This window comes from Nicotiana tomentosiformis, chromosome 1 (genome assembly GCF_000390325.3).
Source record: "Nicotiana tomentosiformis chromosome 1, ASM39032v3, whole genome shotgun sequence".
Taxonomy (NCBI): domain Eukaryota; kingdom Viridiplantae; phylum Streptophyta; class Magnoliopsida; order Solanales; family Solanaceae; genus Nicotiana; species Nicotiana tomentosiformis.
The window spans coordinates 107,932,050-108,004,138 of record NC_090812.1 but is presented as its reverse complement, the minus strand read 5'-3'; the positions used below and the strand labels follow the sequence as shown (position 1 = coordinate 108,004,138).

Sequence of the window (72,089 nt, the reverse complement as noted above, 5' to 3'; positions counted from 1 at the left end):
ATCGGCATCCGACTTGTCGAAGATGATACTTTCTTTGAGTTCGTCATACCATTCGCAGGTGATAGATCTCTTGAGTTTATGGGTAGTGGTGAACTTCATGTTATTGATAGGGGCATCATCGCTGCCGCCGATAATCATGTTGATGGTGCAAGCTACTGAGGGCGGCTTTGGCGGTCCTTGGTGTTCGCGTCCTCTGGAAAATTAGTTCTTCCCCTGTCGCTTTGCAGCTCTTTGAGATGCCCTTGTCCCCAATATTTAATGACTTCTTGCATGTGGGCAATGCAATCTTCGGTTTTGTGCCCTCGTTCCTAATGGAAATCACAGAGGGCGTCGGATTTTCTGGTGTTCGAGTCCGATCTCATATTCGGTGGCCATTTCACTTTTGATTCGAGCTTCTCCAAGGCGTAGACTATCTCTGTAGGTGACACACAAAAATTGTGAGTAGTTAATAAGGGAGGCATACCTCTATCATTCCGGTGAGTTCCCGTCCTTGGTCTGGATGGGCCTTCTTCGTGGCAGGGGGAAGGCGCAATGGACGTCCTAATATATACGGTTGGTGTCCTTACCTATTAGGTCACGGAATTGGATGAGCTCTTCTGGCGTTGTCTCTTCGATCATTTCTAGATTCAGCTTGTACTGAAGTTAATCGGAGAGTTGGCCCATTGAGGTCGTCCTCATCTGCATGGACCTTGGCACAATAAGCACTGTGGATTTCGTCCCAAGTGCTTGGGGTATACTTCATCATCCAACTCAATAGTTTTCTAGTTGCTCTCGAACGTTATCCCTTCAGATACGTTTGGTAATGTCATCCTTACTCCATTGAGCCGGGCGAGGAAGTCCCTTAGACCCTCTCCCAAGGACTTCCTGACGGCATATATGTCGTTTAATCTCGCCTCGGCCTTCTTGTCTTCGGTATGGGCAGTTACAAAGTTATTGGCCATTTCTTCGAAGGTTTCTATGGAGCGAGCTGGTAGCTGTGAATACCACGCCAATTCTCCTCTCGTGAGGGTTTCGCCAAACGTTTTCAGCAAAATGGAGGACACTTGTTCTTTGGCGAGGTTGTTGCCTTTCACGGTAGTGACATAATGAGTCACGTGATCTTCAAGATCGGTCGTACCGTCGTATATCCTGAGGTAGGGCAGAATTTTGAAGGTCTTTGGTATGGCATGCGGGGTTGCATCATCACTGTACGGCTGCTCGACGAACCAGTCAGCCTCCCTCTTTGGCAGCAGCTTGGGAGCGCCCTATATCTTACCAACCCGTTCTTGGTGTTATTTCATCTGGTCTTGGAGCGCCTTGTTTTCATTTTCTATTTCTTCCATCCTTTATAGAATGGCGGCTAGGGTGTTGTCACTTGCACTATCAATAACATTATGAGTTATACATGTCGTTGGAGAGAGGGGTTGGTTGCACTGCTCGTCTGTTTGCTATATCATGCAAGTTAGGGTTGTGCATGGATCGGATCGGATCGGATTTAGCATATTTCGGATCGAATTTTCGGATTTCAGATTTTAGAAAATGCAATCCGAATCCGATCCGAATTAATATTAGATTGGATCGGATTTTAAAGTTTGGATCGGATCGGATTTTCGGATTTCGGATCGGATTATTATGCCTCAAAGTTGCAAACTCATATGTATATTTTTTTTGTAAAAGAGGAAGTACAGTAAGAAAAATTCATGTTTATACAATTATGAGAGTACTATGGTGCCAATAGAGCTAAATTCATCAATTGTAAAGGTAATAACTTGGAGAAAAATATAAAAGAAGTACTAATTATCCGAATTAAAGTTTAGAATTTAACATGCCCTAATAATTTCGAATTTCGGATCGGATCGTATTAAAATTATACCAATCTGAATCCGATCTGAAATCCGAAATTTTAATAAACACAATCCGAAATCCGATCCAATCCAAAATCCGAAATTGAATGGATCGGTTCGGATTTCGGATATCCGATCCAAATGAACAGCCCTAGTGCAAGTCCTTGCGATTTCTGTAGTCGTGCCTGGAGCTAGTTTGTTGAGGACGCTTGTTAGCGTGTCAGTTAGCCATGCCCCGAGGAGTTTCTTCATAGCTGGGGGTGTCCCCTCCTCTACAGACGTAGAGGCTCCTTTACCACGGGGTTTTGTTATGTTACAATGTGGGGGCAATGACCCATCTCTTCTAGGGGACGCGCTGGGCGTCGTGTCCTCACCTGCCGTTTCGCAACTTTTGTTTATGACATTCTTGAGGTTGGTTGGGAGGTCACTTATTATCCTCGTCCTTTCTTCTCGGTTACCTGCCATGTAGGGTTTTGTATACAAAAAGAAAGGAGGTCTTGGGTTTTTTTTTTAGACGTTAGTGACCTGTGCTAGTTGTAGATCTAGAGGAAACTAAAAGTTTAACTAAGAAATCCCCACAGACGGCGCCAAATTGTTTGACCAAAAAATATAGATCTTGGTTTAAATAATTAAATTTATGTAAACAAGGGTTAATCTTAGCTAACGATAATATCCTTAGATAAGGTTGTTAAAAAAAGTAAATACCATGTGGGTCTAATCGGACGGTGGCGATCATATTTAATAAATGTTCAAGAAATCAGCAGCAATAATGTAGCATTCAATAATAATGAACAACAATAAATGACTTTTAAGTAAATATGAGGAATGATTCACCTAATAAAGAATGGAATATGTGGATGTTCCTCCTAACAATGATGAATGATAGACAAATCCTTGAATATTCGAGTTATTCTCGGATCTGATGGAAAAGTATGGACAAGAATCTTAGTGAAAAGGTGGTATTTGTATCTTAGCAAGAGAGAGAGAGAGAGGGGAATCTTTTAGTCAAAGTGTGTTCTTTATAAATGAATATCACATGCCCCTATCATTGTCTCTTTTTCTATTTATATGGGACATATTCCTAAGAAACTCTAATAGTACGAGTGTAAAGAATATCCACTAGAATATTCTCTTTAATATCATATCTTGAAAATTAGCCGTTACGGCTCTGTCAAACGTACTCGACCTCGACTCCGTCCCTTGTTGACACCTCTACTACAACCCTTGTTGACTACGGCTCTTGTTGACTCTTCGACCATAGACTTTGGTGTTTCTTGGGTCATCTCGACAAATGAGACTTGGGAACTCTTCCCTTAGTATTTTTTTGATTTAAATATTCTAAGAACAGATTTTGACTCATACAACTGTGACCCCAAAATTACTGGATTCATATGATCGTGTAACTTGACTACACTCGCCTTTGATTTCAATATAATATAAGTGCATGTGTCATAAACATAGTCCATTCCCTTCCAAAATAGTTTTTAAAAGAAAAAGAACATGATAGGATTGCAAGGATTAGGCAGACTATATATACCTGTACATTAATTAAAAGTCTGTCGAATAATAGAGGTAGTAGGGGGACATAAAGCTTGACCCTCTTCATTTCTAGGCGAAGAAGAGGCATAATTGTACGTAGTACTAATTATTATTATCTCTGTCCGGGGTAGATTTCATCCATGCGATCAATCTAAGGACGTTTGTCCATAAAAATAAATTTCATTTTTTTGAAAAAATTTTTCAAAAATGTATTTGTTCATGAATTTTTGTAAATTTTTGAAAATATTTCGAAAATAAATTTTTCAAAAACCAAAAAGTGATTTTGATCATTTTTCCAAAATTTTCAAAAACAAATTCTCCACTCACGAAACTGCAATATCTTTTCAAGTATAATGCATGTCCAAATATAATTTCAAATTTCAAATACCATTTTTCAACTTAACTCCAAATATTACTTTTTTCAAAAATTACAATTTTTATGTCCAAATGCCTACTAATATCAATTGTTATCTTTGGTGTTCTTTTGCTCACTCTATTGTAGAGTTTGTCTAATCTACTTTGAAATTAAGGGCGTGAATTCAAGGGAATTAAGCACGGTATTAATTAGAACAATTTTACGGCCGGTACCTAGAGAGTGGGGGAAATGGAGTAAGAAAATGTCATTATTTTAGGATAAGTGAAACTAACCAACCTCAAACGTTAAACTAACATGTCCAAAAGATGAGAACTGCTATGTACTCCATAACAGGGAAATCTGATATGGTTTTATATATGTTTAGCAAATAGTCAAAGCTGCAAGGTAAGGTTTTTTTTTAATTACCCAGGACAAACTAGGACTACAATTCTGAAATTCTCTCCTGCCAATGAAATTATCCAACTTATCATCAAAAGTACCTTAGAGGGTACATTCTTCAGCGTGCATCATTTTTGACAAGTCAAAATCTCAGTGTAATATTTCTATCAAACGACATGCCTGACCTTGCAGTAGCACAAGATTGGTGCATACTGATATTTTATTGCCGTGCCTCTTGGCAGTAGCGGAGCAATGATTTTCATTAAAGGGATTCAACACAAAAAAGTAAACATATGAAAAGCTTTTAAGTTGTGTCAAGAGGATTCAACCTCTATTATATATATGAAAAAAAATTTAACCTTGTGTATAAAATGTAATTTTTAAACGAATGGACACTTGCGCCCGGTTATGTTGTTACCGTGTATTGGGAGGACCCAAATCTTCTTAAAGGCGTACCTTATTAAGGTACCATCAATGTCCACAAAAGTTGTCTTATCTGTTCTGACATACACTGCGTTGATCTTATTATTGCAGAATCCAAACACTTAAAAAGTATAGATTTGAGGTGAGTTCTTGAATCCGCCGTTTTCAACTTGTAAAAGACTACAATAACTCCAAATTCTCACTCAAATATGGTTAATTTGGACTCAAAAGACACAAATATATTTTTTTAAAAATAGGCATCATTTTATATATAGCGCGGTTATTCACCACGCTATATTTTAACGGCAATTTTATCCGTTAAGGTATAGCGCGGTGAATAACCGCACTATATTTGAACTTAAAATGGGCGGGAGATATAGCGCGCAATACCTATATAAAAAACCGTAACGCCTCTTTCCCCACCAGACGCGAACCAGCAGCCCCCATTTTTAATTCCCAGCGGAACACTTAAAAGGTATAGATTTGAGGTGAGTTCTTGAATCCGATGTTTTCAACTTGTAAAAGACTACAATAACTCCAAATCCTCACTCAAATATGGTTAATTTGGACTCAAAAGACACAAATAAATTTTTAAAAAATGGGCACCATTTTATATATAGCGCGGTTATTCAGCACGTTATACCTTAACGACAATTTTATCCGTTAAGGTATAGCGCCGTGAATAACCGCACTATATTTGAACTTAGAATGGGTGGGAGGTATAGCGCGCATATATAAGGCGCTATAGCATAGCACCTTATATATGCGTTATCGCGCCCCTTTTTCTCGCGAAATCGGATTTCGACATATGAAACTCTTTTAAGAAGGTATTAAAAGTCGCCACCTAACGATTTTTAAGGTGCGTTAGGTCACCTATTTGCAAATGACGCCGATTTAACTGGTCAACGCCACCAAAGATCGGGTAAGGGCTCAAGTTACCTCAAAAAGAAGGTGTTAGGCACTCCTCGAGGTCCACAAATGTGGGTCCCGACCGAACTTAAATTATATGGATTAGTCAATATGATCAAGTAAGCAAAGAGAGTACAAAATCTAAGAATTTTATTACAAAGAGATCTTGAATAGGGAGGTACAACTATTTTTTCATTCTAATAGAAAAGAAAGGAAAAGGGGGGGAGGTCCTAAGTTTTTTTGCCTAAAGGATCACCCTGTGCAACATAAATAATATTTCGTAACTCCCTTGAGATAGGGTTTTACTCATATTATCCAGCGGGCACAGACTATCATCTCCTGCTACCCGATTACTATGTTAAAGTTGTTTACTTAAGAGCGCTCTAATTCAATTCTAAGTCGTTCCCTACGCGTGCACTACCCGTCCCATACCTATGGTCCAGGAGGATTTGGACTTCTATTTAGATGGTTCTAAACCTTATCTAGGCTGCTCAAAAATGCAAAACTAGGCGACAAAAAAAACATATAAAGATTTCACATAAAAGCAATTAAGGACTCACATTGACCTCCACACTTAAGCAGCGAATGCACGCAAACACAGATGTCAATTAGGAAGCTGTAGAATCCAGAATCTTATACCTATAGACATGCTTTCTAGACGATTTTTGAGTCAAAGTATGCGGGCAATTTCATATGCAGGATATTGCTTATAGACAGAATTATTCAGGTATTACAAGCTGATTATTGAAGGTTTTAAGTTACCAATCCTGTATGTGTTATGCCTAGGTGATCTACGCAGTTGAGTATAACAAAATCTGTTGGAAAAAGTCCTAGAATTATCCAGGTTTTTCTAATAGTGACACTCGGGAAACAGTGTTTGAGTAGTCTAGCATTAACCAATTAACGAGCAATTATTTTCTATACGCAAGATCTCTAACGCACAGCACTTTAAAGCTTATTGTATCGTCATATCTTAATCCTATAGGCATAATTTCAAGGTGAGCAGCGCCAAGTAGAATAATTGCAATCCTATAGACATGATTTCTAGTAGGTGATGAGGATTGATATAAACATCGATGAGAAACTAATTCCTATAGGCAGGTTCTTTAATAACACATAACAATAAATATAATTGCAGCATTTGGGATTTGCGAGCAAACTGTGTGTGTGTGTGTGCGCGCTTCTTCTAATGTTGTGATTTCTACAGTGTACACGTAATCGAACAACACATATAGCAAATAAATTACCAAGTCTTATAGGCATGTTATCTACCCATTTTGCATGTAAATATTAAATTCTACCCATTATTCTTTTTTACTAACACCCAAATACTTTATACAAAAGTTATTACAGGCTCAATAATGAGTAAAAATACAAATATTATACAACAATGATAATAGGCCCATAGTAGGCTCAACATGAAATACCCAGCATTGTTTGGGCCTTCAACAATTCTCACACAGCGTACCTAGACCTCTAATATGGTCCATATCCAACACACAACCCCAGAATTCATAAAGGAGCCCAAAGTCAATTTATTCAACCATAGCACCAAGTGTTGCACCATTTAAATCAGCCAATTTAGGTACACAACAAGTAACATGATGGAATAGGATGAATAGGAGTAGTTTGAGATTTAGAGAATGACTAAGGACCAAGCCCTAGTATGTCAGAGTTCACAAGGGTCTCAATTGGACCCCGAGCAGTGCTCACACTAGGGTGATTAATAATAGAACCTAGGTAGCCTTGGCTTTCAGCCGGCTAAGAATGAGAATTCAAGAGAGAGCATAGATGACAAGTGAAGGATAGAAAACCAAGGTTGAGAGACAAAGCTGATGAGATACAAACATAGCCAAGTTGAGCATATAGAGCAAATTATCAAACAGGCCTTAGGGTGCTTTAGAACATACTTAGCAAAGATTCAGAAGAACAAGTTCAACACCTAGTACATAAGTGGTCATACATTAGCAGAACAGGTTTGCAGGATTGGTGAGAGTAGCATACACAAATTCATAATAAAGGAAGAGGTCCAAATTATGCTAAGTATAGCTCCTGATGTTATGAAACAATCATGCTAATTTGGCAATATGACAACATTTAGACATGAGAAAAGCAGATTACTACTACTGGTGAATCAGGGGAGTTAAACATGCTAAAGGGCATACTAACAGGATCAAACATGTTATATAGGCATGATTTCATCACAACAATTCAGAATAGGATAGGAAATATATTTGTTACATATAGTGATTGTACATAATCAGGTTGTGAACACAATCGACTAGCTAACGAAAGAGAGCACAAATTATGTAGGCAAAGCTTATTCGAATAATAAGATTGATGGCCTAAGGCAAAATTAAACACCAAGAGATGCTAACAAGTGTAAAGGTCCCAAACAGTAGTAATTCTTAACACATGGACTTGTCAGATTTGGAAAATATCTACTTAATAGAACCAGGTTTAGGCATGTTTGAAGCTAAAAGTTAAAGAGACCTAAAAAATTGAAGAAAGCAAAACAAAACAGCCCAGAACAATATATTAAACTCACGAATTTCAGGAGTGAAAACATATGCAAATCATAGATACATAGGAATGAAATTACAAAGTCTAGTAACTCACCAGTTAAGCGAAGAACAGTAAAGAATGAATTTCCACAGAAAATTCAGAATCCCAATGCGTCAAAGTTCCCAAGAGCTTCGATGAACTCAGGGCAATGCTCGCACCAAGAACATGTTAAGTAACAAGGTGTTAATGGCCTTGGCTTTCAGCCGGCCAATACAGAATACAGAGCAAGAGAGTACCAAAATCCCATTTTTTAGTGAAGAAAATCGATTTCAAAGTCTGTCTTAAAAGGGACTTGGGAGGGGTTTATATAGTGACAGAAATTGGAAGAACAAATATGGAAAATAATCAATTAAACACAAATAAAGAAAATCAGTCAAATTTAAGTAGGAACAAGGAAGTCACATGCATAGCCTATTCCGAGTAGAAATAGGTAAAAAAAAAATCGGACAAACCCTAGTTGGCAAAAGGTCAAAAACTTAGTCAAGAATCTCGGTGAATCGAACCCACATGATCCTGTTGAGAGTGTATATAGGCGGATTTTCGTCTGAATCTTTCTAGGTTGACGATGATTACACTTGATTCCGAGAGGTTGTATTTGCCAAAATCGAGCAAGTACTAAGTAACACCACGAACGGGTGAATGGTAACGCAATAATACAAATAAGGTAAGCAGATCGTGGAAGGAATCCATGTTTGAGATGGATTCGGAGAGTTTTAAGAAGGCGGCGATTAGGGTTCTTAAGAGAAGGGCGAGGGTTTCAGGGCAGCGGGTTAGAGGGAAATGGGATTAGGGTTTGGGGTTGGGTAATTTAAAAGGGTAGGTTGATTGTGGGTCGTTGATCTTAGAGATCGACAGCCAGGATTTTAAAGAGGGATTGGGGCGGGTTAATTAAATGGGTATGGGTGGTGGGTTTCTTGTGTTGGGCTAGGGGTTATTGGGTTCGGGTATTGGGCCTTTTGGTCCGAAAATTAGTTTAAAAAATTGGGTCAGCTCTTTTAAATAGAAATTAAAAGGGAAATAATTTAATAAAATAGATAATAAATATATAAAGATGCTACTTATGCAAATTAATACTTTAAATAATAATAGAAGACTATAAAAAATATAAAATATTATTTTGACCCTAAATCAAATGTCAATTGCAATAAGAATGCAAATTATAGGCTATTATTGCAAATTTATGCGAATAGCCTAAAAATACAATTGTAATTATATAAAAATGAAGTGAAAATATTTCAAAAAATTATTAGGGATGCAAATAATAATTTGAAGTGACTAAGTCATCACAAATAATTTAAAAGGGTAATTACTGAATTGTTTATGTAAATTAATGCGAGAAAATTAATTTAAAAGCTCTAAAATTATGAAAAATTATAAGAAGTGCTTGTGTAAATCTTGTAAATTAAATAATAATACAAAATAATATTTTGAAAGTATATATATATATTGTTTGAAAAATATATGAGAGCAAAATTGGGTATCAACAGCTGCCTCTCTTTACTCGGGAATGATGAAAGAGTTGTCAGGTAAAGAAAATGATGATCGATTTTGATCGACTGAGGTGATTTGAAAAAAATGGAGGCCGAACCCTAGTTCTTGAGTTGCCTACATATCCCTGGTGTTACGGGAATCAGGCCATGTGTAGTTCTAGATCCAACGGTGAACTAAACCGATGGAGTTGTTATTGGAATGGTCGTATGCTTCGAAAAAGGTTCTTTTGGGATAGGACAGTATCAGATGAATTTATGTGGTGTCATCAATGTGAATCTGAAACGTTACGGATGGATCACTGAGTAAATATCTGAACGGTCATAGAGTAAAATACAGGCAATTGATGGTAGTTGGTTGCGTTTGAAATAATTGCAGGATGTGAACATTGAACGGAAATCGGAGCAAATATTGCTCCCATTAGGAGAACGGTTACTTCCTGTATTACCTGCAAAACTTAAAATACGATGCATGCAAGTATATATGGATTATTACGAGAATTTAAACATGATGCAGATTTTCTTCGGACCATGAGGGTTGTCTTTGGACGGTGAGGGTTGTGTCCTTAGACCATGACGTCCTGGGCCATGAATCATGTGATAAGGGATTCGCAGGCCATGAAATGATGTCCTTGGGCCATGAGAATGGTGCCTCCGAACCATGATGCCTTTGAATAATGATGTGCACTTTTGAGAGATCCTCGGGCCATGGAATAGTGTCTTCTGGATATGAGGACGATGCCTTCAGACCATGATGCATTTGGACAAACTGGAGATATTTCAGCCCATGAAATGCAAAATATGATGTTTGGCCGTATGCGAAGATGGGATAAGACAAGGCTTAGTCTTGGGTAAGATGAGGGCAATGCTTAGCCCTAGGTAAGTAGAGGATAATGCTAGGTCTTAGATGGCGTAATAGAGATAGCATTTAATCATAAGGAAAAGGCAGTTCTTAGCCTTGAGGAATTAGGGACGCAATTCTTAGCCTCATGCAGGAAGAGGAGACAATGCTTTGTCTCATGCAAGTAAGGGAAGCGATGCTTAACTTCATGCAGGAAAAGCAGTGCTTAGCCTTATGCAATTAAAGAGGCAGGGCTTAGCCTCATGCAAATAGGTAGGTAGGGCTTAGCCTCATGCAAATAGGAGACAATGCTTAGTCTTATGCAAAGAAAGGCAGTGCTTAGCCTTATGCAGTTAAGGAGGCAGTGCTTAGCCTCATGCAAATAGGAGACGATGCTTAGTCTCATGCGGAAAAGGCAATGCTTAGCCTTTAGGGAGGCAATGCTTAGCCTCATGCAAATAGGAGACACTACTTAGTCTCATGGGGAAAAGGAAATGCTTAGCCTTATGCAGTTAAGGAGGCAATGCTTAGCCTCATGCAAGAAAACGATGAGTGATAGTGAGAAAGTAGAGTATTTCTTAGCTAGAGATACTTGTGATAGATAATTTGTTGTCTTGATGGTAGTGACCTGATGTGTCTGCAGATATTGTTGTCTTACTGTGCCTGCATCCAAGGAAAGATTGTGAGTTTTGTGCGGGAAGGTTGGTCTGTGCTTTCACCTTCTTGCTTTGCTTTTGCTCCTGTCTTGAGATCTTGTTTGAGTTACCCTGGGCAGCATCTGGTTGTTATAGAAATAAAGTTTTTTCGAAAAATATGCATGCATTTGATGAGTGTAGTTATTTGAAATATGGCAGTATGCAATATTAAGTAACCTAGATGAGCCAATGACTATGACATTTTTTTAGAGACATTGCGACCTCCTTGCTTTAGCATTTTGAGGGTCCTCCTCAAAATTCTGCCCCAGTTTAAAAACAATCCTTTGACTGTTCTGCGTATGACGAAGTTGGCTAGACTAGCTTTAGAATTTTGAGGGTCCTCCTCAAAATTCTACCCCAGTTTCTAGCCATGGCAAAAATGAAGATTTTATTAAGATGTGACCGAACCCACAGGGCAGCCTATATATCCCCTCTTAAATGGGAATCAGGTCAAGCATAGTTCAGTTACATCAAATGAAGAAATGTAAACAGTCTAAACATAGTATCTCTTGACTGCATCTGAGTTGATAGGTTTTGGCCAAATTTCTCCATCCATTTCTGCAAGTATGAGTGTTCCTCCTGTTAGTACTTTGTGAACCATGTAGGGCCCTTGCCAATTGGGTAAAATTTTTCTTTGGCTTCATCTTGATGCGGGAAGATCCGCTTTAGCATCAACTGCCCCGGTGTGAATTGTCTAGGCCTGACCCTTTTGTTGAAAGCTATGGACATTCTGTTATGGTAGAGTTGACTGTGACATACCGCATTCATTCTTTTCCCATCAATGAGAGCCAATTGTTCATAGCGACTTCGTATCCATTCTGCATCACTGAGTTCAGCCTCTTGTATGATTCTCAAATAAGGAATTTCAACTTCGGCGGGAATAACGGCTTCAGTACCATAGACCAGCAAATAAAGAGTTGCCCCGGTTGATGTGCGAACCGTGGTACGATATCCAAGTAGGGAAAATGGTAGCTTCTCGTGCCATTATTTGTGACTATCTACCATCTTCCTTAATATCTGCTTGATGTTCTTATTGGCGGCTTCCACAGCTCCATTCATTTGCGGCATGTATGCTGTGGAATTCTTATGCTTGATCTTGAATGTTTCACACATGGATCTCATCAAATCACTGTTAAGGTTGGCGGTGTTGTCGGTGATGATTGATTCCGGCACCCCGAACCGACAAACAATACGATCCCTAGCGAAATCTGTGATGACCTTCTTAGTAACAGCCTTGTAAGATGCGGCTTCAACCCATTTTGTGAAATAGCCTATGGCCTAGAATGAACCTATGCCCATTTGAAGCAGCGGGTTCGATTGGACCGATGACATCCATGCCCCAAGCGGAGAAAGGCCAGGGTGCACTTGTTGCATTGAGTTCATTGGGTGGCACTCATATCATATCAGCATGTATCTGGCACTGGTGAAACTTCTGGACATACTTGATGCAGTCTGTTTCCCTAGTCATCCATAAATATCCTGCTCTTAGTATTTTCTTAGCTAAGACAAAGCCATTCATGTGCGGTCCGCAGGTTCCGGAATGTATTTCCTCGAGCAATCTGGATGTTTCCTTGGCGTCGACACACCGTAATAATCCCAGGCCTGGAGTCCTTCTGTACAGAATTCCTCCGTTTTGAAAGAAATGGTTGGCTAACCTTCGGAGTGTGCGCTTCTGAGTATGAGTTGCATGTTCCAAATACTCTCCCTTTGCCGAGTATTCTTTGATGTCGTGGAACTAATGATTCCCTTCATTTTCTTCTTCAATATGAGCACAATAAGCCGGTTGTTTATGAATTCCTATTGGGATATGATCGACGAAGTTCTTGTCTGGATGTTGTATCATGGAAGACAAAGTGGCCAATGCATCTGCGAACTCATTTTGAAACCTCAGAACATGTTTAAACTCTATCTTCGTGAACCTCTTGATCAGCTCTTGTACACAGTATAGATATGGTAATATTTTGGAGTTCTTGGTAGCCCATTCTCCTACAACCCAATGCACCAAAAGATCAGAATCTCCAATCACCAGCAACTCCTGAACATTCATGTCAATGGCTAACCTGAGTCCCAAGATGCAAGCCTCATATTCTGCCATATTGTTGGTACATGGAAACCTGAGTTTTGCAGATACCGGATAGTGTTGGCCAGTTTCTGATACTAAAACAGCTCTGATACCCACTCCTTTGAAGTTTGCAGCTCCTGTCGAAGAACATTCTCCAACCATCATATGCTTCGGTGATATCTTCTCCTACGAATGATACCTCTTCGTCGGGAAAATACGTTTTCAATGGTTTGTATTCTCCGTCCACAGGATTTTCTGCCAAATGATCTGCCAATGCTTTCCCTTTTACTACCTTTTGAGTTACATAGATGATGTCGAATTCACTCGGCAATATCTGCCATTTTGCTAACTTTCCCGTAGGCATGGATTTCTGGAAGATGTATTTCAACGGATCCATCCTTGATATGAGATATGTGGTGTATGCACAGAAATAATGCCTCAACTTTTGAGCTATCCGTGTTAAAGCGCAATAGGTGCGCTCCAGCAAAGAGTATCGGGCTTTATAAGGTGTGAATTTCTTGCTCAAATAATATATTGCATGCTACTTTCTTCCAGTTTCATCATGTTGTCTCAAAACGCAACCGAAAGCTCCATCCAGTACAGACAAATAAAGCAGCAGTGATCTTCCTGGCTCTGGTAGGACCAGAACGAGCGGTTTGGATAAATACTCCTTGATTTTGTCGAAGGCTTTCTAACATTCTTCAGTCCAGCATGTTGCAGCATCTTTCTTCAGCATTTTGAAGATCGGCTCACAGATCACAGTTGGTTGTGCTATGAAACGGCTGATGTAGTTGCGACACCCTAAGAAGCTCATCACATCTTTCTTATTCTTCGATGGTGGCAAGTCCTGGATAGCTTTAATCTTTGATGGGTCCAATTCAATCCCTTGTCGACTGACGATGAATCCTAGCAATTTTTTGGCAGGGACTCTGAAGGCACACTTTGCAGGATTCAGTTTCAGATTGTACCTTCGAAGTCGATCAAAGAATTTCCTCAAGTATGCTATATGATTTGTGCTTCTTCTGGATTTGATGATGTCGTCATCCATGTACACCTCTATTTCCTTGTGTATCATGTCGTGGGAAATAGTTGTCATGGCTCTCATGTAAGTGGTTCCAGCATTCTTCAAACCAAACGGCATCATTTTATAGTAGTATATTCCCTATAGTGTGAAAATGGTTGTCTTTTCGGCATCCTCTTCATCCATCCAGATCTTATGATACCCCACAAAGCAATCCACCAAGGACTGGAGTTCATGCTTGGTACAGTTGTCAATCAATATGTGTATATTGGGCAATGGGAAATCATCTTTGGGACTCGCCCTGTTTAAATCTCGGTAATTAACACACACTCTGACTTTTCCATTTTTCTTCGGAACCGGCACAATGTTGGCCAACCAAGTCGGATATTCAACCACTCTAAGAACCTTGGCTTTGAGATCCTTAGTGACTTCCTCTTTTATTTTCAAACTCATATCCGGCTTGAACTTTCTGAGCTTTTGTTTTACCGGTGGACACATAGGATTAGTGGGTAGCTTATGAGCCACTATGGATGTCCTAAAACCAGTCATATCGTCGTAAGACCATGCAAAGGTATCCTCATACTCTTTCAAAAATTGGATGTATTCTTCCTTCCTTGACAGCGATAGATGAATGCTTACATGTGTTTCCTTGACTATTTCGGAGTTTCCCAAATTAACTATTTCAGTCTCATCCAAATTGGACTTAGGCTTATTTTTAAAATTTTCCACTTCTCTGACAATTTTCTCGGGTATTATATCCTCTTCCAGATCCTCTGAATCAATATCCTTATGTTGCGTTATCTCATTACATGTCACAGTCGTAGGTTCATCAGGATAAGTAATAATAACATTGTAGAGAGAGAAAATGTAAAGGATAATAATAAATACTAAAAACAGCAATCCATTGATAAAGATTTAAAACGTCAAACAAGTGCAGTTCGATGATTCGAGCAATTATTTCAAAAAAAAATATTTAAACAAAATACTGAAAATGTCTTAGATGCTCATAAAATTGCTTTCAAAAATAAATGATGTTAATTGCCAGGCTACCCAAGAACTCGACGGGCCCTTGATGGTGCATCAGTCCAATTCTTGAGAACATCTCCCTTCTCCACGGTTTGAATAATAAGGCCTTCCTCATCCTCCTCCTCCTCCTCAACTATCACACTGCAATCCATGTCTTCATCATCCAGAAACAAATTCCTTATACCAGCTAAAACTTCATCTTCTTCGGACCCCCACATCATGTCAGCTTGATGAAATGACTGGTGTAAATGTGGTACTGGTTGTTCTAGAGGGTAATAAGGACCACGCCATGGTGGCGAGCAATTCTGATACTCTTGCCAGGTGTATTCATACCCAAGCCCAAAAGTTATGCCAAGTCACTTTAGCTGTATAGGTTTGGTGATCCCCTGGAGATTCTTGCCGAGACCCTTGCCGGGTTTATACCCTGTCCATGTTAGTATGCTTTCTATCTTACTGCTCCACCATTTGTCTTTCTCTATTGCGTTGACGCACTCGATGCGATGGTATGTTTCTCCACCCAACTTCCTTCTATTCTCGATGACCGGAATAGTCTAATTGGTATAAATAGGATTTCTACCATCTCCATGGATAATCACTTCCTGATGGTTCCACTCAAACTTCACGGCCTGATGTAGAGTAGAAGCTATGGCCCCAGCGGCATGTATCCAAGGTCGTCCCAACAATAGGTTGTAGGTAGCAGATATGTCCAATACTTGAAACTCAACATCAAACCAGGTTGGGCCCATCTGTAGGTTAAGGTTGGTCTCCCCAATTGTGGCCCTTTGAGACCCATCAAATGCTTTCACATTCATACTTCCTGCTTGTATCTCGTGCAGGCCTTTACCTAATCTTTTCAAAGTAGTTAGTGGACATACGTTGAGACTCGAACCCCCATCGATCAGGACTCTGGCAATGAATTTGTCCTCAAACTGCACTGTGATATGCTACATGTTGTGACTTAGTCCTTCCAGTGGCAGCTCGTCTTCATGAAAAGTGATCTTGTGGCTTTCCAACACTTGCCCTACCATGTTGGCCATTTCTCCACTGGTGATGTTATTGGGTACGTAGGCTTCATTCAACACCTTCATCAGGGCGTTCCTATGTGCCTCGGAGTTTTGCAGCAGTGATAAAATGGATATTTGAGCAGGGGTTTTGTTCAGATGATCAACCATAGAATATTCTCTTATTTCACCTTTCTCCAAAGGTCATCTGGGCCAGTCTCAATGACAGGCGGCTTAGATGCAGCTTCTTTTCTCGTTCCTCCCAAATGCTCGGGTGTATAAACCCTACCGATTCTGGTCATGCCTTGCGCTGCACCTGTTTCTTCTATTTTTGCTTTTCCTTTCCTTCTTGCTTCCGCAACGTAATCCCATGGTATATCATTAGACTTATAAGATGGTGTAGGTGCTATCATCACGGTGAAGGGTGTTGTTACTTCAACCTCAAGCGGAGTTGGTGCGGCTACCTCAACTTCAATCGGTACCTGAGTTTGTACCACGATAGGTGTGAGAGTGACTGGAGATGTTTTAGGATTATCCCCTTCTCGAATGAGTCCAATTGACCCTTTCGAGTCCCATTCTTCATCGGTCTCTATCACGTTTACCCCTTGACCCCTATGATCCGGGAGAGGATTGTTACGGACATTGGGTGCAGCCTCCTTTGCCTGTATGACTTTGGTGTCAATTAATGTTTGAATCTTATCCTTCAAAGTATGACACTCATCAATAGTATGACCCTCCATGCCTGAGTGATAGGCACATGTCTTATTTGGGTTAATCTACTGGGAAGAGTTTTCCATAGCAACAGTAGGAATGGGAGTGACATAACCGGCAGCCTTTAGCCTCTCGTATAGTTGGTCTATGGGTTCAGCAATTTGAGTGTATTGTCTGGGTGGTCTGCGATCGAAATTTGGTCTTGGTTTTTGGTAATTTTGGCGTAATGGTGGTGAGTGGTAGTATGCTGGTTGGGTGTTATAGGTATGGTAAGTGGCGGCAGGTTGTTGGTATTTGGGAGGTGAAGGCTGATATGTGGGTGGAGGTGTTTGGTATATGAGAGGAGACTTTGGACCTTGGGCTACTATTACTACACCCACTTCTTTCTTCTTGGAGATACCTCCTGACTGCAAAGCTTTATTTGTGGCTTGGAGTGCTTCAAAGTTTTTCACCATTCTGCTTTTGATCCCTTTTTTTATTCTTTCTCCTAACTTAATGATGTCAGAAAATTTATGATTTTCAATAACCATCAATCTTTCATAGTATTGCGGGTCCTAAGCTCTGACGAAGAACTTATTCATATGTTCTTCTTCAAGTGTCGGCCTTACTTTTGCGGCTTCAGACCTCCACCAAGTAGCATACTCGCGAAAAGTTTATGTTGGTTTGTTCTTGAGATTCTGAATGTAGAAAACGTCTGGTGCGTCAACTGTGTTAAACCTGAACCGATCCATGAAATCTGACGCCATGCTCACCCAATTAACCCACTTCTTTGGGTTCTGACTGATTTACCAAGATAAGGCGTCTCCGGTGAGGCTCCTTATGAACATATTCATACGGATTCATTCATCCTTGCCAACCCCTACAAGTTTGTCACAATACGTTCTCAAATGCACATTCGGATCACCAGCTCCATCGAACATTTCGAACTTAGGAGGTTTGTAACCCTCTGGCAGTTCGACATCTGGTTGAATACATAAATCCTCATAATAAAAACCCTCAATGCCTTTGCCACCTTCGACACTTTGAACTCTGCTAGTAAGCTTCTTGAGTTCTTCCACCATGTTCTTGATGAGCAGGTCTTTCTCGGTAGATTCGGGTATATATAGGGTTTGTTGTGGGGTATGGGGTAAAGTTTCCACATATATAGGATTGCTTTGAAGGACTCTGAGAATCTGGGCATAATAGTGGTCATTGATTGAGTTTTGGGGATCAGGGGTAGGATGTGGTGCGTTCTGCAGAGTGTGATAAGTTGTGGTTTATGGATATTGAGTGGATGGTTATGGTGTTATGGAGGGGTAGGTACTGGTGGAGGATTATGGTTTTGAGAAGGTGTGGCGTATTGATGAGGCGCGGGGGGATTTTGCGGATTTTAGTTTTGTGTGTTTTGGGGAGGTACCGGGTTTTGGGCGTTTGAGTTTTGTTGGTTGATGTCGGGGAAGTTTAGGGTGAGGGAAAGGTTTGCCAAGTTCCGAACCTTCTCAAGCTCCCCATGTATCTCCAATATTTTTTGTTCCAGACGTTGGACCAAATCATTCTGTGCTGGCGTACTCCAGCCGTCTGAAGTTTCAATGTTCTTTGCGTGGGTAGCATTGTCTTTTCTAATACCACTCATATCATCCATTTTCGTTGTTCCTTTGTTCTTGGGATCAATTGGTGAAGGAGGAGATGGAGGACCTCTGGATCTAGTGTGATATGCTGACGATGCCAGTATGCACGAACCAACCTTGGGGAATGGGAATAAACAAAAGAAAAGAAAAAACAAAAAGGTAACCAAGTCAGTAAGGAGTATTAAAAGAATGGTTGCAATATTGAACATGTGTTGCAGAATTAATAAATTCGCATCCTAATTTGAGGGACCTCATTGTGCCCGAGGTAGGCCTAAGTGACACATAGACTTGGAGACAATTAATTCCAACAATTGCGTCATTTCATTAATGCAAAAATGAGTCAAATATTTACTAAAACGACAATAATGAGAAAGTCACTAATGGCATTTGCCTTATTACAATAAAAAAAAATTGAACGAATCTAGAAAGCAATAAAGACATTGTTTCCTAATCTATTTGTCCCCAGAAAGACCTTCTCCATGCTTGGCCTTCTTGTATCCGTCGATCAAGTTCCCTAGGTCGCGCATATCCAATAGTAACTAAGCCCTTGCTAGATGCCCTCCTCCATTGCCTTCCATGTTCTGACAATCCGAGAGTCTCTTTCTCATCTTTCCCTCAAGTTCCATTAGCCCTTGCTCCAAATATTCCAATCTCTCTGTTGATTCAGTAGCAATTTCTCTCCATTCGTTGATCGCTTTCATATCCACTTTGTGTTGTTCCAAATGCCTAGCTTCAGAATCGAAGACCCTCTTGCACAACATCCTATACCTGACTTGTGCTTCAGAAGTGTCATCTATAACCCTATTTTCCATATTAATTCCTAGCTTGACATCCCCCGCTATATCATCTACCAACCATGATGGGTAAAAGTAGACATGACCGGTATGATACCTGTCTGGCTCGATAGTATCTTTCTCCACAATGACCTTTTGATGCCACATATGTTGTGCCTCGAACTTGAATGAAATGATGTTCCCTTTAAAATCTTCTTTGTATTGGACTATGTTGGAAACCCGAGGTATAACCTGTTTTCTTCCCGCTTGCCTCATTACCCTTATAGGAGCAAAAGGATAGATCCTTCTTAACCCGATCAGCACTAGATGAGTAGTTTCTCTTGATCTGATGATGAACTCACTACTAAGGGAACATTCAAACATCCAATGTACTTTTTTGTCAGTCAGATTGCTGAAGAAACGCACCTAGCTCACAGCACTTCCAGGTTGCGCAAACCCATCTGGGATAAATGTCATTCTCTTTGGATGATGGTAAGCTATGTAGTCATTCAATGGTCGCCGCAGAAGCTCTTGGCGATATTCACCTCTCTGGAAATGTTCTAATAACCAAACATGCAGCAACAGATTACAGACCTCGAAGTGTCCATACCCCTGCCTGCATCGATCTAAAGCGCGATACATTTCGGCCAAGATCATGGGGATGATAGTATAAGTTTGTACCTCGATTCCTTCCATTAGCGTCCTAGCGACCATGGCTAAGCGAGTGTGGATCCTTCCCCCTTTCATCAGAAATATCAGCAATCCCAAGAAACAGACAATGAACACAAAAACTCGGCGGTGCATCCAACCCAAGGAAGTGATGGCAAGTTCATCATGATGAAGGCGATATCACTTGCTATGCCCATAACATTCGTAAAGGAGGTTAAATGGGATGTATGACTTCTTCGGACAGAGTAACTCATCATTTTTCTTAAAACCCAACATTTTCAAAAAACTACGGGGAGTGCGATTTTCTGGTACTAATAAACCCGGACTATCCCATGGCAGCTTAGCGAAGCCTCCTATTTCCTCTAATAAAGGAGTCATTTCTATGTCACCAAAGCGGAAGACAAATCTTTTCTCATCCTAAAATATAGTGGCGGCCTCAATCAATGCCCTATTTGGCCGAATGTCCAATAAGGAAGGTAAATTACCAAGGACCCTTTTTCACATGATTCTTGTCACTAGGTGAGAGGTTCTTCCACCAATCAAGCAGCAAAGGTGGGATGTTTTGAACCATGCCAAACCTGGGGACTTCGTACTTCATTTTCTGCAAACAAATAGAGTTATCCCTTTCCCCCTCCGGATCTGACTATTTACACATTAATGATCAACATACCGAAATGTTTTCTCCAAGTAATGCACATAACGTGATGGTGTCCATTAGGATTATGGAAATCCCGTCGGACTTTGGACAAGGCTTATCTTAGTGGATTATCACATGGACAACGTTCTAACCCATACTAGGTTTGACATGATGCATGCACAGTTGATATTGGAGTGAAGTTTCTAGAAGGGTCTAGACCAGTACTCTCAAGTGGACAACTTGAGAGGGAAAGGCACGGGACCGTCGACTGCACCGCTGATCGACTAGTTTACAGCAAGTAAGCCTTACCAATTTAAAAGGGTAATTTTGGAAGAGCGCGGACACTCATCAAGTGCCGCTATGTTATTAATCGAGCACGAGTGGAATATGATGTGGAGCATGCTTTATGCAAAGATAATAATATGTTGCCAAGTATTTGCATGATAAATATGTAAAAGTAATAAATACAGTATTAAGGTAAAACATAAAAGAAGTAAAAAGAAAGACAAAGGAAGAAGTAAGTTCATGGAATATAGGGAATGTAATAAAGTAAGCAAGGGAGTAGGGGTGGGAGAGACATGATATAGCAATCTTTAAACAAATGAAGAGCAGTTTAGAGCAAATAAAGGTGAATAGGAAAGGGATATACATGTTATAACCAATTTAAGCAAAGGAAGGTGGAGCAGGGAAGTGATGTGCATATTACAACGAATTTAAACAAGTAAAAGGAAAATAGGAGAGGAATGTGCATGTAGTAGCAAATAAAAATGGAAAAGGGAAGCGTGTTTATATCAAAGAAGACTAATCCATATAAGCCAAATTCGCTATGGTAAGAGCCTAAGTGTAAATCCCCAGCAGAGTCGCCATGTTGTCGCGCCCTTTTTTCTTGCAAAATCGAGTTTCGACATGTGACAACTCTTTTAAGGAGGTATTAAAAGAGGAGAGTCACCACCTAATGATTTTTAAGGTGCGTTAGGGCACCTATTTGCAAATGACTCCGGTTTAACTGGTCAATGCCACCAAAGATCGGGTAAAGGATCAAGTTACCTCAAAGAGAAGGTGTTAGGCACTCCTCGAGGTCCACAACTGTGGGTCCCGGACGAACTTAAATTATATGGATTAGTCTATGTGATCAAGTAAGCAAAGAGAGTACAAAATCTAAGAATTTTATTACAAAGAGATCTTGAATATGGAGGTACAACTATTTTTTCATTCTAATAGAAAAGAAAGGAAAGGGGGGGTCCTAAGTTTGGGGAAGGTCCTAAGTGTTTTAACCTAAAGGATCACTCCGTGCAACATAAATAATATTTCGTAACACCCTTGAGATAGCGTGTTACTCATATTATCCAGCGGACACATACTATCATTTCCTGCTACCCGATTACTATGTTAAAGTTGTTTAACTAAGAGCGCTCTAATTCAATTCTAAGTCATGCCCTATGCATGTACTACCCGTCCCATACCTATAGTCCAGGAGGTTTTGGACCTCTATTTGGATGGTTTTAGACCTTATCTAGGCTGCTCAAAAATGCAAAACTAGGCAATAAACAAAACATATAAAGACTTCACATAAAAGCAATTGAGGGCTCACATTGACCTCCACACTTAAGCAGCGAATGCACGCAAACAATATGCCAATTAGGAAGCTATAGAATCCAGAATCTTAAACCTATAAACATGCTTTCTAGATGATTTTTGAGTCAAAGTATGCGGGCAATTTCAGATGCAGGATATTGCTTATAGACAGAATTATTCAGGTATTAAAAGCTGACTATTGAAGGTTTTAAGTTTCCAATCCTATATGTATTATGCCTAGGTGATCTACGCAGTTGAGTATAACAAAATTTGATGGGAAAAGTCCTAGAATTATCCAGGTTTTCCTAACAGTGACGCTCAGGAAACAGTGTTTGAATAGTCTAGTATTAACCAATTAACGAGCAATTATTTCCTATAGGTAGGATCTCTAACGCACAGCACTTTAAAGCTTATTTTATCGTCATATCTTAATCCTATAGGCATAATTTCTAGGTGAGCAGCGCCAAGTAGAATAATTGTAATCCTATAGGCATGATTTCTAGTAGGTGATGAGGATTGACAGAAACATCTATGAGAAACTAATTCCTATAGGCAGGTTCTCTAATAACACATAACAATAAATATAATTGCAATATTTGGGGTTTGCGAGCAGACATTTTTTGTGTATGATTCTTCTAATGTTGTGATTTCTGCAGTGTACATGTAATCGAACAACACATATAGCAAATAAAATACCAAGTCCTATAGGCATGTTATCTACCCATTTTGCATGTAAATATTAAATTCTACCCATTTCCCCTTTTTACTAACACCCAAATTGTTTATACAAAAGTTATTACAGGCCCAATAATGAGTAAAAATATAAATGTTACACAACATTGACAATAGGCCCATAGTAGACTCAACATGAAATACCCAGCATTGTCTGGGCCTTCAACAACTCTCATACAGCGTACCCAGACCTCTAATATGGGCCATATCCAACACACAACCCCAGAATCCATAAAGGAGCCCAAACTCTATTTATTCAACCATAGCACCAAGTGTTGCACCATTTAAATCAGCCAATTCAGGTACATAGCAAATAACATGATGGAATAGGATGAATGGGAGTAGTTTGAGATTTAGAGAATGACTAAGGACCAAGCCCTAGTGTGTCAGAGTTCACAAGGGTCTCAATTGGACCCCGAGCAGTGCTCACACTAGGGTGATCAATAGTAGAACCTAGGTAGCCTTGGCATTCAGCCGGCTAAGAATGAGAATTCAAGAGAGAGCATAGATGACAAGTGAAGGATAGTAAACCAAGGTTGAGAGACAAAGCTGAGGGGATACAAACATAGTCAAGTTGAGCACATAGAGCAAATTATCAAACAGGCCTTAGGGGGCTTTAGAACAGACTTAGCAAAGATTCAGAAGAACAAGTTCAACACCTAGTGCATAAGTGGTCATACATTAGCATAACAGGTTTGCAGGATTGGTAATAGTAGCATACACAAATTCATAATAAAGGAAGAGGTCCATATTCTGCTAAGTATAGGTCCTGATGTTATGAAACAGTCATGCTAATTTGGCAATAGGACAACATTTAGACATGAGAAAAGTAGATTACAACTACTGGTGAATCAGGGGAGGGTTAAACATGCTAAAGGGCATACTAACGGGATCAAACATGCTATATAGGCAGGATATCATCACAACAATTCAGAAAAGGATAGGAAACAGATTTGTGCCATATAGTGAGTGTACATACTCAGGTTTTGAACACAATCGACTAGCTAACGAAAGAGAGCACAAATTATGTAGGCAAAGCATATTCGAATAACAAGATTGATAGCGTAAGGCAAAATTAAACACCAAGAGATGCAAATAAGTGTAAAGGTCCCAAACATTAGTAATTCTTAACACATGGACTAGTCAGATTTGGAAAATATCTACTTAATAGAACCAGTTTTAGTCATGTTTGAAGCTAAAAGTTAAAGAGACCTAAAAAATTAAAGAAAGAAAACTTAATTGCACAAAAAACAGCCCAGAAAAACATATTAAACTAACGAACTTCAGGAGTGAAAACATATGCAAATCATAGATACAAAGGAATGAAATTACAAAGTCTAGTAACTCACTAGTTAAGCGAAGAACAGTAAAGAATGAATTTTCACAGAAAACCCAAAATCCCAATGCGTCAAAGTTCCCAAGAGCTTTGATGAACTCAGGGCAATGCTCGCACCAAGAACAGGTTAAGTAACAAGGTGTTAATGGCCTTGGCTTTCAGCCGGCCAATAAAGAAAACAGAGCAAGGGAGTAGCAAAACCCCAATATTTAGTGAAAAAAATCAATTTCAAAGTCTGTAATAAAGGGGACTTGGGAGGGGTTTATATAGTGACAGAAATTGGAAGAACAAATATGGAAAATAATCAATTAAACACAAATAGGGAAAGAAAATCAGTCAAATTTAAGCAGGAATAAGGAAAGTCACATGCATAGCCTATTCCGAGTAAAAATAGGTAAAAAAAAAATACCGGACAAACCCTTGTTGGCAAATGGTTAAAAAATTAGCCAAGAATCTCGGTGAATCGAAACCACATGATCCTGTTGAGAGTGTATACAGACGGATTTGCGTCTGAATCTTGTAGGTTGAGGATGATTACACTTGATTCGGAGAGGTAGTACTTGCCAAAATCGGGCAAGTACTAAGTAACACCACGAACGGGTGAATGGTAACGAGATAATACAAATAAAGTAAGCAGATCATGGAAGGAATTCATGTTTGAGATGGATTCAGAGTGTTTTAGGAAGGCGGTGATTAAAGTTATTCATAGAAGGGGGAGGGTTTCAGGGCGGCGGGTTAGAGGGAAATAGGATTAGGGATTGGGGTTGGGTAATTTAAAATGGTAGGTTGATTGTGGGCCGTTGATCTTAGAGACCAATGGCTAGGATTTTAAAGAGGGATTGGGGCGGGTTAATTAAATGGGTATGGGTGGTGGGTTTCTGGTGTTGGGCTAGGGGTTATTGGGTTAGGGTATTGGGCCTTTTGGTCCGAAAATTAGTTTTAAAAAATTGGGCCACCTCTTTTAAATAGAAATTAAAAGGGAAATAATTTAATAAAATAGCTAAATAAATATATAAAGATGCTACTTATGCAAATTAATACTTTAAACAATAATAGAAGGCTATAAAAAATGCAAAATATTATTTTTACACTAAATAAAATGTAAATTGCAATAAGAATGCAAAATATAGGCTATTATTGTAAATTTATGCGATTAGCCTAAAAGTACAATTGTAATTATATAAAAATGAAGTGAAAATATTTCAAAAATGTATTAAGGATGCAAATAATAATTTGAAGTGATTAAGTCATCACAAATAATTTAAAAGGGTAATTACTGAATTGTTTATGTAAATTAATGCGAGAAAATTAATTTAAAAGCTCTAAAATTATGGAAAATAATAAGTACTTGTGTAAATCTTGTAAATTAAATAATAATACAAAATGATATTTTAAAAGTATATATATTGTTTGAAAAATATATGAGGGAAAAATTAGATATCAACATGGGCGTTATACCTATATAAGAAACTGTGACATCTCCTTTCCCCACCAGACGCGAACCAGCAGCCCCCATTTTTAATTCCCAGCGGAACACTTAAAAGGTATAGATTTGAGCCCCCATTTTTAACGCAAAAAAACTCTATTGGAACCCATCAGTCCCACAAAAATTATAGATTCTCGGTATTGTAGCAAGCTAGCATCGGATCTAAGGCGTTATCGCATAGTGGATTGCTCGTTTCGGCCCCCAAATAATCAAATTTTCACCTTTCAAAAAATTTAAAATCGAGGTATTCCGACTTATTTTTTGTTAAAACTCATATATAAAAAATACGTATAAGTTATTTTTTACTGTGATATATGTTCTTTCATGATTATTTTGCGATATAATTAATTTGTTATTTTTTATCCGGATTAGATTATTATTGTGCTAAACAAAATTGTAAAATAGAGAAATTATTATTTTATGAATAATTTATGTTATTAGTTATTATAAAAAATATTTATTAGTTATTTTTTTACTGTGGTATATGTATTTTCATGATTGTTTTGTAATTAAAATAATTTATTTTTTGTTATCTGGATTAGATTATTTATGTGCTAAAAGATTAGTAAAATAGATAAATTATTATTTTATGAATAATTAATGTTATTTAGTTCCCTTTAGTGTTATGTTGTGCCCGTAATTTTAATGTTGTGCCCGTAATTATAATATAGTGCCCTTTAGCGTAGTACAATGTAGTGGCTTTTAGCGTAGTATCTTTGTAGTTATTGAAATTAATCATTTAATTATCTGTTAACCCCAAAAACTATCTGAAAAAAGATGATAGTTCAAACACAAACTCTCGAATTCTAGTCAATAAATGTAAGAAAATAACATTAAAAACAATAATATTTGTCAAACTAATTATTTGTATATGAATACTTATTAATTAAATCATGTATTCATATAAAAATTAATTATTTAATTCTATTATACCCAAAAATTGGTGAATAAGAAAGAAACATATAAAATTATAAAATAACATATAAAATAATAAACTAACATATAAAATAAGAATCAAACATATAAAATAATAAACTAATATTTAAAATAAACTAACATATAAAATAATAAACTAACCTATAAAATAATAAATTAACATATAAAATTATAATATAGAAAATGTATCAACCTAAGTAACAATATAGTAAAAATATCGATTAAATATTAATATAAAAGATATTACAATATACTTAAAGATGTTAAGCAATTAAAAAGAAAAATACTTTAATTAATTTTTTTAATTTACAGACATTGTCATGGAGGTTACCCTTGTGCTTCCCGGACCTACATATCTAGAGCTATTGTTGCTACAGGCCAACCATAGGTCTTCATACATATGGGAGGGGCAGTGTTTGTCCCAGACATTCCGCCCCAGACGTATAGACGATATGTAGGAGTTCATTAGGGACCACCCATTGCATCCCCGTATAGTTAGACGCCTTCAGGATACGGGTTTCTACAGGATCATAGAGATCGGCTGGTTGCAGTTCGACTGGGCGTTGATCATGGATATGATAGAGCGGTGACGACCGGAGATGCACACGTTTCATCTACCCATCGGTAAGGCTACCATCACGCTTGAGGACATGGAGGTTCTCTTCGGGCTGTTGGTTGATGGATTACCTGTAGCTTACCTGCATGCTCTTAGAGACTATAGGGGATTGCATTACCTGCATATGTTGCAGCGGCTCACCGGTTTCCAGCCAGTGGAGGAGACTGCATTGAGTGGAAACATAGTCAATTCTTTTCATGATTATAACATACATAGTAACAAAATACCTTAAATTTTACGTCCACTATCTATATTAGGTTTGGGCCTGGGAGCGGTTCCTGCATATCCATCCACCTCTACCACCCATCGCTCGGTATGCACCACCTCCATCGTTTCTCCATTTATCTTGGAGGTGGGTTGATAGGCGAGGCTACGGACGCGAGTTCGGGGCTCGACATCATCTCCTCTATTACAGGGATTTGTTGGATTTTCTTTAAGGCGCACAGGTACATGTATACTTACGTTTACTTGGCCTGGTTTTATATGTGTTGCGTTTACTCACGATTCCTGCATTTAATTAATGGTTCTTATAGAGGCCATACAGCGACACGCTCATAGCTGGTTTGCCTGATTATTGCTCCTGCGGCCGAGCTATGTGGAGCTCTTCCGTCCCACTGATATCTCTCGATATTGTCGAGCATCATGCCACGGAGCGAGTCCTTTGCCAGTTTGGTCGACCGCAGCTTGTACTTATTCCGCCCACTTGGATTAGGACACATTACTAGCGGGATGATCGTCCCAGGGTTGATCAGGCATACTTGGCCTGGCTAGAGGCCTAGATTGAGGTTTGAGACCAGAGGTATGACCTGATTCCTTCACCCCTTGCACCTGAGTGTACGGATGGCGAGCATGAGTATATGGGTTAGTATCACAGCGTTACCCAACTTCTCGTCAAGAATCTCGTTCATTGCGCTGGTGGTCGGTACATTCCATACGTCGGGAGGCATGATGCACTGGTATGTTATTTGTTATACTTACTTATAACGTTAAATTATCCTTTTGTAATAAATATTTTACATGTTATGTAGGCTATTGGCTTACATCAGTTCTACCTGTTGGGATTGCAGATGTTGCAGTATACCGGCAAGGAAGCGGCAGCTTTGCACGAGTATGGCTGGCACGTTACAGATCTGGCTACCCAGACATTGAGGCATGCCCGAGATGATGAGCGCTTAGGATACGAGGCTGCCTATGTGCCGCCATAGGAGTACCATCATGGTCCACCAGTGGAGCTTGAACGTGGTAGATGTGGCAGGCATGGGCAGAGAGGAAGGGGTGCCCCCACGAGGTCATTGTGGTCGGCGAGGACGGGGTCCCCAACAAGGGGGCGTTGAGGCACCCATGGACTATATTAGAGATGATCATCCGGGTGACCACCCTGAGCAACACGATGCTCATTATGACAGTCGGGATACCACCTTGAGCAACACGAGACCATGGTATGACCATTAAAAAAAATCCTAACACGTACGTTATTAATTATTATTTTATATACTAAAATATCTTATTATTCTGTAGGTTACTACCGGCCTGACGGCCGCTTCTACCGAATCTGTCAGCTTTACCGACAATCATGTTGCAGCGCATCCTCCGATAAAGAGGCGACGTGATAAGGATGATCCTGATAGAGTAGCCGTGCGGGATGGGATGCGCCTCAGGCCAGCCAATGCTTTAAAGCATACATGTTGTGGGACATATTGACATTTATTATTATTTGTATATATGGCATTAAATATATAATAGCCACATTATTTATGTTTTACATAATTTGCACACAAATTTTTATTTCTAGAGATATTTATTAGTTTAACACTTCAACACAAAAAAAATGACAGCTTAATATAAGATGTAAATTCGTTACAAATTAAAGATAATACATGACACGTACAACATAAAAATAAAATACTTCACTCAGCGCATCAATGTGTTTGTTTAGTCACTATCACCCATTATTCTGTGCTTCAACCACTTAAATTTCTCCTCCAACCTATTTTTTCCCTCTTCTGCCTCTTTTAGTTTCTTCTGCAATGCTGCAAGTTGTTCTTGTAGTTTCACGATCTGGAGTTCATATTCACCAGTCAGATTCCAAATGTTTAGCAAACATGATTTGTAGTATTCCTGATTAATGGGTTCATCATACCATTAATCAAAACCACATTTCTTTTCGTCCTACCAATGAGAGAATAACACAAGACTATTAATTAACATGTTATATAAAAAGTATTAACAAACATTTCTTCCAAGAATAATAACTTACAACTTGTTTACACATCCAACGTATGTGCCTCAGATTGCAATTAGACCAACACGGCTTCGAAATCGCACATTTGCCACAGTAACACCTTGGAACGTAATTGCGTCCAAACATGTCGTAATGCTCGAAAATTTAAAATTAATGGAAAGTTTTTCTATTTGTTTCGTTACGACGCAAATAATAACTGAAATGCGCGAGGTTTTTATAGGCAGCTAAGAATAATTTTAGGTTAAATTGCACATAATGGTGAGGTGCTATGTTTCGCGTGATAATGATTCTTTCGGGTACAAATTGGTCCAGCATTTCAAGTCATCAGCTTTTTCAGTCCGACAGCTTTTTCAGGTCGACATGACAATACACATAGCGCATATTAGTGAGGCACTATGTTTCACATGATAATGATTCATTCGGGTACAAGTGGGTCCAGCATTTCATGTCAATAACTTTTTCAGGCCGACAACTTTTGCAGGTCGACATGACAATACACATAGCGCATATTGTTGAGGCGCTATATTTCGCGTGATAATGATTCATTCGATTACAAGTGGGTCTAGCATTTCATGTCAATAACTTTTTCAGGCCGATAGCTTTTTCAGTTCGACATGACAATACACATAGCGCATATTGGTGAGGCGCTATGTTTTGCGTTCATACAGGTCAACATGAAGCTTAGTTCTTCTTAACTTGAACCAAGAGATCAATATTCAAATACCATTTGAAGAACTAAAACAACATCCAATTCAGAAATGCCACTAACATTTAATAAGTGGTTTACGAAGAGGCAAAAAGGTGAAGGTAGTTCAAAAGATCCAAATGGAACACGTCATAACACAATCGATCCCTACCTTGAAAATTATATGCTAGGTTGCTATACCGATTTGGTTGATGACAAGTGGTATAGTGTTCTGTGTTCCTTGGAAAATAAGCCTATCAATATACACACTGATCTAAAAGTTGCAGGGCACATTATTGAGGGCAAAGAGCATTCTACAAAGCATGAAGGTATGCGAATTTGGGGTGAAAAACTATAATGGGTTCCCCTTTACTCAAAACGGTGTGATTATGAAGTACTATGTCACTGGCATGGGCTTGTTGTACCACAAGCACTGTCTGCAACCTTCTAAACAAACACACACAAAAATGAACATGAAGTGATTCGGCATTTGATGAAGGAGATTCTAGAGATGGAAAAGGCACTTGATGTTCATCCTGATATCGATGATCTTAACTAACTGGAAGGAACAGAAGATCAATACTGGGATTTATTAGAAAAAGAAAAATTGCATAAAGACAATGAGTATCCTGTTTTCCCAACAGTTGTCGAGTGGGAGGAACTACCTAAGTTTTTACCACATACGTTGGACGTAGGAGTCCCATATTGTTGTAAAAGTTAAGAAAGTGATCTTATTGATGATAGTGATAAAATACAAAAAATGTGTGTCAATTGGGGCCTAGATTACGATTCCTTTTGTCCCAAAGGGTGCATACAAGATATTGACAAAGAAGATGAAGACGGTGAAAATGAAATAGTGCCAGACATCGACGATAATGGCGAATGAATTTTTTTTTTTAATTCCATGGGTTGTATGTTAAACTGTTGTATTGAATCTTTAATTCTAAATAACAATTAGATTTAACCCCATTGGAAACATAATTTTATTTCATACATTTTTCAACCTGAACATTTATATAATTTTAGTACAACAAAATTACTCCAATAAAACACTAAGTTTATAATTGATAATTATCACGATCTAAACCGATGGGCCGCGACGGGCACCCGGTGACTTACTCAACCGAGTACCGACGTTACATATCCTTTTTATCGTACTGTCATTGGCAAATAGGCCGTCATGGGCTAACCAGAATAAACATAAGGGAATACTCAATATAAGATGACCCAATCTGATATAAAAATTTATGCATTTGACATACGGGCCTATAAGACCAAAACGATCGCTCGTACACTGAACATAGGCCGATGAGGCCATACAATCTTTCATATATATGACATCTATCTACAAGCCTCTAAGAATACATAATTGTCATAAAGGTCGGGACAGAGCCCTGCCATACCAATCAATACATATCTTAATCATACTGACCAAATAGAAACTCCGGAGCAATTGGAGCGCACCAATACCTTCCGTTGAGCTGATAGCCTACTTGGAGGACTCTCGACCTGGCTATCGGGACCTGCGGGCATGAAACGCAGCGTCCCCAGGCAAAAGGGACGTCAGTACAAATAATGTACCGAGTATGTAAGGAATAAAAATCAGTAAATAATAGACATGAGAGAAACATGGAGTAAAAGACTCAACATGTAAGTCTGAATAACTCTATGAATTATTAATATTTACAATGCCATGCATATGCGTATAAATGTCATACCATGCATAGGTATATGCATACATAACATCATCAAGCCTTTGAGGGCATCCCATCATATCTTCTCGGCCACTATGGGCAAATCATCAACGTATACCAGTTGATCAGGTGGTAGTGCGTATATAACGTCGTAACCTTTTTCCATGTCCCATATACATATATATACGCGTATATAATGCCATCTGGTCATGGGTCAATGTACATGTATAAATAAATGCAATGCATAAGATATACGTTAATAAGATTTCTCGGAACGTTATACGATCAATATACATTTCGGATAAACTTTATCAAATACGTATTTTTCTGAGACCCATGAAAAGAAGATATAATAATAATTCACATGGGGAATCAAGAATATAGACACCCCAAGTACTTCTATAAATAGAGTCATTTATGAAAATTGTGCGTTTACTCATTTCATTTGTATCATATGGATCGTGCCAAAAAGAAAGAAGGGATAGACTTCACATACCTGAGTCGATTCTCTTGACAATCCCTCCAACACATCTTTTGCGAAAACACATAATGGCGGATCGAGGTAAGGAAAAATCCATATGATATTCTTGAGAAAGATTGCACCGTACTTCCTTAGAATCACAAATACCACGTTGCTATAGTATTAAATAGTATTTGTATGACATGCTTGAGGCAATCACATTGCTATTGCAACAATACCTTTGTTGAAGCTTTCTTCTTTAAGATGAGCAACTCAATTATGAATTAGAAAGGTTGTCTTTAACCTTTAGGCGGGTCCCACATTAGGGGGTGACTAAGCCACCAATTTCTCATAAAGTGCCATATTACTTTATGACTTGAGAATAATATTTAACTAATGCTCTTAGCTGCCACGTTGGGGACCTTTAGGTTTTATCCATAATTCCTTAATTACATGGTTAATCTCCCATTAAATCAATAATTAACTAATTACCCACATAATTAAGAATTATCTCTAATTACTTAAAATACTACTCACTTTTAACACACTTTATACATCTTACTATCATGGTCATGTGGTACCTTATAGGGCACTAGTCCATAAATACGGGGTATTATAGCTTGGACCGTATTTTATCTAAAAATGACAACCTTCAACGAAACTCTTTTTCTTTGATTCGTTTACCTTCTAACTTTCACGAATTTACTTGTCACTTGTTTGAAATAGCATAATACTTATAATCTCAAAATAATATCATTCCTGAACTTACAACGATTAACTTACGATGAAACTCTAACGTACGTTTTGAAAATGCGGGATGTAACATCTCATTTTCGAGCTTATATCAATTTACTTATAGCGTACTTTCACGCACGAAAACAGGGGGTGTAACATCATTCCCCTCTTTGGAACATTCGTCCTCGAATGTTGACTGATGCACTTATCATTCTCATAACCCATAGCTCTTGCAAATACTTTAATACTCTCTTTGCCATTTAGGCAACTGTTCTCTGAATAAATCCAAAGGTCAGTGCATTCCCTCGTTTAGGCCTCTTTCTTACACCACGACTTGTGGTCGGAATCTTTCCAATCTTGTAACTATTGCTACCTTCTATCATGCAGCCTGTACCACTTTTTCCTTGTATGGACGCCTATGCGACTCTTCCCTCCAGCTTTTTCCTCCAGTTTTTAACCAATCTCTAGGCCTCACTTTGTAAACATATGCAGAGCTTGACAAGATGTCCCTCTAGGCATCTATAGGTATACTGAAATTCTTCACTCGGTACTTTGTTGAACTTACGAATATTGTTATATCTTATTTCATAGACCCGGTTATCCATCCATTGTTGATTCACCTCAATATAGATCTACAATCTACCACTGATAACTTGAAACCTCTTACGTAATCACTAGGACTCATGTTGTATTGTGGAACATTTGAAGTGATTTTTCCTGATTCACCTGGGGGCGATATAATACTATACTTCCATAATCGTATTTTATAGCATCCCAATGTGATTTACCTTACGTGGGTATTTTAATCCTGTACAATTCATGAAATCATTACTCAATCGAAGGCCCAAACATCATCCTTAATCTATCACAATTACACCCTCATTCTACTACCAGGGCACCATTCCATCTCTTCTAAATGCTATTAGTCTTAGACTCCTTTGAGTTCATTCAGGCTATACTGAGCTTTCTATAACTTAAAGAACCCATCAGCTCTCTTGTTTTCATGGGCTTAATCCCGAGAACTTATCTATTCTTGTCACCTTCTCACTCACCTTTTCTTATCCTTATTCTTGTTTTCCTAAAACCTTGTCTCTCTACCATACTTTAGTTTGCAACCTACACATATCTATTTATACTACTTGAAATCTTCCTTCAACTTGCTTGCACCATAGACTTCCTTATGTTATTCTGGGGCATCAAGCGAGACATCACATCGTCTCTTCTTTACTCTCTTGACTAGGCCTCTCTATACCTAGAAACCATAGGCTGGAAGATATGCCACTGACGACATCGCTACCATTCCCGGATACTGAATCCTAACGCTTCTAACCTTCTATCTGCAGTATGAATTATTCGCAACCTTCTGCATTTGAGTATCTCGTACGTTGTTCATCTTTACCTTACTTACCTTAAAATCGCGCATCACATCTTCTATCTCTTTCATGACATCCCTTCCATATAGGTATAATCCACATCCACAACTTGAAGCTCTTTTATAATACTTGCACCTCTGGTGCATACACAATCCGGTGGGAGCTTCATACTAACTTCTTATGAGGATGGTACTTTACTAACTGGCTCTATCATAAGGTCGTTATAGAAAATGGTTGTTGTACTATCTCTCTTGTACCTCTGATATTAAGGGTGATTCTACAATATTCTAGATCACGAAGTCTATAATTTTCTGGGTCCAATAATCAGACTCCTGATTTACTTAGTTAATGTAACTCTTTAATTTCCTCTTTCCTCTGATCAACCTTTATGTAGGATTAAGCTATCTTCCGATCTGCGGCTCATGGTATTAGTTATTACTTTAGCATTTCATGGGCGTTGTGGAATATCCATGATATAATCTTCTAATAATTCAATCATTTGTCTATGCCCTGGGCTCAATTCTTTCTTTTAACTTATACATGAGTCTTCTACGGCTGTATGAATGTCAATATATATGATGCATGGATAATACTCTGAAATCTTAAGTGCATTCATAACATAACTAACTCTGGATCATTGATCGAATAATTCCTTTCGTTCTTTCTTAGTTTTCTTTAAACGTAAGTTATTACCTTTCCTGGTCTTTCTGCCCCTTGTTGCGTGCATACTTAGCTTATCTTAGTTCCCACGCATGCCAGAGTTTTTGTGCAACTCATATGATCTCGAATATTACTTTTGATTTTTACTTCCCATTCATTAGCCACGGTAGGTGCCACTTTCTTATAGAGTGCATACAATGTTGTAGTGAGACTGTTGTTACAAGATCATTTCCTCTTTAGGTCACTGTGCTTAGGTTGAAACCTTCTTCCTTATTTCCTCAGCTAGTCTTTCATTGTAGTACTTAGGGAGGACCCTCTGACTCTTGTAAAGCTGCGAGCTTATTACATCAAATACTCGACGGAATTTTTGATGTTCTTCCCCGCCTCTAATTATCTGTAGTTACTTACCTCCACACTCATGTGCTTGTACGGTTGCTTCTGAACTAGTATTTTGAATGTCTTCCTAGTGGCACTCTTTTTTTTTGTAACACTCATACGGTACCTTTAACTACCCCAACTCCTATCTGAATATTTCTCAAGTATTGCAATGTCATATCTGCGAGGCTGAATTCACTATATTGGGTTTTACTATGTTTATCTTGCACGATCTATTGATTTGTCTATGTCCTCTTGTCTAGCCATTAACTAGGCTCTTCCTGAATCAACTACTAACTACTCATTGGCCCATTCTCATTTCAATATTCCGCGTAATCTTTCTTTGGTTATTTCCTTTGTCTTAACTTACCTCTCGCAATGGCTCCTTATTTATCAATAACATCCCGGGCAGGAACCCTTACTCATTTCCTTGACGTCGTGCTTGCATAATGTTCTGGAGAGGCAGCATATCTGTAGGATTCGGATAAGTGCAATCTCATCCCTTTCTCATTTTTATCGCATTCTTCCTTTACTATTCCATCGTTACTAGAACCACTTAATTTTGACTTAATGCCACATCACTACATAATCCCCCCTTTATGGGAGTACTAAGATTTAGTGTTACGACGAGCTACCTATAAATGTTTTACCTCTTCATCTTTGGCGTCTTTTCACATCATCGATGACCCTTAATCGCCTTGCGGTAATCCTTCTGGACCAAGGATAACAAATTTCTTTACTCGCGAGGGTGACATTTAGTGTAACTGGCACACACAGTCCCCTATGCTTAACTTTGCTCACATTGTTTACTTTAGGGAAGCGTCTTCCTGAATGACCTTTAAGGGTTATTCTTCTGTCGTCCATTCTATTATTGCCGGAACGCAATCTCTGAATCTCCCATGATGCCGACTATTATCAAATCACTTAGTCCCTAATTCATGTTTAGTTTATCTTGTTCATCAGTCCATGCTGATTTCTTATTACTTTGGGGTCTAATTTTTCCTTTTGGTAATCACGTTGGAGTCACGAACTTATTTCTCGAAATGAGGATATGACTTTATGTCCTATACTCTTTTGTTGTCACAAGGCCTGTCACCTCTCGTCTTTTCCTTCACTTGACTATAGACTTTGTAATACTGTCATCTTTTTGATCTACCGTTGTCATCCATGTATCATATCTTACTCATAATGTTTCATTAACGCTCTTCTTATTTCCCGCTAACATTTATGTCTATTACTTTATTCAGAAAACTTCAACAAGACATCCTTTTGCTTTTAGCTCCCCTTGCTCCATCCACTGGCTCTTCGGGTTGCCTAACATTCTCTCTCTATTAGGGACGGGAGCCATACTAAGGTAATATTTATCCCTTCAAGACTTCCAGTGTCTATCTTTGTAGTACTCATATCTAGCTGTACTATTTTAGAGTGCACCATCTGGGTGTCTCATAAGGAGATTTATTAGTACATTTGCAATATCCTTCGGACATGTCAACCAACACAAACAAGCCATCCACCATGTTGGTCACTCTAACCCCAGCCGGATCCTAATATCCGTCAATCTCTTATACTACTTTTGTTAGCTTCCATAGGGCATAAATGAGATGGGCGTGGCCAATTGTACATACCTCTGTTATTGTTGAAGGTAACTCAAAAGTCTTATATTCCTCTGCCTGAATTGTAAATACTGATAATCTTCATTAACTGGGCGCCTCGTACCCTTCTTCATCTTGCTTCTTTTACTTGTTCAAACTTGTATCTATCTTCTGAATCTCTCATTGCCTTTCACCATAGGGGTGGATAGATATTCTTGCCTTAAGGCTCCTTATCAAGAGGCTTACACGTCTTAGTACACACATGATCTACTGAAGACCTTACATATACTCATCATAAGCATGACGAAATCGAGTTCCTCTGACTCAATTCTTCCACAGCTACATTCAATTTCTTACTAACTGTCTTTTTGGATGTAGGCATCGTCGTATTATGAATAAGATAGAGTTTAGAAATTTGAGTTCTTACAACTGAGCTCTACCACACGATCTAGAGTAAGAAGAAAGAGTGACAATCCTAAATTCCCTGTAGCCTCCTGCTTATAAGTGTGGTGCACAACACACTCATAAACAAGACTCTACTAGACACGGCTTGAAGACTCCCTAGGATAGAACTGCTCTGATACCACTTTTGTCATGACCCAAACCAATGGGCCGCGAAGGGCACCCGGTGTCTTACTCAACCGAGTACCAACGTTACATATCCTTCTTATCGTACTCTCATTGGCAAATGAGCCAAACGGGCTGTCATGGGCTAACCATAATAAACATAAGGGAATACTCAATAAGACGACCCAATCTGATATAAAAACTTATACATTTGACATACGGGCCTATAAAACCAAAATGATCGCTCGTACATTGAACATAGGCCGACAAGGCCATACAATCTTTCATATACATGACATTTGTCTACAAGCCTCTAAGAATACATAATTGTCATAAAGGTCGGGACAGAGCTCCGTCATACCAATCAATACATATCTTAATCATACTGACCAAATAGCAACTCCAGAGCAATTGGAGCGCACCAACATCTTCCGCTGAGCTAATAGCCTACTTGGAGGACTCTCGACCTGGCTATCAGGACCTACGGGCATGAAACGCAGCGTCCCTGGGTAAAAGGGACGTCAGTACAAATAATGTACCGAGTATGAAAGAAATAAAAATCAGTAAATAATTGACATGAGAGAAACATGGAGTAAAAGACTCAACATGTAAGTCTGAATAACTCTATGAATCATTAATATTTACAATGCCATGCATATGCGTATAAATGTCATACCATGCATAGGTATATGCATACATAAAAAGCATCCCATCATATCTTCTCAGCCACTGTGGGCAAATCATCAATGTATACCAGCTGATCAAGTGGTGGTGCGTATATAACGTCGTAATTTTTTCCCATGTCCCATATATATATATATATATATATACGCGTATATAACGCCATCTGGTCATGGGTCAATGTACATGTATAAATAAATACAATGCATAAAAAATACGTTAATAAGATTTCTCGAAACGTTATAAGATCAATATACCTTTCGGATAAACTTTATCAAATACGTATTTTTCTGAGACCCATGAACATAAGATATAATAATAATTCACATGGGGAATCAAGAATATAGACACCCCTAGTACTTCTATGAATAGTCATTTATGAAAATTCTGCATTTACTCGTTTCGTTTGTATTGTATGGATCATGCCAAAAAGAAAGAAGGGATAGCCTTCACATACTTGAGTCGATTCTCTTGACAATCCCTCTAACACGTCTTTAGCGAAAACACACAATGGCGGAACGAGGTAGGAAAAAATCCGTATAATATTCTTGAGAAAGATTGCACCGTACTTCCTTAGAATCTCAAATCCCATGTTTCTATAGTATTAAATAGTCTTCGTATGACATGCTTGAGGCAATCACGTTTCTATTGCAACAATACCTTTGCTGAAGCTTTCTTCTTTAAGATGAGCAACTCAATTATGAATTAGAAAGGTTGTCTTTAACCTTTAGGCGGGTCCCACGTTAGGGGGTGACTAAGCCACCAATTTCTCATAAAGTGCCACATTACTTTATGACTTGAGAATCATAATTAACTAATGCTCTTAGCTGCCACGTTGGGGCCCTTTAGGTTTTATCCACAATTCCTTAATTATATGGTTAATCTCCCATTAAATCAATAATTAACCAATTACCCATATAATTAATAATTATCTCTAATTACCTAAAATACTACTCACTTTTAACACACTTTATACATCTTACTATCATAGTCATGTAGCACCTTGTAGAGTACTAGTCCATAAATACGGGGTATTATAGCTTGGACCGTATTTTATCTCAAAATGACAACCTTTAACGAAACTCTTTTTCTTTGATTCGTTTACCCTCTAACTTTCACAAATTTACTTGTCACTTGTTTGAAATAGCATAATACTTATAATCTCAAAATAATCTCATTCCCGAACTTACGTCGATTAACTTACGACGAAACTTTAACTTACGTTTTGAAAATGCAGGATGTAACATCTCATTTCCGAGCTTATATCAATTTACTTATGGCGTACTTTTACGTACGAAAATATGGGGTGTAACAATAATTGGGCACATTCGATGAACTACCACCTGGTGCTAAATTACCACCGCTTCCCAAACCAGCTGAAGGACATTTATGGCGGTCGTGTCCTGTTTGGGAACATATGCCACATTTACGCGCATAAACGGTATCACCAATATCCATTTGGTTCCGTATACGCGTTCTTTTTTCACTTGTTGTTGACGCACATAATTCTTGTTACACACTATTTTAAATGGTTCCGGTGGCCAATAATGCTCAGCACCCACTGGCTGCAACTGTCCACTATAGGTGTTTAAGTATGCAACAACACTATATTCTTCATCAATGTACCTCGTTGTCGCGAAACCTGTATATTGAAAGCACTTCATGGCATGTGAGCATGGCAAGTGATATATTGACCATTTTCCACAGGAGCATAATCTTCTGGCTTCATTGACGGTGTGTGTATTATTCCCACGGTTGTGATGCAGACCAGTGCGAACTTCAAAAATATTTCACTCACTGCAATACTCCAAAAATGAATGCCAGTGTGCTCGCTTCCTATATTTCTCAAATCATTTCATTGGTTGTGGCATAAATGCAACACCTCTTTCCATCAATGACAATGCACCTCTAGATCTGTCAACAAACCTCTCTGCCATCTGCTTGAATGACATCCGCACCATGGCAGTGACTGGCAATCCACGTGCAGACTTTAATAACCTACTGAAAGACTCTGACACATTTGTAGTCACAATTCCCCATCTTTTACCACCATCCGCATGCAAAGTCCACTTGTCAAGCTCATGTCGCATCAACCAACGATAGGCTTCTAGGACTTTCTACCTAATCAATTCCATTCGCCTCCTGAATTTACATTCTTGGTGATCTGTTGCAGCCATCCACATTAAATCATGAAAGTCCTTGTTTGGATAATACCTCTGGAAGTTGGCCTTCAAGTGCCTAACACAATAATAGTGGTAGGCATACGGTTCCTACCATGCACGCAAATTCTGTACAGAACTTAAAATACCGCCATGCCAATCAGATATTAGACAAATACCTGAACGTTGTTTGACAACATACTCCTTCAAGTGATTCAAAAATAATGTCCACGTCTCTTGGCTTTCATTGGCACAAATAGCAAATGCTAGGGGAAATATACTTCCATTAGCATCTACAGCAACAGCGATCAACAACTTAATATCATACTTTCCATAGACATGAGTATCGTTTTTGGATATTACCGGCCGACAATGCACAAAACTAGGAATGGCTGGTTTAAATGCCCAGAACACATATCTGAATATGTATTCTGGTATTCCCGGACTCCGCTCAAGCTTTCATTCAATAACAGTCCCGGGGTTAAAGTGTTGCAATGCAGCCATGTACCTGGGTAGAGCAGCAAATGACTTATCCCAGTTACCATAAACAATTTCAAACACACGTTTACGCCTGAGAAATACCTTTCTTTTGGTAATGGTACATCCATATACCTGGTGGACAGATGTTATACACTCTTTGATCTTGTATCTTATGGACGCTTCAATGTGTGGAATCAAGACAAGAGAAATCAAGTCAACATTCAAGTTAAAATGATTACCACTAAATGTGTCCATTTGACAATTGTGGGTACCTATGTATTTCCCCACAATTCGCATATTTTTTTCAACCTTCTCACACGCAGCATCCAATTACAACCTTGAAACAATCTACGACAAATAACTTTGTATACTTTCGGAGATGACTCATGAACCACGATCTCACGACACTCTTTTATGTTGTACATTAGCACCGCCCTGCTTAGGCGTGCTTTATTAGCAAAAAGCATGCCTTTTGGCAGCACTGTTGCTCTAGATTCATCCCACATTGCTGTCCAAATTTCGTCAAGATCCCTTGTGAGGGCATGGACATCCGGCATACTTCACAACTAATCAAGACAGGGAATCACTCTTGAATGAAACGGCACCTGGGACTCGTACATTCTTGGTCTAACAGGAGGTGGAGCATGCTCCCTTGTCAAACTAGGTTCATCATTCTCGTCCTCATCATCATTACCCTCATCAAGGAAGGGTGTGTCATCTCCAGACTTATCAGCATTATTGACATAATCACTATCATCTTTCTGACTTTGTGCTTCTGCCAGATCCCGATTAAATATGCCGTCTTCGAGAAATTGAGTAAGGACGGGACCTTCAAGTTGCCCGTTTTCACTGCACAACCAATTAAATAATGAGTTTTCCAAATTCATCCAAACTTTACATAAAAACTTTATCACTTAACTTACAAATCAAAATGTGTTGATATCCCAAGATGCACATTATCCTGTTGTTGATGACTCCCGAATGGACCACCATGATCCAACACACCAAAACTAGGCATGTTCCAACTGATCGTTGGTTCATAGCTTGTAAAATTAATATTTGGCCGGTACCCCCTGTGGAATATATGAGTTTTAATACAAATTCAATACATAAAAATAAACTTCGTAACACAGGGGAAAATTGAAGTTTACCACTCGGCTTGTGGATTATGTAAACTTAGGGATAAATTATGTCCTCGCTCCTCATTCGCCCGTGGAGATAAGTTAGATCAGGCCAAACTCTTTCACCCGGAACCTGTTCGGCTAAAACTGTTCCAAAAAAAATCATCCGATGATTGAGGGATATATATCACTGCTTTGCGGAACCTCATTATTGTGAACGTTTTCAGCCTTGATATACATTTCCAATATTTTTATCACAAGAAGTTCCCGGTGTTCATCTGGAGTTCTCAAAAAATCTGTCAGAGTTTCATTATCTTCGATGTTAAACTCAGCATAACAAGCAATCCTTTGTGGAGTAGCAGAATACGAATATCTCCCGATTACTTTAATATTCACCGAACATTTGCTCACACTCATTTTTTTACATAACAACGATATCAATCTATCGTATTCCATTGTAAGTGGCAACTTAACATGACACTGTGGAGAATAACTATACCGTACTGAGTTATTCTCTGTCACAACCTCACCTCCCCCTCCCAATATAATGAAACCCTAATTTTTCGCTTTTCAAACATTATGACAAAATGTAAAATAAGGCCGGCAAACTGGAGACGGACGACCACGGTCCCGGCCTTACCAGCACCGGAGGTGTACTAATCTAACGAACAAATATTTCGAAAGACTTGAAGGATGCTAAATAGATTTTTATCAAATTTTGAAACTCCTTAAATAAGGAAAAACCCAGCCCGGGGGTATAATTATTTGATGTATAGCGCATCTATAATACGCGTTATACCCATATGAATTATTGATGCGTCAGTTAAGTGCATATGACTTATAGGTGGGGCCACATTTTATATATAGCGCGGTTATTCATTGCGCTATACCTTAACGGACAAAATTATCGTTAAGGTATAGCGCGGTGAATAACTGCGCTATATATAAAATGGTGCCTAATTTGTTTTTGACCTATTTGTGTCTCTTGAGTCCAAATGAACATACTTTGGTTCCGGACTCTTTTATTTCCGTGCCTCTTGGCAGTAGCAGAGCAATGATTTTCATTAAAGGGATTCAAGACACAAAAGTAAACACATGAAAAGCTTTTAAGTTGTGTCAAGAGGATTCAACGTGTATATATATATATATTAACCTTATGTATAAAGCGTAATTTTTCAACAAAAATGATTCGGATGGACCCATGCACCCCTTGTTCTGTCGTCACCGTGTATTGGGAGGACCCAAATCTTCTTGAAGGCGTACCTTATTAAGGTACCATCAATGTCAACAAAGTTGTCTTATCTGTTCTGACAAACACTGCGTTGACCTTACTGTAGCAGAATCCAAACACATTAAAGGTATAGATTTGAGGTGAGTTCTTGAATCCGCTGTTTTCAACTTGTAAAAGACTACAATAACTCCAAATCCTCAGTCAAATCTGTCTAACAAATTTGTAGGTTGATAGACTTGGCTTATTGAATAAATAGGCTTGGTCTATTGATTACATTAATTAGATTCAAGATCTTCGAGAAACGAAAATGGAAAGTACTTTTATCCTTCTCGATGCAAAGGCCAGTAAAAGTCATAAATGTGGATATCATAATCAGTATAACTCAAATTTCGAGACTTCTTTCACAATGTCAAAAGGGTGCCTTCTTATTTATTATACGGTCATTAATTAAATTAAATGTTACTCTCTTGTCCCATTTTGATTGTCAATTTAGTTCAAAAGACTTTGTCTCAAAATAATTGTCACTAATTAAATATTTTTAACTATACTTTTAATATTAAAAAAAGTAGTGGTTCTTGCAGCTCGCTAAAGGCCCCTGGTATAAACCATGTAAATGGGGAGTGAGCTAAAACTTGGAGGTAGATATATGCTCAAATAACATTAATATATGTATTCTACATATAATAAGATCGTAACATTTGGAACATACTCACTCTAAATCCTAAATTTGCTTAATAGAAACACAAAGATAAGAAAAGATCACTTTGCAGTCAATCTTCGTGGGAAGTAGCCTCCTTTGTACTTGGAAGATAAAAGTGTTTTTTTCTTCTCATTTTTCCCCTCTTTCTCTCTCTCTCATAGTCTATGTACACATGATTAAAGTAAGAAAAGGCTACTTATTATTAGTTCTTCATCATCCTAAGAGCCAAAGCTTGAAGTTCACCCAACTCAGTTTGAGAAGATCTCTTCCTACTAGTAGTATAGGCTGCTTGATAAAAGACTTGGTCTCTGCTCTGTATCTCTTGTACATTCACTCCATCACTATAATGATCAATGGATTCCAGTGAACTCTGTGGTGATGAGTTGGAGTTCATTGTAAATGTTGGATTATTATTATTATTATTATTGGCTGGGAAAGATGATGCCATCAGCCCTACAGATGCTGCCATATTGTTAGGCCATTGAGGATATGAATTTTCTGAATTTCTTGAATTATTGATTAAGCTTTGTGCCATTTGAGCCTTCATTTGCATCAGTTGAGCTTGCAGGTATGCAACCTAACAAATATAACCAAATTCAAATCAATTACCAGGAGAAAAAAATAACTTGAGAATTTACAATAGAAAACCACTATCTATTTTATTGAGTACTTTGGTTGAAACTTTGAAAGCATTAAGGCATGTTCTCATACTAGAATTGTGTTTTGACCTTGTCCAAGTAGTATTATGTAAAATATTTTCCTGAAAACATTTATACTGAAGAAATTTTTTGGGAAAAACATAAGTGAAAGAAGTCCTTTTTTCCCTTTTAATGAAAAATATTTTATTTTTTAAAAAAAACATCTTTTGATGGTTGGTGGCTAGAAAGGGACTCAATTTCTTCCTTCATACCAAACACGCCCTCAATCTAAAACAAATTAAGCAATAAGTCTTATAGAGATTTTATAAGCAGCTTTCTCAAAGAGTTGCTTCACATAGTAAATCATACTTCCCATTAGCAACAAGCTTCCATTTCATACTTCAAAGGGTTTAAGGACATATAGTAGGAAATATAGAAGAAGAATGGCAAACATAAGGATAAGGATTTAACTTATATACGCAAAGAAATTTTATACTGTTAGTATATTTAAACATGTTATAGCAGTTATAACCTACCTTATCCAAGTTACTAATCCAATTTGTTAAAGACAGTTAGCAAGTGTATCTGTTTAAGTAATTAACCTGTAAATTTACTTGGAAGATTGAAGTTACCTGCTGTTGTAAAGCGAAGATATGAGCAACACAACCATAGACAGGATCTTTGATCCTAGCTTGAGCTTCATAAGCAATGGTGACAACAGCTTCACATCGATCAGCCACTGGAACATGCAGCAACAATTTAGAAACATTACTTGCTCCAAACACCTTATGAATTGCTGCAAATCTAGCTGGCCCTTGTTCTGAGCAAAAATAAGGAGCAAATATACAGTCAGCAGCACACTTGCGGCGCAAAAATTTGCATGCACCACAAGGTGACCCTGTCCCAGAAGCCATAGCAATTAGAACACACGGTTGGTTCAAAAAGAAAAGAAAAGAAAAGAAAGAGAAGAAAAAAAGAGACACACGAACACACTAGGAAATGGTGCAGATATGAAACTGAGAGGAAGATAATTAGGTGGGGTTAATAGTGGACTTATGGGGAGTTTTTATAAGGAATGTGAATGGATGGGGACATAGAAGGTCTCTGTGCAGGGTTCTAAGGGGACATTTATTAATAGCTTCTGCAATTTACACGCTCAAGCTACATATATATATATATATATATATATATATATATATATATATATATATATATATATATATTCCATAAAAGATATACATTGACGACGGTGTAAATAATTATTTATGTTATTAATATAATTTGGTCTATTGTAGTCGATTTTTGTTTTATTTTTCAGATAACTAGTTGCATTTATTGTAAGTAGTTAATTTTAGTTATCTTTTTTTATATTGTAAGTAGGAGCGGAGCCTGGGGAGCAAGGGGTTCGTCTGAATTTTCTTCCTCGAAAAATTACATTGTGTATATAAAGTTAAATTTTATATATATATAACATATATTAGATCCGCTTTGGCACAAGTGAAGAGCTGTTTATATGTTTATTTTTTTATATTTTGAATTCTTTTAATAATTGTCATGCATCTGCCACTGAAATGTATAGAAATTACACTCTTTATAGCTTGAGGTGTGTATATATTATTTGATTTGTTAAGTTTCTTAGAGCAGATTAGCTTAATATGCATTAGTATATTAGTTCCAATTGAGGAAGAAAAGCCCAATTTTTTATTTATTGTTTTTTGTAGTGTTTGTTTACCAGCTTTGCTAGTCGTAATAGTAGTGGTGACAAGGGAGAGGGGCCACTATTATTTGTCCTGTTGTTATATTGAACGTTACGTTTAATTTTTTAAAAGCAGAAAATAGCTTTCCACGTCCTATTTGTTAAATAGTTTCCCGCCGAACGCCGCACCTGGGAACTGCTGCTTCTTATTTGTTGCTTTCTGGAAAAACAATTGTTGCTTTCTGAGGAGAAAAATAAAGTTTTTTTTTAATCCTAGCTAATGACACGTGGTGATGATGCTTTTATACTGACTTCCAAGTTGGGCCTTATTTTCTTTGTTTCAAATATATTTTCCCGGTGAATTATTCCTACAATTAAAAATTCTATGTTTAAGTCATGCAGTTCATATTAGAGTGTATTACATTGGTTTGAGGGAGAAATTATGAAGTCTCCTTGTATAATTTTGGATAATTTTTAGGGTTTGTTACACAAATAGCCGGTCAAATTTATTATTATTTTTTCTAATCGTAATACATAGTTATACACACCTACTATACGTGAATTTTATATATATATATATATATATATATATATATATATATATATATATATTATACATCCGCCGATATTTTTAATTTAAGAGATTAGCTTAGCGATTATTTGGGTTAATTCTTCTAAATTTTATCTCTCGAGTAGAATTTTAGTAGGCCTCGAGTCTTCATCCATATCTGTTTCGCTCCTCATGATTGGCCCCCATTATGTTATTTATGCTACAAAAGTCCAGTTTTGAGCGCACAAATTGTGGCAATGTGTCTCGTATAGATTAAGAGAATGAAGTCTAGTTTTCTCATATTATTTTGGACGAAACTTACACCTTATGAGATAAATGTCCAGTTTTGAGCGCACAAAATTAAGCATTCACAAGGAAGTTGGAGGGTAGCGCTTTCAGTAATTTTATGGTCTCCTTAGTGGAATATCAATATTTTAATATTTTCAATAACACAAAGTTAAAGAGGAGAATTTTTCTTTTGGAAAAGCCTTTAGTCATCTCCTCCCAATTCAATAATGTGAGCCCACAAATGAAAATAAGTGGCATTAGCGAGTATGATATATAGAAAAAGAAAGAATTGTAGCTAAAGAGGAGGTCAGTAATGACTCTTTTAGACTTTGAAATATGGGTGAAGGAAACAGAGCTACTAGTTTCCTTGGTTATATACGTTCATTAAACACCTTTGAAATTTGAAATTTGAAGTTTTGAACTTTCGAGTCCTCAAATTTTCGCTAAATAAGTGCTGCTACACAATGCATATACATGACCTCAGATTATAGCAACCGAGTTAAAGTGTTGCACTTACTTCGAACATGGTAGAGGTTAATGAACATTAATGAATAGGATTCTTGCACTCTTAATCACAGGTTTCGGATCGAGCCTTGAATATGTAAAATTCTGAACAAAAGCATTTTTCCCCTTTAATAGGCCTTATGCGGGGCAAATTCGAAATTAGTCGGACCCTAGTTGCAAGCTATGCATCTGGTTCGAGTAGTAATAATTTTGGTCAGTCTTATTGCTTCTCTTCTATAAGAGCAGAGATTTGAAGGGCGCCTAGTAGCAAAACACGGAAAAAGAAACACTATATTCCTTGCCCAGATTATACGATAAAATCTTCTGCACTTATAATCATTGGTTGTTTAATTAAAATTTATTGCAAGATCAATTCTCTAAGCAAAACATTCTCTAGAGCCAACCACGCAGCATTTCTGGAATATTCAATCATATACATTTCAAAAGACTGATAAAGTATCTACCTTAAAGACTGAATCAAAAGTTTCTTAAAAACTAATTTTCCAAGTTGTACTTATATTTACGTGTAACAACTAAACCTTAAAAAGAAGAGGGGACATGCAAAGTGATTCCTGCAAAACCTTGAAGTGGTTGCTGCAATTTGCAATCCAAAACTTCAGCATTGGATAACACATGGTAAGGGGTACAACTGGCTACACATTCTCCAAATTACGTCTACAGTCAAATGGAAGTTGCAGAAATGCCAAGAGGTTCGTCATCCTAACAAAAGAAAATGGCAGTTTGCAGAAAAAGGGTAAAACCCCATGTTATGTTCCTGCATCAGCTGCACAACTCTAGCTTTGTCCTTATTCCCACCTCTACATTTATCATTTATGCATGCAGCAAACAATCCTCCCTTTTAACACTCGTACCGTCGTATGTTATTATGGGGAGAAGTCTTATACTTGAAACTCAGAGAGGTCACATTATTCTGCATTTTAAATAGATAAAAGTGACAGCTTAGCTTAAATGCATTTGGGGATCAACCAACCCAACCCATTATATTTGATAAATAAAATATATTTTTTTTCAGAAAGATTACCATCTTCCAGAATCATTCATATTTTGTTACCAAACTTTAATTTTAAACAGTTTACTATATAGCCAAAGCAAAGCCAGGAGACACTGTGCAGCTTCTAACTAGTTTCATGTCAAGTTTTCTTAGCAAAATCCGGAAAAGTAGCAGCAGAAAGGACACAAGCCAATTACAACGAAATTTACAGAGCAACAATAGCTTCAACCACAACCAGCAGTGACAGCTCTCAGGTTAATACTGCTAATATCAACCATTGCCATAAAGCTAAGCATCATAGTTGAAAACACAATTCATCTGTTACAAAAAAGGCATTTACATGTGCAGGACGCGATCTCCCCCTAAAACCCCAAAATGAGATCCAACTAAATCTAGCCCTCCCACACACAACAAAAGATAACCTCAGTATCAAGCCTGCACATGATGAGTAAGAAGATGCAGTTTCCACTAATATGGAGTGGAACCATCAATACATAACAGATATATTTACAAGTCTGAATCATAACTTCACCGCTTATAATTAAACCTCACTTTGACCAAGAATTGCAGCTTTACCTGCAGAACATACAAATTAAAAGCAGCGAGTCCATCAGTATGTTCATCTATGTACTTCACATCCCTATCCCCACGACCGAAGAATGTCATGCAATAAGTTTGAACATGATATTAGAATATGTATAATTGTTAAAAAGATAAAGCTTCTAAATGATTTCTTCACACAATTAATAGGCGATCCTGACTTAAAAACGCAAAATAATTTATCTATTACTCTTTGAATCAACTAATAAACTACTTTAACGGGTTAACTAATAATAATTTGCTTCATGTCAGTGCCAAACAATTCTGGTGTTTATGAAAAACATAAACCTACTGATTTATCTGAAAGAAGCAAAAAATAAATACATAACCCTTATAGTTCGTCAAATTCACTGATAGAGTTAGCTCTGCATCAAACAAGAATAGGTGTTTGAATACTCTCAAACGTTTATCACCAAATAAAAAGAAAACTTACTTGGGCAGTGTCGTAGACTATGTATTCATTATACAAAAGCTCAGAGTTCTTAACGTTTGATGGTACTGGTTTTCCATGCGGCACCACAACTTCATCCCTCCACTTCACAAACTCTGAGCTCTCAGGTACTGTCTTGCCAAGACCCTTAGTAGAGTGCTTCCCTTTAGGAGGTTTGTCAATATACTACATGGAAGCCAAAGAAAGCAGCAATAAATATCAGAAGTAACAAACTCAAACAGGAAGCCGAAGAGAAATAGGACAATGCACTGAATGAACGAAATAATAACAGCAGTATAGCACGGCAATCCTACAGTAGCTACTCACCTTAGCTTTCTTTAGCTCATAAACTTCACCTAAAGCAACTTCACTGAGAAGCATAAATCCAACAGGGTTCTTGCGATCAGTGAAGCAATATTGTGCACTTTTACTGACCATATCAGCAAAGTAAATTCCCTTTCCAAACTACACGGTAGGAAGACAAAAAAGTAGCTACAAAATGGACGTCAATCCAAAACTGCAAAAGGAAAACGTAAGGGGCAGCTGATACCATATATCCTGTAGCTGGGGCTTCCGGAGGAGCAATTCTTAGTCCTTGGCTTAGTATACCCACAAAGTTTGTCAAACGAGAACCTGAAAGGCAAGGATTTCGATGCAGTATTAAGTTCATTTTAGCAGTTTGATAACAATCTCATAACCTAAAATTTCAAAAACAATGTAAATTCTTAGCCATTCAAATGATAAATCCTCCAGTTGACAGGTCGACTTGATATGTGCTTCAACTTACCGTGCCATAGAAGCATTCTGTTCTTCAGTTTCTCTCTGTGGGGTGCAAACTTGTCAAATTCGCCTTCACGTTCAAGAGAAAACACTTCTTCCACTTCCAGAACCCAATCCTGAGAAAATTCCAACATTAGCACATACCCTTTTTTCCAGAAAGTTGAAACATAAAACATTGTGTCTTTTTCAAATTGCTTCAATAAGAAGGTAGATAGCTAAAGGTTTAGGGGGGGGGGGGGGGGGGGGTGCAGCTATGTTGCTGGTGCTCTCACCACAGCTAGCCCATTGTGCTTATAGAACTATTTTCGGTTTTCGAAAGTGACGCACAAAAAGATTCAACTGAAAAACTAGCCAGCTCCTCGGGAAAAAAACGCGTTAGAGGAAGGGGGAGTCACCAACAAAAAGAACCTTAAACCCACCTTATGTGTAGGAGCATGAGTACTTTGGAGATACTTTTCAATCACTCGATAATCTTCACTGTGATGAGGAATTGGAGATATATCACAGTGTAGCTTCTTATACTTGTCATCCAGAGAATCATCATTATCAATGTCAAAGCCAACAAGTCTTGAAGCTATTTCAATGTCCTGAAGAGCTTCCAGCATTTTTATCTATCAAAAAATACATAGCAGCATAAGTTAGCTGGAACCCCGGCACCCGAATGAGATGGCTAGAAGAGGTAGTGAGTAAAATATGTAACCAAAGAAAACAGAAATAAAGGGAATGGAAGAGCAGATACTTCAGTCAGAGTATGTCCTCTTTATGACCTCACTGATGTCCGTGCACTTACCACATAATGCATGATCTTTAAAAGTATGAAAATACAGAGACAAGCAATTCTACAAATGAGCTCAGCTGATAAATATGGCTCAAACTTTATACAAGCCACCTGAAGCTTAAACTTTTCTTGATAACCAACAAATACACGAGGGCTAGCTGGCACACGGTTCAGGAATTGGTGGATAATGGCCCCGCCCCTCTACCCTTCTCCACTTAAATACCAAGCTTTTGTCAGTAGCAAGGTTTGAACTTGTAATGTGCATTCAACCCACACATCACGCATTGCGGTCTTACCCCTAGACCAAAGCCAGGACTCATCAGGATCTTAACTAAAATTACATGCAATACCTTCACTTTCAGCACTGAGCCAACCTATTGCAGCTTTTGATTACAGGATGTTCCTAATTTGAAGGAAATAGACAAGAAGTTTCACCTAGTCAAGTGTCCTTCGTTGCTATGGGGAAAAAAAGGGTGATTATAAGAAACCTAATACAGAATAAAAGCCTACTATACAAATGGTTATGAAGTTTTGCAGAAAAGGAGGAAGTGTGGAATGAAGTCGTAGAAATAAGATATAGAATGGAAAATAAATGGTGCTCAAAACAGGTCTCAACCTCCCATGGAACAGGCCTATGGAAACAAACTAAAAGACCAGGATGAGTTCTGGCCCATCATCAGAATGAAAATTGGAGACGAGAAGAAAGTCCAGATGTGGCAAGACATATTGATGCAGGGAAAGACTTTAAAAGATAATTCGCGGATCTATATAGTATCAAAAATAATCCTCACTGAAGTGTTACTGAATGCTCTATTAGTGAAGTGGGGAAATGGTGTTTAGACGAAACTTAGAAGACTAGGAAGTGGTAAATATCACTCTTCTGCTGATAGAATCGGAGGTATAGAAAGCACATAGATTGCAGCGGATGGTGAAGAGTAATGGAGTTTTCTCAGAAGGCTCATGCTACAAACAGTTGCAAATAATGAACCATTAAAGGAGTAACCAATGGCCCTGGAAGATGTAGAGACAAAAAGAAAGCTTGTTTTGGATGCTAACATCACATAGAGCCTGTTTAACTCATTGAAAAATCTGCAGAAAAGAGGCATCAGGAAATGCAAAAATAGATGTTTCTGAGTGAATAAAACCAGGGGACACCTATTCTTAGACTGCTAAGGGACATGGCAATCGGTATATGTTTTTTAACTTGGTTGCTGCAGTGGGTGATCCCTCAAAATCCCTAGGATGGCACAACACAGCTGGCAGAGTAGTTGCCAAATTAAACAGCATTGATATCAAGTAAAGGGGATTCACCTTTAACTTAAAATCATCTTCATCTTTAATAACATGAGGATGAATAGATGGTATGACTGTGAAAAAGCGGTTGCTTGCATCAACAAGAAGGGTCTCCTTAACAGCTGGATCATGATTAGTACCGCTTAACAAATTTTGTATCTCCGTCAACGCCTCAAAACCTAAGTACCAGAAACATAATCAGGAACTAGTCAGTGAATAAGTTTAAAACACATTACATAAAATAGATAAGAGGAGATGCCCCATAGAAATAGATAGCTGAATAAATGTACCTTTTTGGATATTCCTTTTACTCAGCTTTCCTAGTGGCATCTCAGACATATTTATCTCAAATTCCATCATAGCAGCCCTGCAGCATTTGTGGTTCAGCTGCATTCTTAAACATACAACGAATTCAACAGTGAGATTTCATTTAACCTGTATGTCTCAACATTAAAGAGCATCTTCATCAGTTCTATCAATGGAGGGGCAAGTTTGCTGTTTGTGTCATTGAGATTTCTCTTCGTAGTGGGCTTTTTGTCAACCCCATAATCCTACAATGTAAATCATTTTGAAAATCTGAGCACTTGGTGGAAGGTACTTCACGTTTCTATAGTATAACAATAATAAAAAATAAGATGTTATTATAAAGGCATCCCAAGGGTACAACCCAAAATGAGCAAAATGTTTAAAGACATGAGGTGAAAGGAGGTGGCTAACAATATCCAGAGGATAAAATCTGCCAGGTTGCTTCTGAAAATTTGTCTTTTGTTCCCATGCTTCCCATGAGTTCCCAGTCTTCTCAAGAAACAAACGTTTAAACTCTTGTATTGCATCTGATTTAGACATCTCTTCTAACTTGTTTCCTCCAATTTTCTCATTTCCAACGCGACCCCACTTGCGAAAGACATAACATTCTGACCCTTTGTCCTCTTCAATAATTTGAAGGATATAGTAACTGCAGACACCAGAAACAAAACAGCTAAAATACCATATGATCAAACAGAACCAAGATCTCACATGGGCAAAGCTGCCAAAGCTACAGATAGAAATCATCCTTTCCACTTCTATACAAGTGCTACTTTACAACTGGAAGAGGATGAGACTATCTCACTGTCATGGAAAAACAAGCTATTTCCAAAGTCGGATGATATTTTTAAAAAAAACTAATTCTCATGTAGAGATGCATCCACTTTTTTAAACTTCGGCTTAGTTAAATTCAAACCAGTCATTCTATGAAGAAAAGAAATAGCCTGCTTATGAAATGGTTATGGAGGTTCAAGGAACAAGTATGATGGAGGGGAGTTATTTGTGAAAAATATGGAACTGAAAGACAGTGAGAGTATGGGAATCATTCAGAGCTCTTTGGCCTTCTTGCAGTACAAATATGAATCACAAGGTGTAATGGGATGAAAAAAACTTTCTGGGGTGACCATTGGCTAGGACAGGGAGCTTTGAAGCAGTTGTTTCCAGATAATTTTAATCTGAGACAGCAGCAAGATGCAAAAGTAAGTGAAACTTGGGGCCAAGGATAGAATTGACTTTAGAATGATTGGGAAATCAATAGAATTGCTAAATTTTTCAGAATCCTTTTTTTTATTACCTGAAATTTTTTCAGAATTCTGAAGCATTTCAAAGGCACAACTGAAAATCAGGGTAGATTATTATGGCAGACGCATAGGAAAAGAAATTACACCATCAAATCCTCTTATGAGGTACTCCTCATGCCGGATAAAAGGTAAATGTCTGGCCTTGGAAGTACATAATGAAAGAAAAAATTCCTTACAAGGTGGCTCCATTGCTTTGCCGGGTTGCTAACAATGTCAAAAGGTCTGTTTGACTCGAGAACAATTTGAAAAGAAGGGGAATCCAACTATGTTCAAGATGCTATTTCTATATAATTAAAAAAAAAAAAAGAGAGAGAAAACAGACACCTTTTTTGCATTGTGGAGTAACTGATCAACTCTGGCAATTATTTTTAAACACGAAGAGAATTAAATAACAATGCCAGGATCAACTGGTGACCTTCTGGCTTGCTGGAACAGCTTAGGAAGACTTGTTAGGCAGAAGAACAGATGGAAAACAGTCCATGCTTGTACTTGGTGGACTATTTCGAAGGAAAGAAACTCAAGATGTTTTGAAGACAGATGTAGCTCAATTCACAAGATCAAGATGAATTGCCTTCTTTTATTTCACTTTTGGTGTAAGATGAATTCTAGATGCTGCAGGTTCACTCTTAGATGTAATAGAATCCTTGTTAGATGAACATGAACTCATGAACAAGGACATACTTTTGCTGTTTTTGAAATTGTAAATATGGCATGGCACAAGTTTTTCACCCAACCTTTCGAAGTTGTTTCTTTCACACTTTATTATTCCATTAATATTGTGCGTATTTTTCTGAAACTAGTTACTCTCATTGAATTACATTTTCTCAGGCCCAACTCCCTAGCCACATGAGAATTCTTTTTCCCAACTCTAACAAAATGAAATGTGAAGGCAGATGGATTATTCCCTCATTTTACTTATCCTTGAACTTTTTCAGTAAGGATAGGACATTCTACATAATTCTGGCACCAGATACTTAGGTTATGTCTAATGGTTTATGTATAATTCTTCTAATTCAGTTGAGATTTAAAATAGCAGACTTCCAACATTTTTTCACTTTTAAAATAAGTGAATTTGGTAATTTGCTTGGTATGTTAATGTCATTATGTACCTCACAATATACTTCAGATTTACAGAATCTATGATGATTCAATTCTCAAGCAGAATCTACATATGACAATTACGCAGAAACATCTCAATTAGTGATGCAGAAAAGACCAGAAGTGAAACGCAGAAGAAGAAACTACCCAAAAAAAAAGACAGCCACTAGATTGTTATTGCATATTTCAGCAGGAAAAATATGGATACATCACCTATTAATACCACTTGAGAGATCCGACATGTTCAGAGTCGTATTATATATGCTAGTTTTATCCTCAAGAATGTGTCCTGAATCTTGCAAGCCAGATGACTCATGAACCGCGCTTCTCCCTTTTACTTTGACAGTTACCATGCTCCCAGTCTCTCCATAAGCTTCTAATTTATACAAGTCAAAAGGAAGTTTTTTCTTTCTCTCGATACTATCCACCAAATAATCCTCCCGAACTATTGGCACTTTCATTCTCCTGTCAAAATTAAACAGATGGGAGTGAAGAAGTTGTCAGGGGAAAGTTTACTGGTTGCAACTTGCAAGGAGTTTACCTGGCCTTCTTTATCTCGGAATCTTGATCATCCAACATCCCTATCACAACTAAGCAATTTGTGTCTGCAAGTCCAAATATCCCTACATTCAGAATATAACAAGGACAAAGTTTAAACCTATATTCTAAAATCGATAAGGCACCTTTCTTTATCTTGGCATGCAGCTGTCCACCAGCTTCCTCAATTTTGCTCTTCCAGTTTTCCTATTAAATTGAAAAATGCGCATTAATAAGCTGAACAAAAAAATCAAAAAGCGGAAGTGCAACTTCAAATACTCATGAGTAATCCACTTTTTTCGATAGGTACTCATGAATGATCCACTAGAGAAAAGAGAAATTGGAAAATAAGGAAAAGTCTTACCCTGGACTCTTCAGATGATCCTGCTAAAGCAACTTTTAGATCCCCTAGGTTTTCGCCCTTGGAAGACTGAGATAGCCCATTAGCAGCCTGGCTCACAGATGCCTTGCTGGGTGTAGCCGGGGGCAGTATTCTTTCTGGTTTTTTTAACTTTTGTGATTTATTCCACTGGACAGAAAATAACAGTTATATAATTTCTCCAGCTAAAGAGCTTTGATTGCAAGCCTAAAAATATTTTGGCTATAAAGGAATCTTTTAAAGTGCTGCTCATTCGTCTGCTATCAGATCTTAGAATTTGTTAACCATGTACCTTGAGAAGATACTCATTGCTGGTTTCATCAGGAATTTTCCATTTTCCTTTAACACGTTTTATGTCAGTGGCAGAGTAAGAACACTTGCTCCATGCTGACAAATAGCCGTGGCATTTATACATGCCTCCAGAATATCGAAGGTATCCTGAACAAAGGGGACATTTGGGGAGTGCTCCAAAAAGCATCCGATCAGCACTGGATAAAGCCAAAAAAGAAGAGCACCAGAAACTGTATGAGTACCGCACTAAAAGCCCGTCCACATTGAACAGTTATTTTGCAATCAACAAAAAAATAAATCCAGAAGGAACAAAAAGGCGATATTGAATGACGGGTATAAGGGAAAGTAAGGAAGGGAAGTAAAACCCACATCTGGCCAAGTTCCCAAACAGTACTAGTACAAACTATCCTAAGTTAGCAATTGACAAAACGCAGTTAGGAATATTGTGTGCATCATAAGTGACAAAGACCATAGCTTAGATATATCAGATTAAGCGTCAGAAGAACCATACCAGCGATCTCGCAAATCAAGCTCCGATCCTGTAGATTCCTGATCATTAGCTTCAAGCATCTCTCGCAACTCTCCTGTACTGACATGCTTTTTGAGATCATCCTTGAGTGCCCATAGGGCTTTAGTCTGCGCCTCCAGTTGACTCTCCAACTCGGATGCTTTGGAGAGTCCATCCTTCACATTGTTAGTATTCCTGTCTAACACATTTTTGCTGGCAGAAACATCAGCTTCGGCTTTAGCAATCTTTAATTTCTCACTGTTCTTACTGGCTTTTTTCCTTTTAGCACCAGCCTTAGATGTTGATTCCTGTGCTAGTTCCTCCTTGGGCTCAGTTTTGTTACCTAAGACAATTGTCAAACACATTAGTTGCTAACGAGGGAAGAAAAGAGTTTCCAACTACAATAGTAATGTGCAATTAAATGAGCGAAGTTCTTATTACCCGTCGATGAAGAACTCTTAAACAGGGATAGAACAACTGTCTGATAAGCTGCTGAGAGGCTATCCCATCCAGATAACTTTTCAACCTGGGTAGTCGAAGATATTTCAGAGAAACACTTTGCATGATGCCATGCCAGGGACTTAGCACGTTGACCTTCAGGTTTGGATGATAAGCGGACCTAACAACAGATAGCAAGTATTTAAGAAAAGTATATTGAACTTCTAGATGGCTGTCCATTAAGATGATAATGCAATTGAGAAATAAGACGATGGATACAAAAAACAATTATTAATTCATATTTCACACTCGAGCTTGGTAATTTCAACAAGATAAGAAAAGCTAAAAGGCACATCATTTGTTTATGAATAATTTAAAGCCATACATTAAAGAGAATAACCAAATTTTCTGAAAACTAATAAAATGGTAAAGAGGTTGTAACTGGATGATCAAAAAGAACTTCTAAATAGTGACGCAAACAAAAAAATTCTTGTAATTGACATTTAAATAAGCTTCCTATAAACTTAAAGCTAAATCATGTTTACCAAAAAAATTCTAAAAGAAGAGAGAGAGAGATCAACACGAAAATAGTATTATGGTAACTAAAATGTAAAGAACGCAAGAAACACATACTGTTCGAGTGCTTACACCAACCGAACAAAGGCCGTGATCTATGACAGTTCAACCAAGTCTAACTAATCTACTCCCAGGAAAGAAATTACGGTGGACTTAGAATGTGACAAAAAGAAACAAATAGTAATAGCTAACTAAAGCATATTGGTTGCAAAACCAACCTCCCCTTTAACAATCTTTTGGTTGCAGTGCCGACAGGAAGCACGGGATGTTTGAGAGACTTCAATACCACATTCCATTGCGGCAGGAGCAGGGATGTTTGAGGATCCTGATCCACCACCCTCTACATATTCCCTTATCTTCTGCTGATCCTCCCATCGCAACTGATCAACCCCTTCAACATCTTCAAGGCTAAGATCAAAATAAAGGCAATGAAAAATTATAGTCCTTTCTAGTATCGCCAGACCACAATTTAACCGCAAATTTTAAGAAAAGAAAGTGGCATACGATTTTATCTGCTTTGCTTTCCTCAAGATGCAGCTAGCATGATGCCACATCTGATTCAAGAAAACAAGCACCAATTAAATGGACATAAAGTGGAGAGTTCAAAGGCAGATCAATGAAGATAACTCAAAGCTTGTAAACAACAGCAAAAACGAAAAAGAAAAAACAAAAGCAGTAGGCCTTAAGACACTTAACTAACCAATAAATAGCATAATGAAGGAAGCTCCGTTGCCAAATTTACCATCAGAATAAGAGCAACATGTGTCAACAAGAAGGTACAGTTCCAACTTCCAACAAACACTTCAGAAGGAGTTCTTTTCATTATCCTATACTTGAGTCTCTTTTTAGTATGCAAGCTACAGTTTTGAGGAATCAAACTAACATATAAAAATTTTAAGAGTCTTCACAATTCAAGAATCTGCAAGACATAATGCATGTTGATATGTACTTGAAATTTCCTTATTACCAAAGAGAATTGGAACCACCAGAGACAGTCACAAACAAAATCTACAACGGAAGCAACCCGTTTCATCAACTTGCAAGACAACAGAAGATACCTAGAGAGCAAAACGTGTCAATTCTGCATAAGAGCTAAAATAAGTACCTGTATCATCAGAAAGCAAGGCCACCACCACAACTTTGAGATATTATGGAACAACCAAAGATGGATGAGCATGACTTTCAGGCATACAACCATCCACCGGATTTGTAATTCTAATAATAAGGGAAAAGGTCCAAATTTTCCCCTGTGCTATCCATTGATACCCTTGCCTTTAGCGAATCGTCTTGCATTTGCCCTAACCATTAACACCACTCCAGCGACAAATGAATGGACTTCACGTGTCAAAATATGTTGAGGAAAAGGGTCCAAATTTATCCCTCTATGTTTGAACATGGTTTAAAATTACCATCCACTATTCTTCAAGGGAGCTCCATTATCCACTATTCTTCAAGGGAGCTCCATTAGGGGTCAAGAGAAAGGGTGTCTTTGGTACGAACGAAAACATTTTTCGGAAAAAGTTTTCCAATTTTCCCATTGGCTTAAATGTTTTGGAAAATATTTTCCTCATGAACTCATTTTCCTCCAATTGGAGTAAAATGTTTTCCCTATCAAGAGAAGGGATAACATTTTCCAAAACTCTTTTTCAACCTTCACCGCCCTATTCCCCATCCCCACTACCCCCCACCCCCACACCCCACCCACCCCAACCTCCTACCTCCACCCCCACCCTAAATAAAGAGACTTCATTTTCATGTTGCAGATATAGTACTTTTTTTTTATTTCAACAAAATGAGTATCTTCTTTTCATGACGTAGAAAAAGTATTTTCTTTCATTTCAACAAAATGGGTACTTTCTTTTGATAATGTAGAAAAGTCTTTTCTTTCATTTCAACAAAACGAGTACTTTCTTTTTTTGTCGTAGAAAGAGTACTTTCTTTTTCAACAAAAAAAAAGAGTATTTTCTTTTTAGTTATGGAGCTCAAATTTTAACGTTGTTTTTGTGCGAAACCTTTTGATTTGTGTGAATTTTTAAAGAATAATTAAATTCTTGAACAAAATATAGTCCTAAAAACGTTGGTATTTGTTTTGGAGGGGAGGGGTGAGGGAGCACAAGAAACATGGGGATTTGGGTGAAAGGGGTGAGGATAGTAGCATAAAAAATTATTTTTCTAAAAAATATTTTCTATTGGAAAGGGTTTTTCACTCACTAACCAATCAAGAGAAAATTGGTTATAAAACCACTCATTTTCCTAGAAACATTTTCAAGGAAAACACTTTCCATGAAAAACATTTTACTTCGTACCCAACACACCCAAAATTTGAGAGTTTTTCCTAACGGCAGGGTAAGATTAGACTCAAAGTGTAACACAGGGAAAAGTTGCTCAATTTCGTATAGTTCATGAGCAAAATTGACCATTTTCCCTTCCAATAATAGTTCAGGCCTTCAATTATAGGTAACATAGCGCACGCATTCCTGAGTTTCACTATAACGTCTACATTTTTACTATCCCAGATAACTGATCATATCCACATTAAGTTGTATGCCTACATCAAGCATGGAATAAAGTAATGTGCAAAACCCACAAAAGGAAAAAGGGTTTTTAAAAAAAGCACCGAATAAACTGGCACGATCTTCCAGAAAAATACTTTTGAGAGGAAAAAAGAAAGAAACAAGAAAAGATCAACGCACAATTAAAAAAAGCATGGGAAAGACGCAAAGTGAAAACAAACATAGAAAGGGGAGAGGAAATTTTTCATATTACAAGATTATGCAAGTGAAATCGACAAAAAAGTAAAAGCCTTTAAGTCTTTTTCGTGGTAAAAGAACATATCTAAGAAGCAAGAACATACAGGCATGAAGCCATCAAATTGAGTGGCTTGGACCATTTTTCCAAGCCTGAAAATTTCCTTGTCAATAGGATTTTTGCAGGTCTTGCATGATGAACGCGACGACTTTGCATACTCTGCTTTCCATGGCTTCGGAGGGTTCGCCATTTTCACCTTCTATTTTTTGGGTGTTTGTGTTTTCGTTCTTGCGCTCTCTCTCTCTCTGGATAGTGTCACTGTTCATGCAGATTTATTAGAGTGGACTGAGAGTGGTGTCACCGGAGTGACGCACACAGGCTGGGGGAAGAATTTTGGAATGAATGTTTTTTGAGAATCTTTGAGCTGTCGCCTTGCTTTGACTGTGGACCTAATGGGTTCCTAAACAACCAACTTATTTTGGGCTTAAGTCCACCGATAATTGGGCTTGCATTTTTTTTTCCGGGGATTTAGAGCCGTGCCCAATATTTATGTCACTTTTTAACCTGTAACCTATTTTTAAAAATTATTGATTTGATAGCTAACTGACAAAAAATCCGTAATAATATAAAAATTACACCCCTAACAAAAGATATAAAACCTGCATCATGCATTAATCGCGTGATCTGCAACCTCATTCGTAAAAAAAGATCTCCTCCTCTCCTCTCAACAGTTTTATCAAAAAATCAAAAACTTGTCCAGATTCATCTTCAGAATCACACTTGTATGAAGTTGTTTCACCTTGAAGCTAAAACTTCATGCTAATGTAGCATGAAGTTGTTTCATGTTGAAGCTAAAACTTCATGCTAATATAGCATGAAGTTGTTTCACATTGAAGCTAAAACTTCATGCTAATGCATGCTGAAGTTATTTATCCTGCAGTCTACAGTTTTGTCATAAGTTTTATCCGAAACTTCAGTCTAAACATGCTGAAACTATTTAGTTCATTTGCTAAAATTTCAGACTAAACATACTTAAGTTTTTTAGTTCATTTGCTAAAACTTCAAACTAAATATGCTTAAGTTATTTAGTTCATTTGCTAAATTTTCAGACTAAACATGCTTAAGTTTTTTAGTTCATTTGCTAAAATTTCATACTAAACATGCTTAAGTTTTTTAGTTCATTTGCTAAAATTTCAGACTAAACATGCTTAAATTTTTGTCTTGCAATATGTAATTTTCTAATGAGTTTTTGCTAATGCATGATGAAGTTATTTAGTTCATTTGCTAAAACTTCATACCAAAAATATGCTGAAATTTTATCATGCAATCTACAGTTTTGTCATGATTTTTATCCGAAACTTCAGTCTAAACAAGCTGAATTTTTTTAGTTCATTTGCTAAAACTTCAGACTAAACATGCTTAAGTTTTTGTCTTGTAGTATGTAGTTTTCTAATTAGTTTTTTCTAATGCATGCCGAAGTTATTTAGTTTATTTACTAAAATTTCATACCAAAACATGCTGAAATTTTGCCCTGCAGTCTACAGTTTTGTCAATAGTCTTTTATTAAAAAAGGGTAAAATCATCTTTTTAAAATACTTTTAACAAAAAAAATGGGTACGGATACAAAAGAAAAAATAAAACGGGTATAAGTTAAAAAGGGACAACCAAATAGGTCCCAGTTTCAATCAAAAATCATTTTGTGTAATTATGCCCAGTTTCCCTTTTGATGCTTCACACATATGTATTTATGGTTTTATGACTTGCGGGGTTGATTAGTTTCGTTCCATGAAGCTTTCAGGTTAATTCAAACAACTACCAACTATGTCTATTTATAAGTAGCTTATTACAAAAATTGGTCAATTCATAAAATATTACTAATATTAGTCAAATACTACTAATATTAGCTAATTAGCAATTTGTAGCAAACAAAGGTCAAATTTTTTATTTCTTTTGAGTTGGTGTTATTAGAATAGATTGGGTACATCTTAAGGAGTTTGAATCTCAGTTTTGGGATGATTTGGTGGAGTTTTGAGGTGGTTTGAATTGAAAATTCGAAGTAGAAGATGGACATGAAAAAAAAATGATACGTGTATCATTATTCATTAGTGCATCATATATGTATCATATTTGTATCAAATGTGTATCACATGTATATCCATATATATATGTGTGTGTGATACATGTGTCGCGGAAGAATTTTTCGAACTCAATTTTAACTTCGAATTTTGATACCAAATCAATCCAAATCACCTACAATCTTCATCAAATTTTGTATGTTGACTCATCTATATGTTTTCAATGAATTTCAACTATACCCGGTCATTTTTTGTTTAGATTTTGGAATCTTGTATTTTATTTATTTATTGGTATTTTATCATCTTATTTGCTACCCAGTACATGAATTTCCTTTCTAGCTTGCATCTAATATTATTGATCACGCTTAAAAATATGGAAGGATATCTTTGCGTATGATTCCTAGAGAGAAAGAACCTTATTTGTTTGGGTTTTCAATTTTTATATGTGCTTGGCTAGTTTTGATAAGTCTATGATTAATGGCAGAGGTTGATAAATTAGGACTTATTTGTAACATTTATGTAAGATTCCATCAATGAATAAACTAACTATATTTATGCAGAAATGACACCAGGTATCCACTTTTAATCATGCTATTTAAAATATATTTATAGTTTACAATATATTTGAAGATTAGCCAATTCGCTCAAACTTCAAGATACGACGTCCTGAAATTTAAACCTCAAAATTCAAACTTCAGAATATGATGTCCTATAGTTCCAAAATTATGTCAAAAAATTCGAATCTTGTGTCTTGAATTTTAAATTAGCAGTTGAGAAAATTCAGGACACTTAGTGGGCATTTGGACATAAAAATTATAAAATTCCAAAATAGGGGGAAAAAATTTTCAAGTAAAAATTATATTTGAAATTTAGAGTTGTGTTTGGACATGAATATAATTTTGGGTTGTTTTTGAAGTTTTGTGAGTGATTTGAGTGAAAATTTTGAAAAATAATTTTTTGGAGTTTTTAAAATTTTCAAAAATTTTCAAAATGCATCTTTAAGTGAAAATTAAAATTTTTATGAATAAACGCTGATTTTTAAAAAAGTGATTTTTTTTTTTTGAAAAAAGAAAAAATTTTCTTATGTCCAAACGGGCTCTTAGTCCTCAGCAGTTTAGAAATTAAGGACTCTTAGTCATGAATTTCAAATTAACAGCTCAAAAATTTAGGACACTAAGTCCCGAATTTCAAATTAGCAGCTCAAAAATTCAGGATATTTAGTCTTGAAATTTGGTGAATTGACTAATCTTTAAATACATTGTCAATTATACATATATTTTGAATAGCATGCTTAAAAGTAGCTATCGGTGCACTTCACCCTATAGTTATCTATCTATCTATCTATATCTATATCTATCGATACTATATTAAAAGTGGGAAGCCCACGACTAAAAAGTTGAATTACTAAAATATCCTTAATAATATTTATTTTTATTTAAGAGTAATAATATTTTTTTTAAAAGACCAAAAAAATATAAATTTATATCGTGTCTTTTCTAAATAGTTGCATTCTTTCCTTAGTAACTAATTTTTAAACAAATTATTTGGCCATTACAAAAGAACTACTTTAAATGGAAAAAGGCTTCTTGTCGGCAAATACCTCCTTCTCATCACCGTATTTTTAGCATTAATAAAGGGTTAATCGATACTATATTAAAAGTGGAAAACCCACAACTAAAAAGTTGAATTACTAAAATATCCTTAATAATACTTATTTTTATTTAAGAGTAATAATATTTTTTTTAAAAAGACCAAACAAATATAAATTTATATCGTGTCTTTTCTAAATAGTTGCATTCTTTCATTAGTAACTATTTTTTAAACAAATTATTTGGCCATTACAAAAGAACTACTTTAAAAAATTCAATGCTTTGATTTGAAGGGTTGTGTTCCTTCGTATTACTAGAATAACTTTTAAAAAATAAAGCCTTATCTATTTAAAAGCTTCTATTTGAAGTAAATAAAATATACTATGAGAAAAAAAATCAGAATTTTCATTACTCTTTAGGCAAATTTATTCAACGTAAACTAATTTCAACAATAGGCACTAGCACTCCTTACTGATTTGATTGTACTTCATGTGTAACGTCTTACTGATTTCAACAATAGGCAATAGAATTTCTTCTTAAGTACACTCAGCGAAATTTTCCTTCTACTAATGTTGAAGAATATTTCCATTCTTCTTTCTGAAATCTTATAATCCAATTCTAAAATTTATTTTTCCTGGGTTGAGTTTTTGTGATAGAAAAAATTAAAAGTGCAACTTGAGTTTTTTTAATAGGCATTGTATCCTGGGTATCAAATTTTATGAAACCATTTGCACAGAGCGAAAAATTACTATCCTCAAGATAGTTTTCGTGAAAAGCGTAGGTAGGCATATAAATTTTATCGAAATTAAATCCAATAAAATTTTCGTATTATATATTAAGTATATTTGTCCAAATAAATATTATGGGCTAATTTAATTAGATTAATTAATTATATAAGGTCCAAATGCATTGGGCTAACCCATTTAATTGGGTTAAAGTGATGAACCCACTTCATTAAGCCCAAGATGTCATCTTCCTAATGGCCCAGTTTGGTGCCACGTGTCAAATGACGTGGCACGCCAAGTTAAACGAAAGAGCCAATAGGATCGTGCCACGTGTCAAAATTACAAAGCATGTCAAGCCAAATTAAAAGGCCAATGAAACCGCACCACGTGTGCAAGTGACATGTTCTGGCCAATCAAATGCGGCCTTGTCACACTTCAATTTGATTGCTCGAAAAGAGTTTGTTCTTATCATAACTCTTCTCTTCCACAACTATAAATAAGGGTCTTCATAACCCAGAAAAGACACCAGAAGTTATAACAAGAAGCAAGAAAGAGCTCGTGGATCAAACAATGCAAATTCCTCCACAAGTTCAAGCAATTAAGTTCAAACTCAAGAACGAAAAACAAATCAAGTTCAAGCTCAAGAACAAAAAACAAATCAAGTTCAAGCAATAAAGCTCAAGCTCAAGAACGAAGAACAAATCAAGATTCAAGGAGTACAAGTTCAAATCAAAGTTCGTGCTAGTTGAATTCAAGATCATCGTGCGTGACAACAAATATAGATTCAAGATCAAGCTCAAAGACCCTTGAATTTATTTACTATTGAAAAGAAGAATTAGATGATTCATAGAGATTGTACACTCATACTATTTGAAATCAAATACTATGATTGTTGCAATATTTTCTGTTTTGATTTTATTTTCTCGACGCAAATTTATTGTCTACAAATTCTGACATGTCCAGTGGGACAATCTCTACCTCTCATCTCAACTTTTCAATCACCAAAGTTCAAGAACGTCGAAATGACTTCAAAGAAAATCAATCCCAGATCAACTTCCACCAAGGCTACTAATTCCAGGTTCTACGTTGATGTAGAAAGCATCCTCGATGTTACCTTTGGAAGCTTTGGACCAACTACAAGGAGCAAGGCAAGCTCTTTAGGACAACAAGCACTCCAAGTGTCGTCCTCATCAACCCCTGTTTTCAGATTTTTATCCTCAAAAGGAGCAAGATCTTCCGCAAACGCACCCGAAGGAGGAAGCGATGTTGCTGAAAAGATTAAGAAAACTCTTGCTCTGCTTGACCTCTACGAATCCAAGAATTCTGTTGTAAAGGGAGACGATGAAGCTTCAAGTGATGGATCCTCTCCACTTACACCGCATAGCATGAACCAATCGAGGATCAATCTGTGTGACAATCCATGCTACTCTCCATCGTCCACAACAATCATGCAAGCCATGGTGACAAACACTTCATCTGTGGATGAGCAGTTGGCAAACTTGACGGAAGCAATCACTGGCTTGACCAAGTGCATGCAAAATCAAGATGCTAGAATTGACAAGTTAGCAGACAAGGTGGGAATCTTGATGGAAGAAGAATCCACCCATGCACCTGGCAAGCTCCCAGAGGTACCAGAGAGTAATTCTCCCCCAAGACAAGTTGCATCCGCTAAGGCTATCCCTGTCTCATCCGAATGGATGATTCCATTCGATCAACTGAAGGAGTTCATTGAAGGAACTATTAAAAATAAATATGAAGTTGCTGTCAAGTCCTCTCTTACATACGCAAAGTTGTATACTACAAGGATCGATATGTTGAAGATGTATGCTGGCTATCAACCTCCAAAGTTTCAATAGTTTGATGGTAAAGGTAATCTAAAACAACATATGGCATACTTCATTGAGACGTGCAATAATGCTGGGACTTATGGAGATTACCTTGTCAAGCAGTTTGTCCGCTCGCTAAAAGGAAATGCTTTTGATTGGTATACAGACCTCAAGGCGGGATCTATTGATAGCTTGGATCAACTAGAGCAAGAGTTCCTCAATCGCTTTTATAGCACAAGACGTATTGTGAGTATGATAGAACTTACAAATACTCGTCAACGAAAGGGTGAACCCATTATCGACTTTATCAATCATTGGAGGAATGCAAGCCTCAACTGCAAAGACAGGCTTAGTGAAGCCTCGAGCATAGATATGTGCATCCATGGCATACGCTGGGGACTCCGCTACATCTTGCAAGGTATCAAGCCTAGCACATTTGAAGAACTTGTGACTCGTGCCCATGACATGGAGTTAAGCATGGCCTCCGCTGGAAACGAAAGGCTGCCTATCTATGAGCCTCGCAAAGGGGACGACAAGCAAAAAGTCTAGAAAACGGAGCAAGTTTGCACCCAAGTCTGAAAACAAAGAATCTATGAATGTCAACACATCACCTGTGAAGTTCACAATGAAGGTGAGCAAGAAGCAGAGTACGAAATCCATTTTGTTTCAAGATAAATCAAGTGGAAAGTTGACTCTAAAAGAAATGCGAGAGAAGGAGTACCCATTTCTAGATTCTGATGTGCCAACAATTTTTGAAGAACTCCTTGAGTTAAATCTCATTGAGCTTCCAGAGATGAAGCGGCCAAATGAAGCTGGTAAAACGAATAACCCAAATTACTGCAAATACCATCGACTCGTGAGCCACCCTCTCGAGAAGTGCTTTGTCTTCAAGGACAAAGTTATGGACTTGGCTCGTGAAAAGAAAATCGTGCTTGAAGATGAGAAGGCAAGTGCGAACCAAGTCTCTATCACCTTTGGCTCATTCAGTCTAGATGAGCTATGTAGTTTAAAAGAAATCAAAGATGAAGAATTACTGGAGAATAACAAAATCGAAGTAGACGAACATGATGATGATGAAGGTTGGACGTTGGTGACTCACCATAGGCGCCACAATAGGAACCCACGAAATGAATCAATAAAACAACCAACAAGGAAAATGATGGTGAAAAGACCAAGGAGACAGAATCCAGTTAAGCAATTGAAGAAAGCAAAAGTGAAGGTGTACCATCCTCAAAAGCCATGACATCCAGTGACCTTGGAGGAGTTCTTACCAATTTGGTTCTACACGAAGATTTCCCATGAAGGTATTGATACCTCTTGTTGCCATACTGACAAAGGGAAAGAAAAGAGTGATGACCTACCATCGACACCATCATCGGAAAAGCTCATAGAGTCCTTTCCTCAAGAAGTTAATGCTTGTGAGGAAAAAGTTATGTTCACAAATGACGATCTTCTACTAGGTGACACTTCTCATAACTGCCCGTTGTACCTGGTTGGCTATATGCGCGATGAAAGGGTAAATCAAATTTTGGTTAATGGAGGATCTCAGTGAACATCTTGCCAATTCATACTGTGAAAGAACTTGGTATTCCCATAATCAAACTCTCGAAAGTCGTATGATGATTCAAGGATTCAACCAAGGGGGGAAAAGAGCCATAGGTGCTATCAGGTTGGGAATCACCATTAAAGATATGCAATCAAGTGTATGACTACATGTGATCGATGCAAATACTTCATACAACGTCTTGCTTGGAAGGCCTTGGATACATGATAATAAAGTAGTACCTGATCCATTCATCGAGGTTGGGTCGCACTTCGCCGATGCAAAGTTCTACTTGAAGAACCGCATTGTGAAGGAGCTAAAAGTTTATAATGTCATGAAAAGCAAGAATGACGAGCCCACAACTAAAAAAGCTGAGGTGACTGCTGGTAGAGGCAAGGCTGTTACTGAAGAGGTGCAACCTAACTCGAATAAATCTTATAGAGGGGATATTGCGTCTTATGGCAAGAAAGTAACTCATGCGCTCCAATATGTCCCTAAAAGGAAGAAAGATAAAGGTGAATCGTCTAATCTCCAAACTAACATACTAAATGAGTTAACTCTTCCGGTAAAATGAATTGAGGCAGTAAAGTTGTCCTCAAAGCCACTTGTAGGGTTTGTGGCCCAAAATCGTTTGCAGAATGTGGTACTCCCTATAAAGTGAACAGATGAAGGATTTAATCTTAACGCTTACAGGCTATTTGCAAAAGCTGGATACAATCCCAATGAACCATCAAAGCTAGGGAAGATCCCATCAGAAGTTGCGATGAGGCAACCACGTGAAGTTTTGGGATATAAGAAACCATCACCAGTGCACATCTCCATAAGAAGGGCGAGCAACCATTATATCACCGTAGAAGATGAATATGTCGCTTCTAACAAGCCTTATGTCTTTGATCAACTTGAAAAATCAAATGTGAGGACTTCCGTGTTTGAGAGATTGGGTCCATTAAAGTAAGGAAACAAGTTCTAGAGAAATTATCGAAATACAAGAACACCGCTTCGCCCAAAATTCAAAAGATCTCTAAGGATTTCCAAAGTTCGGTTCCTTCTAGAATGAGGCGACAAACAAAAGTCATGGTTTTATGTGATGAGGTACTAAAGGTAAAGCCATACACTGTGGTCTAAACTAAAGAACGTGATGAACACAAAAAAAGTGTGGGTTCTTCGTATCATGTCACTACACAAGGTGAGCACGGTATTTCATCTCTAATGGAGGATGACGAGAAATTGGAGGATGTTTCACCGTGTTATCACATATCCTTCAATGATGAGTACCCTCAAGAAGATGAAGATGCGAAAGATGCTCCCCCGAAACTTGAAGAAGGGGTGAAGGCAATGATTGATGCCTTAAAAGAAGTTAACCTTGGCACAGATGAAGAACCAAAGCCCACATACCTAAGTGCTTTACTAGCAATCGATGAAGAAAACACTTATATCGAGTTACTCAAGGAGTTCAAGGATGCCTTTGCTTGGAGTTACAAAGAGATGCATGGTTTGGACCCTAAAGTAGCAGTTCATCACCTTGCAGTCAAGAATGGCGCTCGTCCTGTTAAGCAAGCCCAAAGGCGCTTTAGGCCGGACTTGAGAGTAATTTCTACGATATTCGGGCTGTGATTAGTATCCATCCCTTCACACCTTGAGAGTAATCTCTCCAATAGTCGGGCCACCTTGAGAGTAATCTCTCCGATAATCGGGTCACCTTGAGAGTAATCTCTCTAGTAGTCAGGCCACATTGAGAGTAATCTCTCCGATAGTCCAGACACCTTGAGAGTAATCTCTCCGATAGTTGGGTCACCTTGAGAGTAATCTCTCTGATAGTCGAGCCACATTGAGAGTAATCTCTCCGATAGTCAGGTCACCTTGGGAGTATTCTCTCCGATAGTCGGGCCACATTAAGAGTAATATCTCCGATAGTCGGGCCACCTTAAGAGTAATCTATCCTATAGTCGGGCCACATTGAGAGTAATCTCTCCGATAGTCGGGCCACATTGAGAGTAATCTCTCCGATAGTTGGGTCACCTTGAAAGTAATCTCTCCGATAGTCGGGCCACCTTGAGAGTAATCTCTTCGATACTCGAGCGAGGATAAGTACTCATTCCTTCACACCCTAAAACACCCTTCTTCATGCGTGGATTATCTCATTAACCAAGAACATATCCTTCTTGTTTTACTTACAAAAAGGATAATTGAGTGAAGAAAACACAAGAAAAGAATAAGAAATTACCTTCAAGTCAATGCTTTCAAGTCGTCAAAAGTAGACTCAAAGTGGTTTGTAAACACTGAAAGTGAAACTAATAGAATAGAGGGTATTGTATTTATAGAAGTCATAAGGCATTTTTTGAAGGTGAATTGACGACGTGGGATCATGTATTTTACATTCCGCAAGGGATTCGACTATTGCAATGTATCTTCGAAAAGGGAGTAGTCTTATTTCGGCAGCAACGTAGGAATTCGAAGGAAACTCAAATTGTTATGGAATTAGGAAGTGCACGTGAAATTGCATCTAGTCATTACTGTATCTAATCATTACAATAAGTAAGAATTTATTTCCTAATGGGAAAGATTGATGTCACTCGCGGCTGCAATTATTGTTTGCATGGTTTTGCTTTTGTCTTTATTCAAAGGTAATGATTATTGCATTGTTTAGGTAATTGATTGGGTATACATGTAACAAATTACTTGGGTGATACTTTGCATTCTAATCTAGCATGCGACAATTTGATAGTCAGCTAATACTTCGTAACCCGTTTTCGGTTACGTATCTCAACAAGTCTGAAGTAGGGGTATTTGTAGGCATATAACTTTTATCAAAATTAAATTCAATAAAATATGCGGACTATATATTAAGTATATTTGTCCAAATAAATATTATAGACTAATTTAATTAGATTAATTATATAAGGTCCAAATGCATTGGGCTAACCCATTTAATTAGGCTAAAGCGATGAGCCCATTTCATTAAGCCCAAGATGTCATCTTCCTAGAGGCCCATTTTGGTACCATGTATTAAATGACGTGGCACGTCAAGTCAAACAAAAGATCCAATAGGATCGTGCCACGTGTCAAAATGACAAAGCATGTCAAGCCAAATTAAAAGTCCAATGAAACCGCGCCACGTGTGCAAGTGACATGTTTTGGCCAATCAAATGCGGCCTTGTCACACTTCAATTTGATTGGTCAAAAATAGTTTGTTCTTATCATAACTCTTCCCTTCCACAACTATAAATAAGGGTCTTTATAACCCAGAAAAGACACCAGAAGTTATAACAAGAAGCAAAAAAGAGCTCATGGATCAAACACTGCAAATTCCTCCACAAAGTTCAAGCTCAAGCAATCAAGTTCAATCTCAAGAATAAAGAACAAATCAAGTTCAAGCTCAAGAATAAAGAATAAATCAAGTTCAAGTTCAAACAATCAAGCTCAAGCTCAAGAACGAAGAACAAATCAAGATTCAAGAAGTACGAGTTCAAATCAAAGCTCGTGCTAGTTGAATTCAAGATCATCGTTCGTGAAAACAAATATAGATTCAAGATCAAGCTCAAAGGCCCTTGAATTTATTTACTATTAAAAAAAAAAATCAGAGGATTCATAAAGATTGTAC

At 37.6% G+C, this 72,089-nt stretch overlaps 2 protein-coding genes across 3 annotated transcripts; both read right to left on the bottom strand.

Moving 5' to 3' along the window:
• Positions 1-43,900: 43,900 nt before the first annotated feature.
• Positions 43,901-45,677, bottom strand: LOC104110049 (LOB domain-containing protein 16). Its single transcript, XM_009619468.4, has 2 exons — positions 45,250-45,677; positions 43,901-44,556 (listed from the first exon to the last, which is right to left on the bottom strand). Exons 1-2 carry the CDS (start codon positions 45,529-45,531, stop codon positions 44,182-44,184), a joined length of 657 nt encoding a protein of 218 aa, XP_009617763.1. The 5' UTR covers positions 45,532-45,677; the 3' UTR covers positions 43,901-44,181.
• Positions 45,678-48,860: 3,183 nt separating this feature from the next.
• On the bottom strand, positions 48,861-61,142 carry LOC104110048 (poly [ADP-ribose] polymerase 1). 2 transcript variants are annotated; one of them, XM_009619466.4, is made up of 20 exons: positions 60,837-61,142; positions 58,487-58,536; positions 58,201-58,390; positions 57,410-57,587; positions 56,972-57,311; positions 56,462-56,657; positions 56,155-56,319; positions 55,937-55,997; positions 55,795-55,858; positions 55,467-55,718; positions 53,266-53,503; positions 52,984-53,099; positions 52,839-52,915; positions 52,567-52,727; positions 50,897-51,088; positions 50,485-50,593; positions 50,248-50,330; positions 50,025-50,162; positions 49,701-49,883; positions 48,861-49,243 (listed from the first exon to the last, which is right to left on the bottom strand). In XM_009619466.4, the coding sequence occupies exons 1-20, from the start codon at positions 60,978-60,980 to the stop codon at positions 49,196-49,198; spliced, it is 2,985 nt and encodes a 994-aa protein (XP_009617761.1). In that variant the 5' UTR covers positions 60,981-61,142; the 3' UTR covers positions 48,861-49,195. The 2 variants fall into 2 exon arrangements, with proteins under 2 accessions (XP_009617761.1, XP_070045339.1); XM_070189238.1 differs by lacking the exon at positions 60,837-61,142 and adding an exon at positions 59,088-59,634.
• Positions 61,143-72,089: the final 10,947 nt, after the last annotated feature.

Excerpts from the sequence above, each read along its gene's own strand:
- LOC104110048 (XM_009619466.4), bottom strand. The coding sequence starts at position 60,980 with ATGGCGAACCCTCCGAAGCCATGGAAAGCAGAGTATGCAAAGTCGTCG. Across the intron at positions 50,594-50,896 it reads CTCATGCTCCTACACATAAG|GATTGGGTTCTGGAAGTGGA; the intron begins GTGGGTTTAAGG and ends GAATTTTCTCAG. Across the intron at positions 50,163-50,247 it reads CCCCAGCTACAGGATATATG|TTTGGAAAGGGAATTTACTT; the intron begins GTATCAGCTGCC and ends CCTACCGTGTAG.
- LOC104110049 (XM_009619468.4), bottom strand. The coding sequence starts at position 45,531 with ATGGCTTCTGGGACAGGGTCACCTTGTGGTGCATGCAAATTTTTGCGC. Across the intron at positions 44,557-45,249 it reads TCTTCGCTTTACAACAGCAG|GTTGCATACCTGCAAGCTCA; the intron begins GTAACTTCAATC and ends TATATTTGTTAG.